Below are 72,089 nucleotides of genomic sequence, written 5' to 3'. Positions count from 1 at the left end.
CACACTGCTACAAAGCCCAAATTATTTTCCAGTCAAGATACAGATAAACATGATTAGTAATTTTAAATCTGGTGGAGCTTATTATAGATGGCCTAATAGAATCAGTGCTGCACACTGCTACAAAGCCCAAATTATTTTCCAGCCAAGATACAGATAAACATGATTAGTAATTTGAAAGCTTAAAACGGTTGGTAGGGTGATTTTAACCAATCATCAAGCTTTTACTCTCCCCAGGATGACACAGGGGTAGAAAAGTCGTTTCGGATCCATGATTTGTTCATCTTTATGAACGTGAGTCTGTCTACATTATCAGTGGAGAGCCGCGTGCGCTTATCTGTCAGCACACCACCAGCAGCGCTGAACACACGTTCAGACAGAACGCTGGCTGCGGGGCATGACAAGATCTCCAATGGCTAGCTCCGGCCATTTATCCAGATTGGAAGCCCAAAAAGAGCAAGGGTCCAGTGACACAGTTGTGGCTTCAATGTTTACTTGGAGATACTCCTGTACCATCGTCTCTAGGCGTTGACTATGTGTCAGACTGCTTGTCTCCTGTGGCCTTGCAAAGGATGGGCTAAAAAAAGTGGTGAAATGATTCCGCAAAATTGATGTTACCAGCATATACTGTGGTTCTGTTACGGTTTGAGTGCTGAACACTTGACGGTCCCACGGTTGGCAAGTTGGAACTGTGAGATTCACTACGTGCACCACTGGTATTTTGTGGAAAAGCACATGTAAGATTCTGCAACAGTCTCTGCTGATTAGAGATGAGCGTTGTTCTACTCGAACTGTTCGCCAATCTCAAATTCGAGCTGTTTTGGGCGGTGTTCGAGCCGTTCGGCAAACACGAACAATTTGAGAAAAATTCGGCTGTTCGAGGTTATGTTCGATAACTGTTCGTGCACGAAAATCATAACTGGATTTTTTCTCAGTAATGATGAAAATTAATGTTAATACGCAGTTTGAGTGTACAGCGGGGTGGGGGGAGGGGCAGGGGATTTATCTCTGCATGAACAATGAAGATCTCCATTTTTTTTTCTCTTTCCCGCATTTGCAGTGGGGAGGTGCAATCTGTCAGCCTATCAGCAGCGCACACACGGAGCGAAGTGCTTTTTTTCACACAAGCAAGGGCATGTGTCATTGGCAGTGTATGTCACATGTCCTTGCCCTATAAGACCAAGCCATTTTCCCCGTCGCCACCATTTTCTCACTGCTGCAGCTGCGTGTTAGACGGCACCGCTGTTGCTGTGTGCGCTATACCTTGTTAATTTCAAGCCAATTTTCGCACAAATATACAGATAGCTTGGGAGTAGGGAATAGTTGTGATTGCAGTCCTTTTAAGGACTAGGTTACAGCATTTCCTACGACTTTTATCAGGGAGGTCTGTGCTCTTAAATAGATAGGTTGTGGGAGTAAAGACTAATTGTAATTGGAGTCCTTTTCAGGACTAGGTTACATGAGTTCCTATCAGTTTTTGCCAGGCAGGTCTGTGCCAGTGCTGTGCAAGTTTTTTTCACAGCATTTGGCTGAATCTAGCAAAGCTAATCCTTTTTGGCCTATTGCAGAGTGTGTTAGTCAGTGGAGTAGCCTATCTGTGTTGCAAGATATAACACCTGTGTATAGAATACCAATTTTTTTACTGCACCTAGTGAAGTAAAATCTTTTGGGCATAGCATCATTCTATTAGTCCATCTATACTGACCTCCATCAGGTTGCAAACTGAATATAATTTTTTTCTGCATCTAGCTCTGAAAAAATATTTGGGCTTCTAGCAGTGTGTGGGACTTGGTCTATTAGTCCATCTATACTGACCTCCATCAGGTTGCAAATTAAAAATAATTTTTTTCTTCATTTAGCTCTGAAAAAATATTTGGGCTTCTAGCAGTGTGTGGGACTTGTTCTATTAGTCCTTCTATACTGACCTCCAGCAGGTTGCAAATTGAATATAATTTTTTTCTGCATCTAGCTCTGAAAAAATAGTTGGGCTTCTAGCGGTGTGTGGGACTTGGTCTATTAGTCCATCTATACTGACCTCCATCAGGTTGCAAATTAAAAATAATTTTTTTCTGCATCTAGCTCTGAAAAAATATTTGGGCTTCTAGCAGTGTGTGGGACTTGGTCTATTAGTCCATCTATACTGACCTCCATCAGGTTGCAAATTAAAAATAATTTTTTTCTGCATCTAGCTCTGAAAAAATATTTGGGCTTCTAGCAGTGTGTGGGACTTGGTCTATTAGTCCATCTATACTGACCTCCATCAGGTTTCAAATTAAAAATAATTTTTTTCTGCATCTAGCTCTGAAAAAATATTTGGGCTTCTAGCAGTGTGTGGGACTTGGTCTATTAGTCCATCTATACTGACCTCCATCAGGTTGCAAATTAAAAATAATTTTTTTCTTCATTTAGCTCTGAAAAAATATTTGGGCTTCTAGCAGTGTGTGGGACTTGTTCTATTAGTCCTTCTATACTGACCTCCAGCAGGTTGTAAATTGAATATAATTTTTTTCTGCATCTAGCTCTGAAAAAATAGTTGGGCTTCTAGCGGTGTGTGGGACTTGGTCTATTAGTCCATCTATACTGACCTCCATCAGGTTGCAAATTAAAAATAATTTTTTTCTGCATCTAGCTCTGAAAAAATATTTGGGCTTCTAGCGGTGTGTGGGACTTGGTCTATTAGTCCATCTATACTGACCTCCATCAGGTTGCAAATTAAAAATATTTTTTTTCTGCATCTAGCTCTGAAAAAATATTTGGGCTTCTAGCGGTGTGTGGGACTTGGTCTATTAGTCCATCTATACTGACCTCCATCAGGTTGCAAATTAAAAATAATTTTTTTCTGCATCTAGCTCTGAAAAAATATTTGGGCTTCTAGCAGTGTGTGGGACTTGGTCTATTAGTCCATCTATACTGACCTCCATCAGGTTGCAAATTAAAAATAATTTTTTTCTGCATCTAGCTCTGAAAAAATATTTGGGCTTCTAGCGGTGTGTGGGACTTGGTCTATTAGTCCATCTATACTGACCTCCATCAGGTTGCAAATTAAAAATAATTTTTTTCTGCATCTAGCTCTGAAAAAATATTTGAGCTTCTAGCAGTGTGTGGGACTTGGTCTATTAGTCCATCTATACTGACCTCCATCAGGTTGCAAATTAAAAATAATTTTTTTCTTCATTTAGCTCTGAAAAAATATTTGGGCTTCTAGCAGTGTGTGGGACTTGTTCTATTAGTCCTTCTATACTGACCTCCAGCAGGTTGTAAATTGAATATAATTTTTTTCTGCATCTAGCTCTGAAAAAATAGTTGGGCTTCTAGCGGTGTGTGGGACTTGGTCTATTAGTCCATCTATACTGACCTCCATCAGGTTGCAAATTAAAAATAATTTTTATCTGCATCTACAGTACCTCTGAAAAAATATTTGGGCTTCTAGCAGTGTGTGGGACTATTTGTATTAGTCCATCTATACTGACCTCCATCAGGTTGCAAATTCAAAATAATTTTTTTCTGCATCTAACCCAGCCAATAGTTTTGGCCTAATACCACAGTTTGGCCACTCAGCTCTGCTCGGTTACCATCCATTGTTTTTTTGTGCAAACAACTCCAGAGTTGTGAATTAGTTAACCACCAAAATGAGTGGAAAAAGGCCTGCTGCTGGTGGAAAGGGGAATAGGCGTGTTGGGAAGGGGAAAAAAGGTTGTGTCCGTGGGGTAGGTGTTAAAGCAACATTAACATCTGCAGAAGAAAGACCATCTTCCAGCCAAACTAAAATGTCTACTTCTTTTAGCGGACAATGTGATAAGATCCCTTTCTTACGGCCACGCCAATCGCTACAAATTCCAGATGAGGCACAAAAACAGCAGGTGCTTCAACGGATATCAAGTGCTCCTTTAAGTGGGCTCTCCTCCACATCAACTTCAACATCACAAATACTCCAGTCCTCAAAGGTGTCACCCAAATCGCACTTGCTTCCTCACAGCTCCCAAATCTCCAGCTGCCCGTCTGAGTATGAGGTAGAACAGATGGTTGAGTCTGCAGAGCTGTTTACTCATACTATAGCCTGGGAATCAGAGGTCGACTCCAGCGCTTCTGTGAATCCAGACGAGGAAATGATCTGCACTGATGCCCAGAATCTTTATGAGTCGGATCCAGGACCAGACGCAGAAGGTTCTGACCATAATGTAGACCCTCATTCCCAAACTGTAACTCCTGTTGGTGGAGACAATGAGGAAGACGATGATAAGACTCAAATACCTGATTGGAGCGACAACTTTAGTTTTTTGTCAGGGCAGGAACAGGTTGGCTCTGAGGACGACGGGTGTGATAATGCACAGGGTGATGATGATGAGGTCGGAGATCCCACTTACTGTCAACCCACAGTCAGCCAAGAGATGAGGTCAGCAGAGGAGGTGGAGGAAGATGCTAGTGACGACGAGGTCAGGTTGCGCCTTCCTGGACAGAGACGTAGTACTGGAAGCACGTCAACAACTGCATCCACAAACACAACTCTGCCTCTCACCACAAGTCGTGGTGGCTCTTCAGGTCGCATGGGTGCTAAGCCTTGCATAGCCTGGGCATTTTTTCAGATCGATAAAGATGACCCAACTCGTGTTATCTGTAACATTTGTCAGCAAAAGCTAAGTAGAGGCCAAAAAATACATAGTTTGAGTACTTCATGCATGAACCGGCACATGGAGATGAAGCATAAGTTGCAGTGGGAAGCTCAGTGTGCTACAATGCGGCCTAGCCGGCCGGGCCAATCACCATCTGCCATATCTTGTGCATCCGCGGCCTCTTCATCCTCTGTGACTGGGGGGACAGCAGTCACACCTGTTTTGGGGCGCAGACCTGCCACCTCTTTACCCGCAACAGCCAGCGTGATTGGCAGGTCATCATTTTCTTTGGAGGTGGTAACACCAGCTGGTGTTGAGCGCTGTCCGACATCGATAGCACCACCTTTGGATCAAGGCAACCTAACATGTCCGCCTGCATCTTCCTCACAGACCGGCAGTTTGCCAGGGACACCCTTATCAACCCCGTCTAAGCACAATAGCCAGCCCTCGGTCCCTCAGATGTGGACAAGTAAAAGACCAATTCCTCCTAGCCATGAGAAAGCTAAGAGGTTGAATTTCACCATCTGCAAGCTCTTGGCTACAGAAATGCTGCCTTTCCGCCTGGTGGACACAGAGGATTTTCGAGACCTTATGTCCGTCGCAGTGCCCCAGTACCAGATGCCCAGTCGGCACTACTTCTCAAAGAAAGGTGTGCCTGCGCTCCACCAGCATGTCGCACACAACATCACCGCTTCTTTGAGAAACTCTGTGTGTGACAGGGTGCATTTCACCACAGACACTTGGACGAGTAGGCATGGACAGGGGCGTTACATGTCGCTGACTGGGCACTGGGTAACTATGGTGACAGCAGGACAAGGGGCTGCTGTCCAAGTCTTGCCGTCCCCACGAGTTGTGCGTCAAGCCTCTTTATGTCAAAGTTCCTCCACTGCTTCTGCCTCCTCAACCTCCTCTCGGTCTTCCACCTGCACCCAAAGCCTGTCTGGTCATGCCACAAGCTTTCTAACTGCGCAGAAGGGATCCTGCACACCTCCTTACTATGCTGGCAGTAGGGCTCAACGTCATCAGGCGGTTTTTACATTGAAATGTCTGGGAAATGTGAGTCACACAGCTGAGGAGTTGTGGTCAGCTCTGGAGAACCAATTTCATGAATGGTTGTCTCCACTGGACCTGAAACCAGGGAAGGCCGTGTGCGACAATGCTGCAAACCTGGGTGCGGCCCTTCGCCGGGGCAAAGTCACACACGTGCCTTGTATGGCTCACGTGTTGAACCTGGTTGTCCAGCAATTTTTAGCCCACTATCCCAGACTAGATGGCCTTCTGCAGAGGGCACGGTCGCTGTGTGCTCACTTCCGCCGTTCGCATCCCGCAGCTCAGCGACTTACATCTCTACAGAAGTCGTTGGGCCTGCCACTTCACCGGCTAAAATGCGATGTGCCTACCCGGTGGAATTCAACTCTGCACATGTTGCAGCGACTGTGGCAGCACCGACAAGCCCTGGTGCAATACGTTCTGACGTATAGCCTGGGCCAACGAGATTCAGAGGTGGGGCAAATCACGCTGGAGGAGTGGTCTCAGATCAGGGACCTATGCACCCTTCTGCACAGTTTTGAAATGGCGACGAAGATGTTTAGTGCTGACGATGCCATTATCAGCATGACTATTACGGTAATTTACATGCTGGAGCACATGTTAAACAGAATTCGGAGTCAGGTGGTGGCACAAGAGGAGGTGGAGGAAGTAGAGGAGGAGGAGTTGTATGCGGAAGGGCTAACATCTGCAAGGTCCAGACGGTCGGCAGCACCAAGGCGGCAGGCATGTGAGGGTGGGGGAGATGGTTTTACCAGGGCGCATGGTAGCAGCCAAACTAGTGAGGAAGGTGCAGGAGCCCAGGAAGAAATGGAGGACGAACTGATGGAAGACTCATCAGATGAGGGAGACCTTGATCACATTTCTGTTGTGCGAGGTTGTGGGGAGAGGACAGAGGAAGGAAGCATGATTGTTACCTCGCCACCAACACAACAGGGACTTGGTGCTCCTGGATGCGCAACACACATGAGTGCCTTCTTGCTGCACTACCTGCAACATGACCCTCGAATTGTGAGAATTAGAAATAATCCTGACTACTGGGTTGCCACACTGTTAGATCCCCGGTACAAAAGTAAATTTGCAGAAATTATTCCTGCCATAGAAAGGGATGCACGCATGCAGGAGTATCAGCAGAGACTGTTGCAGAATCTTACATGTGCTTTTCCACAAAATACCAGTGGTGCACGTAGTGAATCTCACAGTTCCAACTTGCCAACCGTGGGACCGTCAAGTGTTCAGCACTCAAACCGTAACAGAACCACAGTATCTGCTGGTAACATCAATTTTGCGGAATCATTTCACCACTTTTTTAGCCCATCCTTTGCAAGGCCACAGGAGACAAGAAGTCTGACACATAGTCAACGCCTAGAGACGATGGTACAGGAGTATCTCCAAGTAAACATTGAAGCCACAACTGTGTCACTGGACCCTTGCTCTTTTTGGGCTTCCAATCTGGATAAATGGCCGGAGCTAGCCACTTACGCCTTGGAGATCTTGTCATGCCCCGCAGCCAGCGTTCTGTCTGAACGTGTGTTCAGCGCTGCTGGTGGTGTGCTGACAGATAAGCACACTCGGCTCTCCACTGATAATGTAGACAGACTCACGTTCATAAAGATGAACAAATCATGGATCCGAAACAACTTTTCTACCCCTGTGTCATCCTGGGGAGAGTAAAAGCTTGATGATTGGTTAAAATCACCCTACCAACCGTTTTAAGCTTTCAAATTACTAATCATGTTTATCTGTATCTTGACTGGAAAATAATTTGGGCTTTGTAGCAGTGTGCAGCACTGATCTTATTAGGCCATCTATACTAAAGCTTCACCAGATTTAAAATTAAAAATAATTTTTAGCTGCATCTAGCCCGGAAAATAATTTTGGGGCTCCGAGATGCGCAAGGCACATAAGTGCCTTCTTGCTGCACTACCTGCAGCATGACCCTCATATTGTCAGAATTCGAAGTAATCATGACTACTGGGTTGCCACACTCTTAGATCCCCCAAACTTTTCGATCAACCTTTTCATTTTAATAAAGACCAAAAAAATGGTCATTTTTGAAATTATAAGCATTAGCAGGTTGTTAGAAACTGAAATCAAACAGTTTTCAACTCAAAACTTTATTCTAGGTGATGTTACATTTTCACATAGGACCCCTTGTTCGAAAGGAGCTTCTGAACTCTCTCGTCCATTGAATTTGTCAGGTTTTGGATGGTTTCTGCTTCAATTGTTTTGCATGAGGACAGAATACCCTCCCAGAGCTGTTGCTTAGATGTGAACTGCCTCCCGCCATCATAGACACTCCTTTTAATGATGCTCCAAAGGTTCTGAATGGGGTAGAGGTCAGGGGAGCATGGGGGTCACACCATAAGTTTGTCCCCTTTTATGCCCATATCAGCCAGAGATGCAGATGTTTTATGTGCAGCATGAGATGGTGCATTATCATGCAGAAAAATGATCTTGTTGTGAAATACACGGTTCTTCTTCTTGAACCATGGCAGGAAGTGCTGTTTGAGAAAATCCACATACATTATGGAGTTCATCTTTAGCGCCTTCAGGGATCCTAAAGGGGCCGACAATCTCTCTCCCCATGATTCCAGCCCAAAACATTACTCCACCTCCTCCTTGTTGGCGCTGTAGCCGTGTTTGCGTGGGGTGTCCATCAACCAGCCATCCTCCACTCCATCCATCTGGACCATCGAGCGCTGCACGGCACTCATCCGTGAACAAAACAGTTTTGAAATCAGTCTTCATGTAATGTTTGGCCCACTGGAGCCGTTTCTGCTTGTGTGAAGTGGATAGAGGAGGTCGACAGGATGGCGCATGCACAGCTGCAAACCTCTGAAGGACCCTGCATCTTGTTGTTTGGGGGACGTTGGAGGCACAAGCAGCTTCAAAAACTTGTCTGCTGCTATGACAAGGCTTTTTTGCCGCTGCTCTTTCAACCTGACGTAATTGCCTGTAGGAAAGAGTCCTCAATTTGCCCTTATCAGCGCGCACACGTGTGTACTGTGAATCAGCTACATACTTCTTGATTACCAAGACACTTCATCCTGATCATCGCACAATGTTGATTGTAGTCATGCCTTGACCTAAACACTCCACAATTTGTTGCTTCTCAGCAGCCGACACATCCTTTTTCTTTCCCATTTTGGCAGAAAATGTAGGCTGCTTAATAATGTGAGAGAGCCTTCTTAAGTAGTCTTGCCTTTCATTGGACACACCTGCCAAACTAATTAGCACAGGTGTCTGCAATTGCTTACAGTGATATAAAGAGCCCTGACACACATCACCATCAATGAGTTTAACTGACAAACAAACAAATTCTTCCCTTATCACTCCTAAACACTTTTTGTATAATAATTTGGAACGCAGTGTACATGTGCTTTTCCACAAAACACCAGTGGTTCACGTATTGAATCTTACAGTTCTAACTTGCCAACCGTGGTCTGTATGGAGTTGTTCAATAAAGGGCCCAAAATTAAGATAACATAGATGGGAGAGGTCTCTATGAATAGGAATTCCTAAGTATTTGATACCCTGTGAGGGCCAGGCAAAGGGAAAGTTGGACTGGATGGAATCCTATATGGATTTGGGGAGGGAGACATCGAGGGCCTCAGACTTCGCTGCATTGATTTTAAAATTTTACCATGTAACAAAGTGATCTATTTCAGCCATAACAGCATGGATGGATAAATGTGATTGAATGATATATACTAGGACATCATCAGCAAATAGAGAGCACTTGTACTCGGTGCCTCCCACCTCAATCCACCTAATATTGGGGTTATGGCGAATTGATGAGAGCAGGTGCTCCGTCACTAGGATGTATAAGAGAGGGGACAGAGGACATCCCTGCCTTGTCCCATTGGTGATTGTGAAAGGTGATGAAAATGTTCTGACGCACCCCCTGGGCCTTGGGACACCCGGAGCCGGACCCTTTTTGGTGGATGCTGGTGGTTGTAGTCTTCGTGGCGGCGACCCAGTTCCGTGGCTCAGGGCGGTCAAACCTGTGGCGGAACTATTTATGTGGTTTTCATGTTTAAATGTCCGACTACGCCACCCGTGGATTGCGGTCAGAGTGAACCGCCGCTACAGGGCAGACCACTGAGGCTGGTGTTGTGGGTGCAGCAGAGCGTAGCATAACTCCCCACGGGAGGAGTATAGCCTCAGGGCAGTGTATGCGGAGGATGGGGGTGATGGTGCAGGGCAGCAGCAGTAACGACACGGAGTCAGTGATGCAGTTCAGGGCCTTTACTCACAGTTCTTATTATTCAGACCACGTCTGCAGGTAACGGCTGCCCACGTCGTACTGTGCTCACCAGGTGAGGGGCTCAGGCAACTCCCAGATAACTTTGGAGCACTTCACAGGACCCCCTTTGTGTGTCCTTTGTCTGGCCTTTCTTACCAACACTTCTGTCCGGCTGCCTCGGGCCTCCTCTTGGTAAACTTGGCGCCAGTTTCCCTGACCATATGTGGTGCCTTCCTAGCGGGTGTAGCGAGGGGCTACGCCACATAAAATGTCACAGCCTCCGGTTTCTAGCTGAGGGTCGTTTCCTGCCTCCACTAGTTCGGGGACCGGTCTCCCCCTTTGGCCTGACCCCTCCACGCAGGTGGATTCGGGCGTGCGGTGGCGACTCGCCCGTCCGCACCCCTGGGATCCCTTCATTCCTCGTTCCTGGAGCCTTCTCCGCTCCTCTTCCTTCCTTCTCCCTCTTCCAGGCCTGGGCCTCTGTTACTAGGCCCGCCTCCGGAGCAGAGCTCATGCAGAGCCCCTGCTCCCTGCCACTTCTGCTCAGACTTCTCTGCACTGAACTAAGATGGTGCCCACCTTTTATACTCCCTTCTCAATGCACCCAGGAACTGCTTCCTCCCTGCTCCTGCACTACAGGGTTCCCCTTCCTCAGTGTTCCCTCCCCCCACTCCAGCCAGGGACAGGGACTGTCGTGCCCATCTCAGGGGCATATTGGTCGCCCTGCCCCACGGCAATGTGGTGTAATGCATGCAGGTGTCGGGTCCTGATCCACACTCCATCCTTACCTGAGAGTGAGATATCACACCTCTGGGTGAGGTGCAATACGTCTGTAGCAACCGAGCCCTCAGGGTGCTACAGTTCCATTTATCTTCAGCTTAGGTGACGTATTGCGATACAGGGCCGTGATTTTGGCTATAAAAGGGTCCCCTAGACCCCTACCCCAAGCTTTTTAAGAGAATCATATATGGCATGCCAGGAGACTCTATGGAATGCTTTCTCAGCATCCAACGAGAGTATCTAATTACAAATTTTTAACTGCATCTAGCCCAGGAAATACTTTGTGCCTAGTAGCAGTGTCTGCTAGTGAGCGGATTATCCCGGCTGTTAAGCAAGCTGCACCACCTGTAGTTTAGACACTTAATTTTTTCAAAGGAAATGCTTCGGGACCATGGGATACTTAGTGAAGAGCATCAGGAGGCACCCCAAGGCATAGGGGCTGGGACTGGCAGTAGGATGCCATGCGGTGGACAGCCGAGCTCGATCCTTATAAAAGCTTTTTAACTGCAGCAGCTTTAGTGGACGCTACTGGAGCTGGAATTACCGCGGCTGCTGGCATGAGACTTGCCCTCCAGTAGATCCTTGTAAATGGATTTAAAGTGTATTCATTCAAATTAGAGAGACAATTTAAATTAAAAAGCTTAGAGCTGCCTCCACCACAGGGGGGCTCGCTCGACCCACCAGCGGACAGGCACCAGTATTGGGAGAGGGGGGCTGGCCGTCAGGGTTCACCGCGGCTCTGGCACAAACCCGGCGACACGGAGGTGGCACGGGCAGGAGCGGACTGGCCGTGTCGGCTTCTCACTTTTTGGATTTTTGAAGGGCATGACATGCCTATATCTGTGTCTCCCCCTCCTTTTACTCCTCCACCTCTTTTATTTTCGCATGACTATATGTACTTGTCACTTTTCCATGTGTTAGTTATGTCTTCTGAGCAGTTTGTCAGCTTTTGGACACCTTTGAAGGTGTTTTCTATGTGTTTCTATGTGTTTTTGTTTGCCTGCCATTGGTTTTAACGGTGTTCGAAGGTGTTCGACGAACAGTTCGACGAACAGTTCGGCGAACACACGGGTGTTCGACGAACCGAACCGAACTCGAACACTACGGGGGTGGCTCAACACTACTGCTGATACTCCTGCATGCGTGCATCCCTTTCTATGGCAGGAATAATTTCTGCAAATTTACTTTTGTACCGGGGATCTAACAGTGTGGCAACCCAGTAGTCAGGATTATTTCTAATTCTCACAATTCGAGGGTCATGTTGCAGGTAGTGCAGCAAGAAGGCACTCATGTGTGTTGCGCATCCAGGAGCACCAAGTCCCTGTTGTGTTGGTGGCGAGGTAACAATCATGCTTCCTTCCTCTGTCCTCTCCCCCCAACCTCGCACAACAGAAATGTGATCAAGGTCTCCCTCATCTGATGAGTCTTCCATCAGTTCGTCCTCCACTTCTTCCTGGGCTCCTGCACCTTCCTCACTAGTTTGGCTGCTACCATGTGCCCTGGTAAAACCATCTCCCCCACCCTCACATGCCTGCTGCCTTGGTGCTGCCGACCGTCTGGACCTTGCAGATGTTAGCCCTTCCGCATACAACTCCTCCTCCTCTACTTCCTCCACCTCCTCTTGTGCCACCACCTGACTCCGAATTCTGTTTAACATGTGCTCCAGCATGTAAATCACCGTAATAGTCATGCTGATAATGGCATCGTCAGCACTAAACATCTTCGTCGCCATTTCAAAACTGTGCAGAAGGGTGCATAGGTCCCTGATCTGAGACCACTCCTCCAGCGTGATTTGCCCCACCTCTGGATCTCGTTGACCCAGGCTATACGTCAGAACGTATTGCACCAGGGCTTGTCGGTGCTGCCACAGTCGCTGCAACATGTGCAGAGTTGAATTCCACCGGGTAGGCACATCGCATTTTAGCCGGTGAAGTGGCAGGCCCAACGACTTCTGTAGAGATGTAAGTCGCTGAGCTGCGGGATGCGAACGGCGAAAGTGAGCACACAGCGACCGTGCCCTCTGCAGAAGGCCATCTAGTCTGGGATAGTGGGCTAAAAATTGCTGGACAACCAGGTTCAACACGTGAGCCATACAAGGCACGTGTGTGACATTGCCCCGGCGAAGGGCCGCACCCAGGTTTGCAGCATTGTCGCACACGGCCTTTCCTGGTTTCAGGTCCAGTGGAGACAACCATTCATGAAATTGGTTCTCCAGAGCTGACCACAACTCCTCAGCTGTGTGACTCACATTTCCCAGACATTTCAATGTAAAAACCGCCTGATGACGTTGAGCCCTACTGCCAGCATAGTAAGGAGGTGTGCAGGATCCCTTCTGCGCAGTTAGAAAGCTTGTGGCATGACCAGACAGGCTTTGGGTGCAGGTGGAAGACCGAGAGGAGGTTGAGGAGGCAGAAGCAGTGGAGGAACTTTGACATAAAGAGGATTGATGCACAACTCGTGGGGACGGCAAGACTTGGACAGCAGCCCCTTGTCCTGCTGTCACCATAGTTACCCAGTGCCCAGTCAGCGACATGTAACGCCCCTGTCCATGCCTACTCGTCCAAGTGTCTGTGGTGAAATGCACCCTGTCACACACAGAGTTTCTCAAAGAAGCGGTGATGTTGTGTGCGACATGCTGGTGGAGCGCAGGCACACCTTTCTTTGAGAAGTAGTGCCGACTGGGCATCTGGTACTGGGGCACTGCGATGGACATAAGGTCTCGAAAATCCTCTGTGTCCACCAGGCGGAAAGGCAGCATTTCTGTAGCCAAGAACTTGCAGATGGTGAAATTCAACCTCTTAGCTTTCTCATATCTAGGAGGAAATGGTCTTTTACTTGTCCACATCTGAGGGACCGAGGGCTGGCTATTGTGCTTAGACGGGGTTGATAAGGGTGTCCCCGGCAAACTGCCGGTCTGTGAGGAAGATGCAGGCGGACATGTTAGGTTGCCTTGATCCAAACGTGGTGCTATCGATGTCGGACAGCGCTCAACACCAGCTGGTGTTACCACCTCCAAAGAAAATGATGACCTGCCAATCACGCTGGCTGTTGCGGGTAAAGAGGTGGCAGGTCTGCGCCCCAAAACAGGTGTGACTGCTGTCCCCCCAGTCACAGAGGATGAAGAGGCCGCGGATGCACAAGATATGGCAGACGGTGGTTGGCCCGGCCGGCTAGGCCGCATTGTAGCACACTGAGCTTCCCACTGCAACTTATGCTTCATGTCCATGTGCCGGTTCATGCATGAAGTACTCAAACTATGTATTTTTTGGCCTCTACTTAGCTTTTGCTGACAAATGTTACAGATAACACGAGTTGGGTCATCTTTATCGATCTGAAAAAATGCCCAGGCTATGCAAGGCTTAGCACCCATGCGACCTGAAGAGCCACCACGACTTGTGGTGAGAGGCAGAGTTGTGTTTGAGGATGCAGTTGTTGACGTGCTTCCAGTACTACGTCTCTGTCCAGGAAGGCGCAACCTGACCTCGTCGTCACTAGCATCCTCCTCCACCTCCTCTGCTGACCTCATCTCTTGGCTGACTGTGGGTTGACAGTAAGTGGGATCTCCAACCTCATCATCATCACCCTGTGCGTTATCACACCCGTCGTCCTCAGAGCCAACCTGTTCCTGCCCTGACAAAAAACTAAAGTTGTCGCTCCAATCAGGTATTTGAGTCTTATCATCGTCTTCCTCATTGTCTCCACCAACAGGAGTTACAGTTTGGGAATGATGGTCTACATTATGGTCAGAACCTTCTGCGTCTGGTCCTGGATCCGACTCATAAAGATTCTGGGCATCAGTGCAGATCATTTCCTCGTCTGGATTCACAGAAGCGCTGGAGTCGACCTCTGATTCCCAGGCTATAGTATGAGTAAACAGCTCTGCAGACTCAACCATCTGTTCTACCTCATACTCAGACGGGCAGCTGGAGATTTGGGAGCTGTGAGGAAGCAAGTGCGATTGGGGTGACACCTTTGAGGACTGGAGTATTTGTGATGTTGAAGTTGATGTGGAGGAGAGCCCACTTAAAGGAGCACTTGATATCCGTTGAAGCACCTGCTGTTTTTGTGCCTCATCTGGAATTTGTAGCGATTGGCGTGGCCGTAAGAAAGGGATCTTATCACATTGTCCGCTAAAAGAAGTAGACATTTTAGTTTGGCTGGAAGATGGTCTTTCTTCTGCAGATGTTACTGTTGCTTTAACACCTACCCCACGGACACAACCTTTTTTCCCCTTCCCAACACGCCTATTCCCCTTTCCACCAGCAGCAGGCCTTTTTCCACTCATTTTGGTGGTTAACTAATTAACAACTCTGGAGTTGTTTGCACAAAAAAACAATGGATGGGAACCGAGCAGAGCTGAGTGGCCAAACTGTGGTATTAGGCCAAAACTATTGGCTGGGTTAGATGCAGAAAAAAATTATATTCAATTTGCAACCTGATGGAGGTCAGTATAGATGGACTAATAGAGAAAGTCCCACACACTGCTAGAAGGCCAAATATTTTTTCAGAGCTAGATGCAGATAAAAATTATTTTTAATTTGCAACCTGATGGAGGTCAGTATAGATGGACTAATAGAGAAAGTCCCACACACTGCTAGAAGGCCAAATATTTTTTCAGAGCTAGATGCAGATAAAAATTATTTTTAATTTGCAACCTGATGGAGGTCAGTATAGATGGACTAATAGAGAAAGTCCCACACACTGCTAGAAGGCCAAATATTTTTTCAGAGGTAGATGCAGAAAAAAATATATTCAGTTTGCAACCTGATGGAGGTCTGTATAGATGGATTAATAGAACAAGTCCCACACACAGCTAGAAGCCCAATATTTTTTCAGAGGTAGATGCAGAAAAAAATATATTCAGTTTGCAACCTGATGGAGGACAGTATAGATGGACTAATACAACAAGTCCCACAGACAGCTAGAAGCCCAATATTTTTTCAGAGGTAGATGCAGAAAAAAATATATTCAGTTTGCAACCTGATGGAGGTCTGTATAGATGGATTAATAGAACAAGTCCCACACACAGCTAGAAGCCCAATATTTTTTCAGAGGTAGATGCAGAAAAAAATATATTCAGTTTGCAACCTGATGGAGGTCTGTATAGATGGATTAATAGAACAAGTCCCACACACAGCTAGAAGCCCAATATTTTTTCAGAGGAGGATGCAGAAAAAAATATATTCAGTTTGCAACCTGATGGAGGTCAGTATAGATGGACTAATACAACAAGTCCCACACACAGCTAGAAGCCCAATATTTTTTCAGAGGTAGATGCAGAAAAAAATATATTCAGTTTGCAACCTGATGGAGGTCTGTAGAGATGGACTAATACAACAAGTCGCACACACAGCTAGAAGCCCAATATTTTTTCAGAGGTAGATGCAGAAAAAAATATATTCAGTTTGCAACCTGATGGAGGTCAGTATAGATGGACTAATACAACAAGTCCCACACACAGCTAGAAGCCCAATATTTTTTCAGAGGTAGATGCAGAAAAAAATATATTCAGTTTGCAACCTGATGGAGGTCTGTATAGATGGATTAATAGAATAAGTCCCACACACAGCTAGAAGCCCAATATTTTTTCAGAGGTAGATGCAGAAAAAAATATATTCAGTTTGCAACCTGATGGAGGTCAGTATAGATGGACTAATACAACAAGTCCCACACACAGCTAGAAGCCCAATATTTTTTCAGAGGTAGATGCAGAAAAAAATATATTCAGTTTGCAACCTGATGGAGGTCTGTATAGATGGATTAATAGAACAAGTCCCACACACAGCTAGAAGCCCAATATTTTTTCAGAGGTAGATGAAGAAAAAAATATATGCAGTTTGCAACCTGATGGAGGTCAGTATAGATGGACTAATACAACAAGTCCCACACACAGCTAGAAGCCCAATATTTTTTCAGTATAGATGGACTAATAGAATGATGCTATGCCCAAAAGATTTTACTTCACTAGGTGCAGTAAAAAAATTGGTATTCTATACACAGGTGGTATATCTTGCAACACAGATTGGCTACTCCACTGACTAACACACTCTGCAATAGGCCAAAAAGGATTAGCTTTGCTAGATTCAGCCAAATGCTGTGAAAAAAACTTGCACAGCACTGGCACAGACCTGCCTGGCAAAAACTGATAGGAACTGATGTAACCTAGTCCTGAAAAGGACTCTAATTACAATTAGTCTTTACTCCCACAATCTATCTATTTAAGAGCACAGACCTGCCTGATAAAAGTCATAGGAAATGCTGTAACCTAGTCCTTAAAAGGACTGCAATCACAACTATTCCCTACTCCCAAGCTATCTGTAGATTTGTGCGAAAATTGGCTTGAAATTAACAAGGTATAGCGCACACAGCAACAGCGGTGCCGTCTAACACGCAGCTGCAGCAGTGAGAAAATGGTGGCGACGGGGAAAATGGCTTGGTCTTATAGGGCAAGGACATGTGACATACATGTGACATACACTGCCAATGACACATGCCCTTGCTCGTGTGAAAAAAAGCACTTCGCTCCGTGTGTGCGCTGCTGATAGGCTGACAGATTGCACCTCCCCACTGTAAATGCGGGAAAGAGAAAAAAAAAATGGAGATCTTCATTGTTCCTGCAGAGATCCATCCCCTGCCCCTCCCCCCACCCCGCTGTACACTCAAACTGCGTATTAACATTAATTTTCATCATTACTGAGAAAAAATCCAGTTATGATTTTGGTGCACGAACAGTTATCGAACATAACCTCGAACAGCCGAATTTTTCTCAAATTGTTCGTGTTCGCCGAACGGCTCGAACACCGCCCAAAACAGCTCGAATTTGAGATTGGCGAACAGTTCGAGTAGAACAACGCTCATCTCTAATAGTCACATAAAGCTGCATGAACCGGTAACCAGTGTACCGATGTACAAGTACAGACACAGAGGAGTATTAAGTGCATGGAGGGTGTGTAAACAGAATTTTAAGAAAATTTTGTATGGGCAAAATGGGGATAGTTAGATAAGTGAGGTGAGGCAGTAGGCCAGTTTAAAGAAATGCTTTTTTAGGCCACGCTTAAAACTGTGAGCATTGGGAATTAATAGAATCATCCTGGGTAGTGCATTCCAAAGAACTGGCGAGAAGTCTTGGAGACGAGAGTGAGAGGTTCGAATTATTGAGGATGTTGCTTTTAGGTCATTAGGATAAAGAAATGTTTCTGTGAATGACAAGAATTGCCCTTTCTTGGTTACATCATCTCTTCTGGAGGTCTATGCATGGATCCAGGAACGGCTTCCACCATTTTAGAATGGCCAAAGCCAGTTGGTCTCAAAGTCCTTCAAAGATTCCTTGGCTTTTGTAATTATTATGACCAGTTTATTAAACACACCCCTTCAGAGGAAGATCGGCCAAAAACGCGCATCACGGGGTGACTCTGTTGCGCTCTGTGTTCTGGGTAACTATACTTTTTGCCATGTATTAACTATATGATTATAGGCTTAGCTCTGGATGGCTGTGATTATAATTTGAATTAGGGACAACCACTATGCTTCTGTGTATAATATTTGATGTGCATCTTTTGCTTGGTTCAATTTAAACATATCTCTGGTCGGTCTGCAGAGAAGAGCCATTATTATCCAGATAATAGATATTAAAATTTTCAGAATTAATGTACAAAATATATTTGGCTTTGTTCTTCCTGCAGTACACACCTAAGGGATATCTCAACAACTTCCAGCATTTATCCTTGGTTATGCCCAGTGGTCCACTTCTCTATTGCCCATTGTACCTTTAAATCAAGCAAGCCTTATGAATCCACCTCATGACTGTGATTTATGCACTTTATATGTATTATTTACCTCATTCCAAGTGACTATAGCAACTTATTTTATTGTGGTGGATAATTTACATCATCAGATAGTTGTTTATCTATACCTGTGAGAGGTGCAGTATCCATCATGGTATGCACTTTATATGTATGTTCTACCTTATTGTAAATTACTATAATAACTCATTTATTGTGACGGACAGTTCATATTGCCAGCTAGCTGTTTATTTACATCTATGAGAGGTTCAGACATTTAGTATGGTTGATGGTGCATATACAATGGGTACGGAAAATATTCAGACCCCTTTAAATTTTTCACTCTTTGTTTCATTGCAGCCATTTGGTAAATTCTAAAAAAGTTCATTTTTTTCTTATTAAAGTACACTCTGCACCCCATCTTGACTTTAAAAAAAACTGAAATGTAGAAATTTTTATAAATTTATTAAAAAATAAAAACTTAAATATCACATGGTCATAAGTATTCAGACCCTTTCCTCAGTATTGAGTAGAAGCACCCTTTTGAGCTAGTACAGCCATGAGTTTTCTTGGGAATGATGCAACAAGTTTTTCACACCTGGATTTGGGGATCCTCTGCCATACTTCCTTTCAGATCCTCTCCAGTTCAATCAGGCTGGATGGTGATCATTGGTGGACAGCCATTTTCAGGTCTCTCCAGAGATGCTCAATTGGGTTTAGGTCAGGGCTCTGGCTGGGCCCGTCAGGAATGGTCACAGAGTTGTTCTGAAGCCACTCCTTTGTTATTTTAGCTGTGTGCTTAGGGTCATTGTCTAGTTGGAAGGTGAACCTTCGGCCCAGTCTGAGGTCCAGAGCACTCTGATAGAGGTTCTCATCCAGGATATCTCTGAACTTGGCCGCATTCATGTTTCCTTCTATTGCGACCAGTCGTCCTGTTCCTGCAGCTGAAAAACACACCCATAGCAGGATGCTGCCACCACCATGTTTCACTGTTGGGATTATATTGGGCAGGTGATGAGCAGTGCCTGGTTTTCTCCAGACATACCGCTTAGAATTATCACCAAAAAGTTCTATCTTCATCTCATCAGACCAGAGAATCTTATTTCTCATAGTCTGGGAGTCCTTTATGTGTTTTTGAGCAAACTCTATGTGGGCTTTCATATGTCTTGCACTGAGGAGATGCTTCCATCGGGCCACTCTGCCATAAAGGCCCGACTGGTGGAGGGCTGCAGTGATAGTTGACTTTGTGGAACTTTCTCCCATCTCCCTACTGCATCTCTGGAGCTCAGCCAAAGTTATCTTGGGGTTTTTATTTACCTCTCTCGCCAAGGCTCTTCTCCCATGATTGCTCAGTATGGCTGGATGGCCTGGTCTAGGAAGACTTCTGGTGGTCCCAAACTTCTTCCATTTAAGGATTATGGAGGCCACTGTGCTCTTAGAAACCTTGAGTAATGCAGAAATTCTTTTATAACCTTGGCCAGATCTGTGTCTTGACACAATTCTATCTCTGAGCTCCTTGGGCAGTTCTTTTGAGCTCATGATTGTCATTTAGTCTGACATGCACTATGAGCTGTGAGGTCTTATATAGACAGGTGTGTGCCTTTCCAAATCAAGGCCTATCAGTTTAATTTAACACAGCTGGACTCCAATGAAGGAGTAGAACCATCTCAAGGAGGATCACAAGGAAATTGACAGCATGTGACTTAAATATGAGTGTCTGAGCAAAGGGTCTGAATACAAGTTATGACCATGTGATATTTCAGTTTTTATTTTTTTCTAAAAATAAATTTGCAAAAATTTCAACATTTCTGTTTTTTTCAGTCAAGATGGGGTGCAGAGTGTACTTTAAGGAGAAAAAAATGAACTTTTTAGAATTTACCAAATGGCTGCAATGAAACAAAGAGTGAAAAATTTAAAGGGTTTTGAATACTTTCCGTACCCCCTGTATATCTGTGCATTTTCATTGAATGATAGTTTTCATCATAGATATTTCCTCACATCAAGTGGTGCAAAATATTGGCCATACTGACCCATTCCCGGACACATTGCTGCTCAGTGTTTTTTCATTCTCTGTCTGTTGTTTTTGGCATCTCTGTATTTTATTTGTTTTTTTCTCTATTTTTTGTCAATAAAATGTATTCATTTAATCTTTAATAGTAGTTGGAGGACATATTCTTTATAGGCAGTTTATTGATAGCTACTCTCAAGTGGTTGCCTCGCTTACAGGCCTAACTTGTAAGGGTGTTTATTCCCGGAACAGGTCAGAGAAAGCTTTTCAAGCCTTTTAAGAACTTAAAGCTCGATTTTCTATTACTCTTGTCTAGCATCATACTGATGTACACAGACCTTTCTTCCGTTAAATGGATGACTGTGCTATTAGTAGTAGTTCTCTGATAAAAGTCATCTGAAGCAAGAAATAATCCCTGTGGATTCTTTTGTAAGAAATTTTATTCAGCAGAGTGGAATTATTCCATTGGTGACCATGAGCTCATATCCATAAAATTGGGCCTTGAAGAACTGTGACTTCTTTTTCAAGGATCTACGTTCCCAGTGACCAACTATGCTGATCACAATAACCTGAAGTACCTTTAGTCGGCTCATAGGCAGAATCCCCTCCTATCTCAATGATCACTCTTCTACATATAGGATTTCATCCTCACCTATCATCCTGCTAAGAAAAACTGCAGGACTGACTTCCTATCCAGATTCTTTAATCCTTTATGTCTTACCATTGGCCCATTCTTCCTTCCTCTCCAGTCATCCGGGAGTTAAACGCATTGATAAACTTCTTTCCTGTTTCTACTGTTAGACAAAATGGAGTCAATTTGTGCAGTTCAAATCCTCTTGTCAAGCACTTTTCGGTACCCTCCAGCCTCTACCTACTCCACAATAGCCTTGAGCTAAGAGCTCCATGGACTTTGTTACTGATCTTCCTCAGACACAGGGGTTCACTACTATCTGTGTCATAATGGGCCAGTTTTCTTAAATTGGGTAGTAATAATTGCCACAGAGCAACAGATTCTATTTTTAATATCATATGAGTGTTATATTTACTTCATTGGTGCGAAGCCTAAAGATATGCGCAGTATAAATGAATATGATGGAGACAAAGTCCAAAGATATATACCTACACACAGTAGTGTTGAGCCACCCCCGTAGTGCATGAGTTCGGTTCGGTTCGTCGAACACCCGTATGTTCGCCGAACTGTTCGTCGAACTGTTCGACGAACACCTTCGAACACCATTAAAACCAATGGCAGGCAACCAAAAACACATAGAAACACATAGAAAACACCTTGAAAGGTATCCAAAAGCTGACAAACTGCTCAGAAGACACAACTAACTAGTGTTGAGCCACCCCCGTAGTGTTCGGGTTCGGTTCGGTTCGTCGAACACCGGGATGTTCGAGGAACTGTTCGTCGAACTGTTCGTCGAACACCTTAGAACACCGTCGAACACCGTTAAAACCAATGGCAGGCAAACAAAAACACATAGAAACACATAGAAAACACCTGCAAAGGTGTCCAAAAGCTGACAAACTGCTCAGAAGACACTCTCTTTAAAAAAGCCGGCCGGCAAATTCAGCAGCGGCATACACCGGTACCCGACAATTTAGACAAGAAGGAATAGAGCATCACACATAGATTAGATAGATAGAAACATGTCAGTCACACATATAAGAAGCACAGTGACAGTGTTGGTTACTGCACTTGTCATTTAGTGTAAAGGATTTATTAAAAAAAATATTAGTGTTTTCATGCACCGTCTCTTTAAAAAAGCCGGCCGGCAATTCAGCATCTGTACCCGACAATTTAGAACAGAAAGAATAGAGCTTCACACATAGATTAGATAGATAGAAACATGTCAGTCACATATATAATAAGTACAGTGATAGTGTTGCTTACTATACTTGTCATTTAGTGTAAAGGATTTATTTAAAAAAATAATAGTGTTTTCATGCACTGTCTCTTTAAAAAGGCCGGCCGGCAATTCAGCAGCGGTACCCGACAATTTAGAACAGAAAGATAGAGCATCACACATAGATTAGATAGATAGAAACATGTCAGTCACATATATATGAAGTACAGTGATAGTGTTGGTTACTGTACTTGTCATTTAGTATTAAAATAAAGGATTTATTATTAAAAAAATTGGCGTGGGGTTCCCCTTAATTTTAGGCTCTAGCGGAGGTTAAGTAGACGGCTGGGGCAGATGTTTGAAGCCTGGGAAGGGGGTAATACCCACGGAGCTTCCCAGGCTACTAATATCAGCCCCCAGCTGAATACATAGCCTTTACTAGCTATTAAAATGGGGGACCCCCCCCAAAAAATGACGTGGGGTCCCCCCTAATTTAATAGCTAGCAAAGGCTAGGCAGACAGCTGGGGGCTGATATTAATAGCCCAGGAAGGGAGCCATGAATATTGGCCCCCTCCCAGGCTAGAAACACCAGCCGTCAGCCGCCCCAGAAATGGCGCATTCATAGGATGCGCCAATTCTGGCACTTAGCCTCGCTCTTCCACGCTGCCCTGGTGCGGTGGCAGGGGGTAATAGGGTTGGGGTTGATGTCAGCTTATAATGCCAGCTGACATCAAGCCCAGGTTAGTAATGGAGAGGCGTCTATAAGACACCCCCCCATTACTAACCCCATAGTCAAAGTTAAAAAAAACACAAACACGCAGAATAAAGTCCTTTAATTGAAATAAAGACACAATCCTTTATTGTTCTAAATTAAACCATACTTACCATCACGCCCATTCCAGCTGAAGCCAACGATCTCCTGCAATAAAAGAAAAATAATAAAGCAACCTCATCCTTACCTTTCCATGGTTCCCACGACAGCTTCAGCTCTGCTACATCGAGATGACAGGCTGGACCGCAGCAGAACGCTGCCATCCAGCCTGTCATCCCGCAGACACTGAGAAGCGCAGGCTTGCTTGCGCTGCTCAGCGTCTCTCTGTGACGACATCCAGATGAGCCGAGTTCATGTCCAATGAACTCGGCTCACCTCATGCACGTCACTGACAGCGTGGGAAAATTCTCACGCTGAAGCGCTGATTGCAGGAGAATTTTCCCACGCTGTCAGTGACGTGCAGGAGGTGAGCTGAGTTCATTGGACATGAGCTCACCTCATGCACATCACTGACAGCGTGGGAGAATTCTCCTGCACTCAGCACTTCAGCGTGAGAATTTTCCCACGCTGTCAGTGACGTGCATGAGGTGAGCCGAGTTCATTGGACATGACCTCGGCTCATCTGGATGCCGTCACAGCGAGACAGTGAGGAGCGCAAGCATGCCTGCGCTTCTCAGTGTCTGCGGGATGAGAGGCTGGATGGCAGCATTCTGCTGCGGTCCAGCCTGTCATCTCGATGTAGCAGAGCTGAAGCTGTCGTGGGAACCATGGAAAGGTAAGGATGAGGTTGGTTTATTATTTTTCTTTTATTGCAGGAGATCGTTGGCTTCAGCTGGAATGGGTGTGATGGTAAGTATGGTTTAATTTAGAACAATAAAGAATTGTGTCTTTATTTCAATTAAAGGACTTTATTCTGGGTGTTGTGTTTTTTTTAAATACTTTACTAGAAATTCATGGCGGTCATGTCTAATACTGGCGTGACCCCATGAATTTTGGTCTTGGGGCCAGCTGATAATACCAAGCTGGCCCTAACCCCTTTATTACCCAGTGAGCCACCGCACCAGGGCCCTGGATGAGTTGGGTACAGCGCCAGAAGATGGCGCTTCTATGAACGCGCCATTTTCCGGGGTGGCTGCGGACTGCAATTTGTAGCGGGGGGGGGCCCAGAAAGCTTGGGCCTCCCTGCGCTGCAGATTCCAGCCCCCAGCTGCCTAGTTGTACCTGGCTGGACACAAAAATAGGGCGAAGCCCCACGTACTTTTTTTTTAATTATTTCATGAAATTCATGAAATAATTAAGAAAAAAAGGCCTTCCCTATTTTGTTGTGTCCGGCCAGGTACAAATAGGCAGCTGGTGGTTGGGGGCAGCCCCCAGCTGCCTGCTGTACCTGGCTGGACACAAATATAGTGCGAAGCCCCACTTCAATTTTTTTTAATTATTTCATGAAATTCATGAAATAATTAAGAAAAAAAGGGCTTCCCTATATTGTTGTGTCCGGCCAGGTACAAATAGGCAGCTGGTGGATGGGGGCAGCCCGTTCCTGCCTGCTGTACCTGGCTGGACACAAATATAGTGCGAAGCCCCACTTCAATTTTTTTAAATTATTTCATGAAATTCATGAAATAATTAAGAAAAAAAGGGCTTCCCTATATTGTTGTGTCCGGCCAGGTACAAATAGGCAGCTGGTGGATGGGGGCAGCCCGTTCCTGCCTGCTGTACCTGGCTGGACACAAATATAGTGCGAAGCCCCACTTCAATTTTTTAAAATTATTTCTGGAAATTCATGAAATAATTTAAAAAAAATTGACATGGGGCTTCGCACTATATTTGTGTCCAGCCAGGTACAGCAGGCAGGAACGGGCTGCCCCCAACCACCAGCTGCCTATTTGTACCTGGCCGGACACAACAATATAGGGAAGCCCTTTTTTTCTTAATTATTTCATGAAATAATTTAAAGAAAATTGACGTGGGGCTTCGCCCTGTTTTTGTGTCCAGCCAGGTACAACTAGGCAGCTGGGGGCTGAAATCCGCAGCGCAGGGAGGCCCAAGCTTTCTGGGCCACCCCCGCTGCAAATTGCAGTCCGCAGCCACCCCGGAAAATGGCGCGTTCATAGAAGCGCCATCTTCTGGCGCTGTACCCAACTCATCCAGGGCCCTGATGCGGTGGCTCACTGGGTAATAAAGGGGTTAGTGCCAGCTTGGCATTATCAGCTGGCCCTAAGCCCGAAATTCATGGGGTCACGCCAATATTAGACATGACCACCATGAATTTCTAGTAAAGTATTTAAAAAAAACACAACACCCAGAAAAAAGTCCTTTAATTGAAATAAACACACAATTCTTTATTGTTCTAAATTAAACCATACTTACCATCACGCCCATTCCAGCTGAAGCCAACGATCTCCTGAAATAAAAGAAAAATAATAAAGCAACATCATCCTTACCTTTCCATGGTTCCCATGACAGCTTCAGCTCTGCTACATCGAGATGACAGGCTGGACCGCAGCAGAACGCTGCCATCCAGCCTGTCATCCCGCAGACACTGAGAAGCGCAGGCTTGCTTGCGCTCCACAGTGTCTCTCTGTGAGGGCATCCAGATGAGCCGAGTTAATGTCCAATGAACTCGGCTCACCTCATGCACGTCACTGACAGCGTGGGAAAATTCTCCTGCACTCAGCGCTTCAGCGTGGGAGAATTCTCACGCTGAAGCGCTGAGTGCAGGAGAATTCTCCCACGCTGTCAGTGACGTGCAGGAGGTGAGCTGAGTTCATTGGACATGAGCTCACCTTATGCAAGTCACTGACAGCGTGGGAGAATTCTCCTGCACTCACCGCTTCAGCGTGAGAATTTTCCCACGCTGTCAGTGACGTGCATGAGGTGAGCCGAGTTCATTGGACATGAACTCGGCTCATCTGGATGTCGTCACAGAGAGACGCTGAGCAGCGCAAGCAAGCCTGCGCTTCTCAGTGTCTGCGGGATGAGAGGCTGGATGGCAGCGTTCTGCTGCGGTCCAGCCTGTCATCTCGATGTAGCAGAGCTGAAGCTGTCGTGGGAACCATGGAAAGGTAAGGATGAGGTTGCTTTATTATTTTTCTTTTATTGCAGGAGATCGTTGGCTTCAGCTGGAATGGGCGTGACGGTAAGTATGGTTTAATTTAGAACAATAAAGGATTGTGTCTTTATTTCAATTAAAGGACTTTATTCTGGGTGTTTGTGTTTTTTTTAACTTTGACTATGGGGTTAGTAATGGGGGTGTCTTATAGACGCCTCTCCATTACTAACCTGGGCTTGATGTCAGCTGGCATTATAAGCTGACATCAACCCCAACCCTATTACCCCCTGCCACCGCACCAGGGCAGCGTGGAAGAGCGAGGCTAAGTGCCAGAATTGGCGCATCCTATGAATGCGCCATTTCTGGGGTGGCTGACGGCTGGTGTTTCTAGCCTGGGAGGGGGCCAATATTCATGGCTCCCTTCCTGGGCTATTAATATCAGCCCCCAGCTGTCTGCCTAGCCTTTGCTAGCTATTAAATTAGGGGGGACCCCACATCATTTTTTTTGGGGGTCCCCATTTTAATAGCTAGTAAAGGCTATGTATTCAGCTGGGGGCTGATATTAGTAGCCTGGGAAGCTCCGTGGGTATTACCCCCTTCCCAGGCTTCAAACATCTGCCCCAGCCGTCTGCTTAACCTCCGCTAGAGCCTAAAATTAAGGGGAACCCCACGCCAATTTTTTTAATAATAAATCCTTTATTTTAATACTAAATGACAAGTACAGTAACCAACACTATCACTGTACTTCATATATATGTGACTGACATGTTTCTATCTATCTAATCTATGTGTGAAGCTCTATTCTGTCTGTTATAAATTGTCGGGTACAGATGCTGAATTGCCGGCCGGCTTTTTTAAAGAGACGGTGCATGAAAACACTATTATTTTTTTTGATAAATCCTTTACGCTAAATGACAAGTACAGTAAGCAACACTGTCACTGTACTTCGTATATATGTGGCTGACATGTTTCTATCTATCTAATCTATGTGTGAAGCTCTATTTTGTCTGTTATAAATTGTCGGGTACCGCTGCTGAATTGCCGGCCGGCTTTTTTAAAGAAACGGTGCATGAAAACACTATTATTTTTTTTGATAAATCCTTTACGCTAACTGACAAGTACAGTAAGCAGCACTTTCACTGTACTTATTATATATGTGGCTGACATGTTTATATCTATCTAATCTATGTGTGAAGCTCTATTCTTTCGGTTCTAAATTGTCGGGTACAGGTGTATGCCGCTGCTGAATTGCCGGCTTTCCATATTTCACTGTGAGCACTGTTCCCATCGATTTGGGCAATCACTGTAATGCCACAACCACCATGGCTGTGGCATTACAGTGAGTGGCAGACAATCCCTGCATGATTGGTGCTCTAAATAGCGCCAGACATGCAGGACACGCTTTTGGTGCACGAACAGTTATCGAGCATAACCTCGAACAGCCGAATTTTTTGCAAATCGTTCGGGTTCGTCGAACAACTCGAACACCGCCCAAAACAGCTCGAATTTGAGATTGGCGAACAGTTCTAGTCGAACACCGCTCATCTCTACAACTAACACATGGAAAAGTGACAAGTACATATAGTCATGCGAAAAGAAAAGAGGTGGAGGAGTAAAAGGAGGGGGAGACACAGATATAGGCATGTTATGCCCTTCAAAAACAAAAAAAGTGCGAAGCCGACACAGCCAGTCCGTTCCTGCCAGTGCAACCTCCATGTCGCTGGGTTTGTGCCAGAGCTGCGGTGGACCCTGACGGCCAGCCCCCCTCTCCCAATACTGGTGCCTGTCCACTGGTGGGTCGAGCGAGCCCCCCTGCGGTGGAGGCAGGTCTAAGCTTTTTAATTTGAATTGTCTCTCTAATTTGAATGAGTACACTTTAAATCCTTTTACAAGAATCTATTGGAGGGCAAGTCTGATGCCAGCAGCTGTGGGAATTCCAGCTCCAGTAGCGTCCACTAAAGCTGCTGCAGTTAAAAAGCTTTTATAAGGATTGGGCTTGGCGGTCCACCGCAAGGCTTCCTACCGCCAGTCCCAGCCCCTGTGCCTTGGGGTGACTCCCGATGCTCTTCACTGAGTGTCCTGGGGGCCCGAAGCATTTCCTTTGAAAAAATTAAGTGTCCAAACTACAGGTGGTGTAGCTTGCTTAACAGCTGGAATAATCCGCTGACTAGCAGACACTGCTACTAGGCACAAAGTATTTCCTGGGCTAGATGCAGTTAAAAATTTGTAATTAGATTCTCTCGTTGGATGCTGAGAAAGCATTCCATAGAGTCTCCTGGCACGCCATATATTATTCTCTTAAAAAGCTTGGGGTACGGGTCTAGGGGACCCTTTTATAGCCAAAATCACGGCCTTGTATCGCAAAACGTCACCTAGGCTGCAGATAAATGGAACATTTTCATCACCCTTCATAATCACTAATGGGACAAGGCAGGGATGTCCTCTGTCTCCTCTCTTATACATCCTAGTGACGGAGCACCTGCTCTCATCAATTCTCCATAACCCCAATATTAGGAGGATTGAGGTGGGAGGCACCGAGTACAAGTGCTCTGCATTTGCTGATGATGTCCTAGCATATATCACTCAATCACATATATCCATCCCTGCTGTTATGGCTGAAATAGATCACTTTGTTACATGGTCAAATTTTAAAATAATTGCAGCGAGGTCTGAGGCCCTCGATTTCTCCCTCCCCAAATCCATACAGGATTCCATCCAGTCCAACTTTCCCTTTGCCTGGCCCTCACAGGGTATCAAATACTTAGGAATTCATATTCATAGAGATCTCTCCCATCTATGTTATCTTAATTTTGGCCCTTTATTGAACAACTCCATACAGATCACGGTTGGCAAGTTAGAACTGTAAGATTCACTACGTGAACCACTGGTGTTTTGTGGAAAAGCACATGTACACTGTGTTCCAAATTATTAAGCAAAAAGTGTTTAGGAGTGATAAGGGAAGAATTTGTTTGTTTGTCAGTTAAACTCATTGATGGTGATGTGTGTCAGGGCTCTTTATATCACTGTAAGCAATTGCAGACACCTGTGCTAATTAGTTTGGCAGGTGTGTCCAATGAAAGGCAAGACTACTTAAGAAGGCTGTCCCACATTATTAAGCAGCCTACATTTTCTGCCAAAATGGGAAAGAAAAAGGATGTTGTGGCTGCTGAGAAGCAACAAATTGTGGAGTGTTTAGGTCAAGGCATGACTACAATCAACATTGCCAAGACACTTCATCCTGATCATCGCACAATCAAGACGTATGTAGCTGATTCACAGTACACACGTGTGCGTGCTGATAAGGGAAAATTGATGACTCTTTCCTACAGGCAATTACGTCAGGTTAAAAGAGCAGCGGCAAAAAAGCCCTGTCATAGCGGCAGACAAGTTTTTGAAGCTGCTGGTGCCTCCAACGTCCCCCGAACAACAAGATGCAGGGTCCTTCAGAGGTTTGCAGCTCTCCGTAAGCCATCCTGTCAACCTCCTCTATCCACTGTACACAAGCAGAAACGGCTCCAGTGGGCCAAACAATACATGAAGACTGACTTCAAAACTGTTTTGTTCAGCGATGAGTGCCGTGCAACGCTCGATGGTCCAGATGGATGGAGTGGAGGATGGCTGGTTGATGGACACCCCACGCAAACACGGCTATGGTGCCAACAAGGAGGAGGTGGAGTAATGTTTTGGGCTGGAATCATGAGAAGAGAGATTGTCGGCCTCTTTAGAATCCCTGAAGGGGTAAAGATGAACTCCATAATGTATGTGGAGTTTCTCAAACAGCAATTCCTGCCATGGTTCAAGAAGAAGAACCGTGTATTCCGCAGTAAGATCATTTTTCTGCATGATAATGCACCGTCTCATGCTGCACATAACACATCTGCATCTCTGGCTGATATGGGCATAAAACGGGACAAACTTATGGTGTGACCCCCATGCTCCCCTGACCTCAACCCAATTCAGAACCTCTGGAGAATCATCAAAAGGAGTGTCTATGATGGCGGGAGGCAGTTCACATCTAAGCAACAACTCTGGAAGGGTATTCTGTCCTCATGCAAAACAATTGAAGCAGAAACCATCCAAAACCTGACAAATTCAATGGACGAGAGAGTTCAGAAGCTCCTTTCGAACAAGGGGTCCTATGTGCAAATGTAACATCACCTAGAATAAAGTTTTGAGTTGAAAACTGTTTGATTTCAGTTTGTAATAACCTGCTAATGCTTATCATTTCAAAAATGACCATTTTTTTGTTCTTTATTAAAATGAAAAGGTTGATAAAAGAGTGTGGGGGATCTAAGAGTGTGGCAACCCAGTAGTCATGATTATTTCGAATTCTGACAATCTGAGGGTCATGTTGCAGGTAGTGCAGCAAGAAGGCACTCATGTGTCTTGCGCATCTAGGAGCCCCAAAATTATTTTCCGGGCTAGATGCAGATAAAAATTATTATTAATTTGAAAGCTGGTGGAGCTTAGTATATATGGCCTAATAGAATCAGTACTGCAAACTGATAGAAAGCCCAAATTATTTTCCAGCCAAGATAAAGATAAACATGATTAGTAATTTTAAATCTGGTGGAGTTTAGTATTGATGGCCTATTAGAATCAGTACTGCACACTGCTACAGGGCCCAAATTATTTTCCAGCCAAGATACAGATAAACATGATTAGTAATTTTAAATCTGGTGGAGTTTAGTATAGATGGCCTAATAGAATCAGTTCTGCACACTGCTACAAGGTCCAAATTATTTTCCAGCCAAGATACAGATAAACATGATTAGTAATTTTAAATCTGGTGGAGTTTAGTATAGATGGCCTAATATGATCAGTACTGCACACTGCTACAAGGCCCAAATTTTTTTCCAGCCAAGAAGATACAGATAAACATGATTAGTAATTTGAAAGCTTAAAACGGTTGGTGAGGTGATTTTAACAAATCATCAAGCTTTTACTCTCCCCAGGATGACACAGGGGTAGAAAAGTCATTTCGGATCCATGATTTGCTCATCTTTATGAATGTGAGTCTGTCTACATTATCAGTGGAGAGCCGCGTGCGCTTATCTGTCAGCACACCACCAGCAGCGCTGAACACAAGTTCAGACAGAACGCTGGCTGCGGGGCATGACAAGATCTCCAAGGCGTTAGTGGCGAGCTCCGGCCATTTATCCAGATTGGAAGCCCAAAAAGAGCAAGGGTCCAGTGACACAGTCTTGGCTTCAATGTTTACTTGGAGATACTCCTGTACCATCGTCTCTAGGCGTTGACTATGTGTCAGACTTCTTGTCTCCTGTGGCCTTGCAAACGATGGGCTAAAAAAGTGGTGAAATGATTCCGCAAAATTGATGTTACCAGCAGATACTGTGTTTCTGTTATGTTTTGAGTGCTGAACACTCGACGGTCCCACGGTTGGCAAGTTGGAACTGTGAGATTCACTACGTGCACCACTAGTGTTTTTTTGAAAAGTACACGTAAGATTCTGCAACAGTCTCTGCTGATACTCCTGCATGCATGCATCTCTTTCTATGGCAGGAATAATTTCTGCAAATTTACTTTTGTACTGGGGATCTGACAGTGTGGCAACTCAGTAGTCAGGATTATTTCTAATTCTCACAGTTCGAGGGTCATGTTGCAGGTAGTGCAGCAAGAAGGCACTCATGTGTCTTGCGCATTAGGAGCATCAAGTCCCTGTTGTGTTGGTGGCGAGGTAACAATCATGCTTCCTTCCTCTGCCCTCTCCCCCCAACCTCGCACAACAGAAATGTGATCAAGGTCTCCCTCATCTGATGAGACTTCCATCAGTTCGTCCTCCACCTCTTCCTGGGCTCCTGCACCTTCCTCACTAGTTTGGCTGCTACCATGAGCCCTGGTAAAACCGTCTCCCCCACCCTCACATGCCTGCCGCCTTGGTGCTGCCGACCGTCTGGACCTTGCAGATGTTAGCCCTTCCGCATACAACTCCTCCTCCTCTTCTTCCTCCACCTCCTCTTGTGCCACCACCTGACTCCGAATTCTGTGCTCCAGCATGTAAACATGTGCTCCAGCATGTAAATCACTGGAATAGTCATGCTGATAATGGCATCGTCAGAATTTAACAAATTCATCGCCATTTCAAAACTGTGCAGAAGGGTGCATAGGTCCCTGATCTGAGACCACTCCTCCAGCGTGATTTGCCCCACCTCTGGTTCTCGTTGGCCCAGGCTATACGTCAGAACGTATTGCACCAGGGCTTGTCGGTGCTGCCACAGTCGCTGCAACATGTGCAGAGTTGAATTCCACCGGGTAGGCACATCGCATTTTAGCCGGTGAAGTGGCAGGCCCAACGACTTCTGTAGAGATGTAAGTCGCTGAGCTGCGGGATGCGAACGGCGGAAGTGAGCACACAGCGACTGTGCCCTCTGCAGAAGGCCATCTAGTCCGGGATAGTGGGCTAAAAATTGCTGGACAACCACGTTCAACTCGTGAGCCATACAAGGCACGTGTGTGACATTGCCCCGGCGAAGGACGGCACCCAGGTTTGCAGCATTGTCGCACACGGCCTTCCCTGGTTTCAGGTCCAGTGGAGACAACCATTCATGAAATTGGTTCTCCAGAGCTGACCACAACTCCTCAGCTGTGTGACTCACATTTCCCAGACATTTCAAAGTAAAAACCGCCTGATGACGTTGAGCCCTACTGCCAGAATAGTAAGGAGGTGAGCAGGATCCCTTCTGCGCAGTTAGAAAGCTTGTGGCATGACCAGACAGGCTTTGGGTGCAGGTGGAGGACCGAGATTAGGTTGAGGAGGCAGAAGCAGTGGAGGAACTTTGAGATAAAGAGGATTGACGCACAACTCGTGGGGACGGCAAGACTTGGACAGCAGCCCCTTGTCCTGCTGTCACCATAGTTACCCAGTGCCCTGTCAGCGACATGTAACGCCCCTGTCCATGCCTACTCGTCCAAGTGTCTGTGGTGAAATGCACCCTGTCACACGCAGAGTTTCTCAAAGAAGCGGTGATGTTGTGTGCGACATGCTGGTGGAGCGCAGGCACACCTTTCTTTGAGAAGTAGTGCCGACTGGGCATCTGGTACTGGGGCACTGCGACGGAGATAAGGTCTCGAAAATCATCTGTGTCCACCAGGCGGAAATGCAGCATTTCTGTAGCAAAGAGCTTTCTGATGGTGAAATTCAACCTCTTAGCTTTCTCATTGCTAGGAGGAAATGGTCTTTTACTTGTCCACATCAGAGGGACCGAGGGCTGGCTGCTGTGCTTAGACGGGGTTGAGAAGGGTGTCCCCGGCAAACTGCTGGTCTGTGAGGAAGATGCAGGCGGACATGTTAGGTTGCCTTGATCCAAAGGTGGTGCTATCGATGTCGGACAGCGCTGAACACCAGCTGGTGTTTCCACCTCCAAAGAAAATGATGACCTGCCAATCACGCTGGCTGTTGCGGGTAAAAAGGTGGCAGGTCTGCGTCCCAAAACAGGTGTGACTGCTGTCCCCCCAGTCACAGAGGATGAAGAGGCCGCGGATGCACAAGATGTGGCGGACCGTGGTTGGCCCGGCCGGCAAGGCCGCATTGTAGCACAGTGAGCTTCCCACTGCAACTTATGCTTCATATCCATGTGCCGGTTCATGCATGAAGTACTCAAACTATGTATTTTTTGGCCTCTACTTTGCTTTTCCTGACAAATGTTACAGATAACACGAGTTGGGTCATCTTTATTGATTTGAAAAAATGCCCAGGCTATGCAAGGCTTAGCACCCATGCGACCTGAAGAGCCACCATGACTTGTTGTCAGAGTCAGAGTTGTGTTTGAGGATGCAGTTGTTGACGTGCTTCCAGTACTATGTCTCTGTCCAGGAAGGCGCAACCTGACCTCGCCGTCACTAGCATACTCCTCCACCTCCTCTGCTGACCTCATCTCTTGGCTGACTGTGGGTGGACAGTAAGTGGGATCTCCAACCTCGTCATCATCAACCTGTGTGTTATCACACCCGTCATCCTCAGAGCCAACCTCTTCCTGCCCTGACAAAAACCTAAAGTTGTCGCTCCAATCAGGTATTTGAGTCTCATCATCGTCTTCCTCATTGTCTCCACCAACAGGAGTTACAGTTTGGGAAAGAGAGTCTACATTATGGTCAGAACGTTCTGCGTCTGGTCCTGGATCCGACTCATAAAGATTCTGGGCATCAGTGGAGATCATTTCCTCGTCTGGATTCACATAAGCTCTGGAGCCGACCTCTGATTCCCAGGCTATAGTATGAGTAAACAGCTCTGCAGACTCAACCATCTGTTCTACCCCATACTCAGACAGGCAGCTGGAGACTTGGGAGCTGTGAAGAAGCAAGTGCGATTCGGGTGACACCTCTGAGGACTGGAGTATTTGTGATGTTGAAGTTGAGGTGGAGGAGAGCCCACTTAAAGGAGCACTTGATATCCATTGAAGCACCTGCTGTTTTTGTGCCTCATCTGGAATTTGTAGCGATTGGCATGGCTGTAAGAAAGGGATCTTATCACATTGTCCGCTAAAAGAAGTAGACATCTTAGTTTGGCTGGAAGATGGTCTTTCTTCTGCAGATGTTACTGTTTCTTTAACACCTACCCCACGGACACAACCTTTTTTTCCCTTTCCAAAACGCCTATTCCCCTTTCCACCAGCAGCAGGCCTTTTTACACTCATTTGGTGGTTAACTAATTCACAACTCTGGAGTTGTTTGCACAAAAAACAATGGATGGGAACCGAGCAGAGCTGAGTGGCCAAACTGTGGTATTAGCCCAAGTATTGAGTGGGTTAGATGCAGATAAAAATTATATTAAATTTGCAACCTGGTGGAGGTTAGTATAGATGGACTAATAGAACAAGTCCCACACACTGCTACGAGCCGAAATATTTTTTCAGAGCTAGATGCAGAAAAAAATTATATTGAATTTGCAACCTGGTGGAGGTTAGTATAGATGGACTAATAGAATGATGCTATGCCCAAATGGTTTTACTTCACTAGGTGCAGTAAAAAAAATTGTATTCTGTACACAGGTGGTGTAGCTTGCAACACAGATAGGCTTCTCCACTGACTAATACACACTGCAAGAGGACAAAAAGGATTTGCTTTGCTAGATTTAGCCAAATGCTGTGATAAAAACTTGCACAGCACTGGCACAGACCTGCCTGGCAAAAAGTGATAGGAACTGATGTAACCTAGCCCTCAAAGGACTGCAATTACAATTAGTCTTTACTCCCAACCTATCTATTTAAGAGCACAGACCTGCCTGATAAAAGTGATAGGAACTGATGTAACCTAGCCCTGAAAAGGACTGCAATTACAATTACTCTTTACTCCCAACCTATCTATTTAAGAGCACAGACCTGCCAGATAAAAGTCATAGGAAATGATGTAACCAAGTCCTTAAAAGGACTGCAATCACAACTATTTCCTACTCCTAAGCTATCTGTAGAATTGTGCGAAAATTGGCTTGAAATTAACAAAGTATAGCGCACACAGCAACAGGGGTGCCGTCTAACACGCAGCTGCAGCAGTGAGAAAATGGTTGCGACGGGGAAAATGGCTGGGTCTTATAGGGCAAGGACATGTGACATACACTGCCAATAACACATGCCCTTGCTTGTGTGAAAAAAGCAGTTAGCTCCGTGTGTGCGCTGCTGATAGGCTGACAGATTGCACCTCCCCACTGTAAATGCGGGAAAGAGAAAAAAAAATGGAGATCTTCATTATTTCTGCAGAGATCCATCCCCTGCCCCTCCCCCCGCCCCGCTGTACACTCAAACTGCGTATTAACATTAATTTTCAGCATTACTGAGAAAAAATCCAGTTATGATTTTGGTGCACGAACAGTTATCGAACATAACTTCGAACAGCCGAATTTTTTTCAAATTGTTCGTTTTCGCCGAGCGGCTCGAACACCGCCCAAAACAGCTCGAATTTGAGATTGGCGAACAGTTCGAGTCGAACACCGCTCATCTCTAATACACAGTAGCACACTTTATTGCCATTACCACAGAAGTGTTATACTCACCTCACTGACAATAAGTCTATAGACATGCACAGCCTTAATCATTGGGTCGGAGACTACGTTTAAATACATACACATATTAGCAGACTTTGTTTGCAACATCATTTAAGTGGCATACTCACCTCTCTGGTTCTAAGTGTGAAGACATGGCCAGTAAAATTGAAATAATTGAGACAAAGTCCAAAAACATACACACAGTTGCAGACTTTATTGTTAACATAAACAGTTATATTCATCTGACTGACAATAAGTCTAAAGATATGCGCAGTCTTAATTACTGAGATGGAAACTAAGTCCAAAGATATGTACACAATTGCAGACTGTATTGTCAATATTACATAAATGTTAAATTCACCTCACTGGTGTGAAGTATAAAAACATGCACCGTATAAATGAATGAGATGGAGACATATACGAATTAGTAGATTTTATTGTCAATATTATATAAGTTTTATTTTCACCTCACTGGTGCTAAGTCTAATACATGCTCAAACCACTATAAATGAGTCTAAGCCCAAAGACATGTTCAGTACAAACTACTGTGATTGCGACTGAGTGCAAAGACATGTGTGTAATGTAAGACACCAACACATTAGAGGAACAGTCTGATGAAGTGGTGACTGGCCAACAAGGTCATTAGGCAAGCCTCTTCTCTAGTTAAAACATAATTGGCTCTGTTATATGCCAATCTTTCTTGACATTTGTTTTTTTACCTTAAGAAAGATGCCGAAATGTGTTGGCGTGAATAAAAAATCTTGCTTATACTCTCCAGATCTCATCCTTTTCATAAGCTTAGCCTGGACATTATGGTAATCTCCGCTTTGCCAAGCAGCCACTTGGATGACACTTCCTTTGAGCCATGGGGCTGAAGCTATGGCACATGAGATTTCTACAGGTGTTGTGTCCATACACAACCTTTACAGGTGAATGCTACCATCACCTTCACCGCCATTTTGTTCTTTACAGTACTGCTCTATCTGTGTGCTTTATTCCCATCCAAATATTCCCAATCTTTCCTGGGAGATGCACTAGCACCTACAGCTAGCACTATTGGTGCATGACAACATGGGAGGACCCTCATAGGTTGTAAAAGTCTCTTCAAACTGGTGGTCAACACCATTGCTATATAATACCTCGATAACACCACTGGTGTCGTGAAACACGTCGGACGGACTGAGATCTTTGTTTAATTTTCAGTCAAATGGACATTATTTGTCAGTAGCACTGCAGGTATGTTGCTAACTATCTACTATTCACAATCTAACGCTGATTACTTCAGAGAGCACATTACATGTATACATCAGCCGGTAGGCTAATATAAATTGTTTATAACCACTTTAATGTGGCAGCATTTCCCATACACTGACTTTCTTTAGCAATATATCTTCTATTATTTTGACTTCTAATTTTAAATAGTAGAAACATTGATGTTTTAATTGATATAATAAAATTTACCTTTTATATATTTATCAGTGGGGTGGAAGCAAGATATTATTTGTTCAATAGGAGAATTTGTAAATGGTGTGATTTTTTTAAGATGTCTAATTTTGTCCCTTTACCAGAACTTCCATCTGCTCCATAGTTGGCGCAAGTGTTTTTTAAAGAAATGTTTCAATTCCATTGTCTTCTTGCTCATTTGCTCTCTGGCCGTGGTGTGCAATTTGTTTCTCGGCTCTGGAGGGCACTCTGCAAGAATTTTAAAATTTAGCTGGACTTCTCAACTTCTCACCTTCAAAGTAATGAGCAGACTGAAAGAATTAATCAATCCATGGAGCAATATTATGGATATTCTCCAACTCCCACCAAGATAATTGGCTAGATCTGCTTCTTGTGCCATATCTGACCGAAGCAATTCTATCTCAGAGTCATCTGGGAAATCTCCATTTTCTACAGTGTTCTGTTGAGAAACTCATCTTTCTCTGCCTGTTCCATCTAAATGCTTTCTTGCTATGAGCAACATCTATCAGGACATCCATAACATCTGGACTGAGGTGCAAGCCAATTTTGCTGCAGTTGCAGCAAGAGCTAAGAAGAGTGCTGATAGACACCACCGACCTGTATCAAACGTCCCTCCCAGAGATACCATAAATAATCTGATCACTGTGTTGTGTGGGTTGTTATGATTACAGGGACACCAAATATGTTCATGTTATTTGCTGACTTGTGATGTTTAGCTCTGACCTGGACAGTGGGACTGACCCTTTAAATCGGTACAGTGCTGGTGAATCCAGAATGGTTGGGAGCTTTGCATAAATAATTATGACAAAATAATTATGATCAAACATTCTGTTATTATCAGAATCTTACAATGTGGCAGCAGTAACATTTTATAAGAGTTTTCCAGGCTTTGGACTTGACTATAATCTCTTGGCAGTTTAAAGTTATCTCCAATTACCTCTCAATAACACACTTCAGCTAATGTTATTTATAAAATATTAAAATAAAAAATACCTTAACAATTCTCTGCTGAGCTCCTTAACCGGTTCCCGACCGCCCACTGTAGATAAACGTCGGCGCTTGCCGGGCTCTCTGCAGCGCCGACGTTTAAAAACGGTGGGTGGTCTCGCAGTGCTCAGGACCCCCAGGGTCCTGCAAGCACTGCGATTCCGGTGCAGAGCGTTAGCTCTGACAGGGTACATCATCGGGACCTGATTAGATCAGATCCCAGTGATGGTAACCCTTTGCTGTCTTCTATATGCTGCGATCTATAGTGATCGCGGCATATAGGAGACAGCAGGAAGAGAGGGGGTCGTCTTACTTACCTCCGAAGACCTCCGTTTCCTTCCAGGACCTGGGGTTGCTATGGCAGCTGGAGGTCACATGACCGCCTCCAGCTCTGCCATATATGGTGTCCTTCCTGTCTGGCTTCAGCCTGTATGTAGCTGATGCCAGACAGGAGACTCTGACTGAAACAGTCAGTGAAGATCTCATATAATGTAATATATGTCTATTACATTACATGAGATCAGTGATCAGAAAAATAAAAATTAATGTCCCATACAGGGACTAAGTAAAAATGTAAAAAAAAGTAAAAAAAAAAGTTTTTAAACTATTAAAAAAAAAAAATCACAAAATAAATAAAAATAAATAAATAAAATATTAAACCAATAAATCCGTATATTATTACAAAACCAAAAAAAGTACACATATTTGGTATCGCCGCGTCCGAAATAACCCGAGCTATAAAACTGTCACACTAATTAACTCCTTCTGTGCACACCGTAATAAAAATAAATAAAAAACGGAGCAAAAAAATATGCTTTTTCATCATATCGCCAAACAAAAAGTGGAAAAAAATGCGATAAAAAAGCAGAATAGAAATAAAAATGGTACCACTGAAAACTTCATCTTGTTCCGCAAAAAAAGCCGCCATACAGCTCCATCAGCCGAAAAATAAAAAAGTTATAGCGCTCAGAATAAAGCAATGCAAAAAAAATATTTTTTTTTCTATAAAATTGTTTTACTGTGTAAAAGCGCCAAAACATAAAAAAAAATACAGTAAGTGTAGTATCACTGTAAACGTACTGACCCGAAGAATAACGCTGCCTGATCACTTTTACCACACGCAGAACGGCATAAAAAAAAACTCAAAAAACAATTCCTGAAGTGTTTGTTTTTGTTAACTTTACCTCCCAAAAAACGGAATAGAAAGCGATCAAAAAATGTCACGTACCCAAAAATGGTTCCAATACAAATGTCAACTCGTCCCGCAAAAAACAAGCTTTCACATGACTCTATCGGCCGAAATATGGAAAAATTATAGCTCTCAAAATATGGTGATGCAAAAACTAGATTTAGCAAAAAAAGCGTATTTTAGTGTGTGACAGCTGTCAGTCATAAAAACCCGATATAAATCTGGTATCTCTGTAATCGCACCGACCCGAAGAATAAAGTAATCTAATCAGTTATATCACACTAGGAACGGCATAAAAAATAAATAAAACAAATATTATTCACCTGCTACTGATTTGTTTATTATGTCTCCCAAAGATCCCAGTAAGGCTCTGCTCACATTTATCCTGTGCTCTGCGCTGAGCACTTACACCAGAGTTTCCGTGTAAATCTCTGAAATACGTGATTCAGCCACAACCCATGACGGAAGATTCACTGTAATGAGGCAGATATAGGCCACTGTGGACGCCGTCTAGCCTGGGATCCCACGGTGTCATTTGTTTTAGGCGTGCATAAAAGTGCGGTTGGCCACAATTTTGTGCACTTCTGAAAAAAAGGACACCACTAAACAGAGGCCAGACGGAGTCCAGAGTAACTCTGCTGCCTCATTACAGCGAATGGATCCCGCAGGGGTTTCATCTGAATTGCATCACTTGGAAATTTAGATGGAAACCCCGATGTAAGTGCTCAGCCTAGAGCGCCGGATAAATGTTACGTAAAATGTTCCCAATAAAAGCTTCAAGTCAGTCCTCAAAAAAAGCTAGTCCCCACTCAGGTCCATTGGACTTCCAAGTTACTGGTAGCAGAAAGGCTCTGGAAAAGAAAAATGGTCCTTGCCCCCCAAAAGAAATTCAGAAAATTTTGTGCTCCCAAATCCAAATGCCTATTCTACAATAATTTGTTCTCCAATTGTCAAATAGCACTCCTTCCCCCTCAAATCTCACCGTATGGCTAAGTGGTACGATACAGCCACATATGGGATATTGACACTTTTAGAAGAAATTGTGTGACACATTTCGGCACCATTTTTACCCATTGCCCTGTGTGAAAATGTAAAATCTGAGGGTAAAACATTTTTTTGTGGTAAAAATATAATTATGCTTTTTTCACTGCCCAATGGTATAGATTTAAAAATTAAAAAATGCTCACTACTTCCCTAGATGAATTCCTTGAGAGGTGTAGTTTACAAAATGGGGTCACTTGTGGGGGTTTCTGCTGTTTTGGCATGTCAGCGACTCTTCAAATGTGACATGGTGTCTGCTGCCTATCCCAGCCAACATAGCGCTTCTTTCTCTTCCGAACCCTGCCGTACACCAAAGCAGTGGTTTTCCCCCACATATGGGTATCGGCGTACTCAGGAGAAATTGTACAACAAATTTCATGGTGCAATTTATCCTGTTACCCTTATGATAATGCAAAATTAGGGAATGAAAAACATTTTTTATGGGAAAAATGTGAAAATTTTATTTTTACGGCTCAATATTATAAACTTCTGTGGAGCAGCTGGGGGTGCAAGGTGCTCACCACACATCTAGATAAGTTCCCTAAGGGGTATAGTTTCCAAAATGGTTGCACTTGTGGGGGGTTACCACTGTTTAGGCACATTAGGGGCTCCCCAAATGTGACATGGCGTCCGCTAATTATTCAAACAAATTTTACATTCAAAAAGTCAAATGGCGCTCCTTCCCTTTCAAACCCTGCCATGTGCCCAAACAGTAATTTGCCTCCACATATGGGGTATCGGCGTGTTCAGGAGAAATTGAACAACAAATTTCATGGTGCAATTTATCCTGTTACCCTTATGATAATACAAAATTAGGGAATGAAAAACATTTTTTGACTGAAAAATGTGAAAATTTTATTTTTACGGCTCAATATTATAAACTTCTGTGAAGCAGCTGGGGGTGCAAGGTGCTCACCACACATCTAGATAAGTTCCCTAAGGGGTCTAGTTTCCAAAATGGTGGCACTTGTGGGGGGTTTCCACTGTTTAGGCACATTAGGGGCTCCCCAAATGTGACATGGCGTCCGCTAATTATTCAAACAAATTTTACATTCAAAAAGTCAAATGGCGCTCCTTCCCTTTCAAACCCTGCCATGTGCCCAAACAGTAATTTGCCTCCACATATGGGGCATCGGCGTGTTCAGGAGAAATTGAACAACAAACTTCATGGTGCAATTTATCCTATTACCCTTATGATAATGCAAAATTAAGGGATGAAAAACGGTTTTGTGGGAAAAATGTGAAAATTTTATTTTTACAGCTCAATATTATAAACTTCTGTGAAGCACCTTGGGGTTCAAGGTGCTCACCACACATCTAGAAAAGTTCTTTAAGGGGCCTAGTTTCCAAAATGGTGTCACTTGTGGGGGTTTCCACTGTTTAGGCACATCAGGAGCTCTCCAAACGCAACATAACGTCTGCTAATTATTCAGACAAATTTTACATTCAAAAAGTCTAATGGCGCTCCTTCCCTTCCGAACCCTGCCGTGCGCCCAAACAATGGTTTTCCCTCACATATGGGGTATCAGCACACTCAAGAGAAATTGCACAAAAAAATTTGGGGTCCATTTTTTCATGTTACCCCTGTGAAAATAAAAAAAATTGGGTCTAAAGTAACATTTTTGTGAAAAAAGTTAAATGTTAATTTTTTTCTTCCACATTCCAAAAATTCCTGTGAAGCACCTGAAGGGTTAATAAAGTTCTTGAATGTGGTTTTGAGCACCTTGAGGGGTGCAGTTTTTAGAATGGTGTCACTTTTGGGTATTTTCTGTCATAAAGACCCCTCAAAGTGACTTCAAATATGATGTGGTCCCTAAAAAAATGTTTTTGTAAATTTTGTTGGAAAAATGAGAAATCGCTGGTCAACTTTTAACCCTTATAGCTCCCTAACAAAAAAAAATTTTGGTTCCAAAATTGTGCTGATGTAAAGTAGACATGTGGGAAATGTTATTTATTAACTATTTTGTGTGACATATCTCTCTGATTTAAGGGCATGAAAATTCAAAGTTTGAAAATTGCAAAATTTTCAAAATTTTCGCCAAATTTCCGATTTTTTCACAAATAAACACAAGTTATATCGAAGAAATTTTACCACTATCATGAAGTACAATATGTCACGAAAAAACATTCTCAGAATCAGGGGAATACGTTGAAGCGTTCCAGAGTAATTACTTCATAAACTGGCAGTGGTCAGAATTGAAAAAATTGGCCCGGTCACGAAGGCAAAAACAGGCTCTGGCGCGAAGTGGTTAAAGTGTTGCTAGGTTCCCTCATCATTCTCCCTATCTTTTGTTTGGTCCAGATTGGCTTGTGACCATTGCAATCAATTGCTGCCTGTGAAGGTGATGTGTTAGGTGATGTGTTAGTCATTGATACCAAAGGTGAATCTAGGTTTTCCTGTAACCAGAGAAAAAATTCAGTTTGACACCACCTACTATGCAAAACATAAGTGTTTTGAGTAGTCATTATGTAACTCCTCATATTCAATTTGCATAATTACAGAGTGGTCATGTGATGACCGCTGGAACTGAAAAGCAGAACTGAATCCTGACAGTGAGTATATTGTATGCTGTTAGGACGTGACATGGTACAGTGCTTAATGTAATAATAAATCCTCCTAACATAAATATAGCTGTAGTAATTCTTAAGTTGTCAGAATGCCCAATACTTTATTAACAAAGACAAGTAACATGTTATCTGACAAGTTATTGTTTTCTGCATGTGTACAGCTTTAGAACCATCAGTATATAAATGCATCACTAGTAACCCCATTAATACAGGAAAATATCACCAGAGCCACCATCAGTTTAGGAATTCATCACAATAACCAACATCAGTACTTGAATGCATCATCAGAACCAATAAGAGTACAGAAATGCATTACCAGAAACAGCTGTACAGATACATAGCATCAAGCCCACCATCAGTACAGGAATATATAACCAGCACCACCATCAGAATATAAATAAAGCAACAGTACAACCATCAATCAGTACATGAATACAGCACCAGAAACACTATCAATACATGCAGACATCACCAAGCTTAGGGTAATTTGCAATGTCGGGTAAGTCCCATAAATAATTGCATTGCATGAACCTACAGTTCCCAGTATGTCCTTAACAATGGTAAGAGATACTATGAGTGGTTGTTAACTGCAATCATCAGACTGCAGAACCCAACAAGAACCATAGTATTGATTAGATGCAGGTAGTATCACAAATTAACATTTACATTTAGGTACCTTATAGGTGATGTCTTCTCTGATTGGAATCATTCTCTTTCTTTTCTTCTTCATCTTGTCCAGATGCCATAATGACTTTTTATGTCCAAAGCTCATTTGGCAAATTTCCCTCTTTCCCAGTCTTCAGCAGCACATACCGACACAATGTCCTTAAAAATAAGTGTCATTATAATGTCCCTGAATAAAAATATCTGCGCTATTATGTGCCCCAAAATAATTGTTTCTAACTGTGCTCCCCGCACAAAATATGACCACCACACTATCTCTTTTATGATGCATAGCCCTTGAAAGCTGAGTGCTGCTGTTTTACACCTGGCTTGGAGAACAGCTGAATCTCACTCCAAAATGCCGCCACTTAGGATACACCTGAAACAGCCACATTGGCTGCCCAATGGTGGCCCCTGCTGGCTGCTTCCTGGGCAAGTAGCCTGCCTGTTCTCCGCTAGATACACTGCTGATTAATATTACCTGTGATTCTCTGTATCAACCCATATAAGGCCCAACCTTATTTTGCATGCATAGTACTTCGCAAACAATGAACATAATCTATCAACCATGGAGACTGAGCAAAAATATCAAATAGAAAATTCACTTTATTAATTCATACTTATACACATCATTATAAAAATATATGCTTTAAAAATGCATAATATGGCTAAAGATCAACCTGAGAGAAACGCCTGTTATCCTAACCATAAATAATATATAGAATCTAAAACTTTTAACCATAAAAATATAGACGAAAAATAATACAAGAATATACATCGATCCCATCAATGCAAATATGTAAAATACTAAAAATCAAAGATACTTCATAGCTTGGCCCTCTGGTTAATTATTTTTATATTTTGATAGATTTTTACAAATATTGCAATACAAAATATGTTTTTTTTTATTTCTTTAGTTTCAAAAAGATAACAGAGGAATGATTTGCACTTTTGTTTTTTAATTTTTTGTATAGTTTCAAACACTTTTTTAAAATTTTTTATGTTATTTTTTGTCCCCTTAGGGGAGTTGAGTTGAACCTGCGGTCAATACTATGTAGTGCAATATAACAGCATTGCTGTATATAGTGTAAAGAGTGGTCTCCTTTGAAGCTCAGCATATAGCTGAGCTTCAGACAAGTATCAGAATGGTGGTGATGGGGGCCATCTACCATAATACCCTTTGGCACCCCATTATTTCATCACACAGTGCAAATGGTAAGTGCCAGCAGCGGCTCGCGTTCCATTTAAATGCGTCTGTTAGAGATTGACAGTGACATTTAAATAGTTAACTGCCATGGCCGGAGCTTATCTCTGACTGCAGCTGTTAGAGACAGATGTCGGCTATATGTACGTTCTGCGCACATGATCACCCCCTCAATCACATACTGTACATGTACATGATATTGCATTAGGGGTTAAAGTGACTCCAAACTTGTGTCACTCATAGCCTTTATAAGAGGGATGGAGTCCTATGGACAGAGCAGTAACATGAAAATATAATAAAAAAATATTAAAATTTGAGAGTGCTCAGTCGTTGATACCTTTTAATGGTCAACTGAAAAGATGGTAACAAATAGCAGCTTTCGAGACTACTCATGTCTCTTCATCAGGCAAAGTATAACACAAAATCTGAAGAGTCACATATTTATACACAACATGACACAGGAATAGTGCAGTGAAAAGTGTTGTGAAGCAGAACTATCAGTGTGGGATGGGGAGAAAACATTTCTGGCATTAAATATTGGAGGAGTTCACAGATAAGGAGTGTGAAAGTTTTATTGTCCTCGGATTGAAAATCGCAACCCTTTCCCATTTTCAATAAAACTGCAGGTTTTTAATAAATAGGATTAAATAATATAAATTTCTGAGAAAAAAAATATATATATTATAGTTAAGTGCTTTATTTTATTTAGTTTAATAAATTAATAAATCATTTATTTTGGAACCATTTTTTAATTTCATGTATTTACATATTGACATTTAGTTGCATTACATTTTTGTGTTAAGTCATATTTGTTAATCAGTAATATATTGATGAGGTATTGATAAATAGTTGGCCTAGAATATTTCTAGGAGACAAAAATAAATCCTGCTGCTAGAGAAACAAGTATTAACTTTGACAAGTGCACGTGCTAAGTTTTGGCAGAAAAGGTTATGTCATTTTGAAATTGTGATTAAGAAAAGTTAACCATGTCAGCTAAAGATTGGAACTTCGGCAAATACTTTCCAATCTTGCAAAGGCGTCTTGTATTTGTAAGATAATGCAAATATGTTGAATAAACTATTATTACGTTGAAAACACAGCTTCTTCTAGGCTAGGTCAACTATATAGCAATACCCCTCATATAGTAGATTTTGAATACTTTTACAGTTTCATGTGAAATATTAATACATTTGTTCATCACATTTATGGATACATGCATACTTGCTAAAACAGGTTTCAATTCTGGTGAGATAGAGTGATGTTTGAATGTTGGGGTCTTCCCATATTCCAAGAAAGCTTCCCCTTTTTTTAGTTTTTCCTGCACATTGAATTTTTACCTTTATTTCATTGTCTCAGTAATTTGATTTCCTGTCACTCTCTAGTTTACTTCTGACAACTACAGTAACTGTTTATTTAGTCAGCTGCCAAGCAACTAATTTCAGTCATAACTCATTGCTCATTCTATGGCACTGTCCCTCCTACTCATCTAGAGTCACACAAATACAAATGAGCTCCATCGCCAACTGCTGTAAATATTTTTCAGGAACAATTAAAAATGTAGAGGATCATTTCACTTACAGACATATTCATTTATAATATAATGAAAAACAGATTTGGCATTTGTTAAATTAGTATTTAGAATATTTAATAAAAAATAAAAATAGAAAGATTGATAGATTGATAGATAGATAGATAGATAGATAGATAGATAGATAGATAGATAGATAGATAGATAGATAGAGTGTTCAGCATAAATAAATACACCCCCTTTGAAAAGTAAAATTTGAATTAATATTTCAAAATTTTTACAAGACTAAGTTTCATAGAATATTGTTTTCAATCCATGATATGAAAGTAAGGTTAATAATATAACTTTCAATACAAAATCTTCAGTTTTACTAAAATTAGTTGATACAAAAATGAATACACCCCATATAAAAAATAACTACATCTAGTATTTTCTATGAAGTCCATTATTTTTAAGGACAACAATTCTTTTAGGCATGGAATGAATAAATTGATAATATGTATTTTTCCATTCTTTAAGTACAACTTCTTTTAGAACCTGGACACTGGATGGAGAGTGATGCTCAACTTGTCTCTTCAAAACTCCCCATAGGTGTTTTGGTTGGGTTCAGATCAGGAGACATACTTGACCACTGAATAACTTTCACCTTGTTCTTCAGAAATGCAGCAGATGTGTGTTTTGGATCATTGTCATGTTTGAAAAGTGAACATTTACCAAGAGCACAGAGTGATGATAGCATCTTCTCCTTCAATGTAAAACAGTACATCTGTGAATTCATGATGCCATCAATGAAATGTAGCTCCTCAACACCAGAAGCACTCATACAGCCCAACATAAGGACATTACCACCACCATATTTCACTGTAAGCACTATGCATTTCGAAAAATAAATTTAGAAAAATACATGGTGCGTACAATTAAACATGGTGAGGGCAATGTCCTTTTATGGGGCTGCATGAGTGCTGCTGGTGTCAAGGGCCTACATTTCATGGTATAATAAATTAACAGATGCACTGGTCTATATTGAAAGAGAAGGTGCTACCATCTTTCCAAGCCATGGTAGATGTGCACTTTTCTAACATTGTTATCCAAAACACATATCTGTTAAATTTCTGAAGAAAAACAGAGTGAACAGTGGTCAAGTATGTCTCCTGATTTAACCCAACTGAAACAGCAATGGGAAATTCTGAAGAGACAAGTTGAATAATACTCTTCAACTAACATCCAGGTTCTAAAAGAGGTCATTCTTAAAGAATGGAAAAAGACAGATGTTGCAATAAGTTGCCAACTTGTTCATTCCATGCTTAGAAGACTTGGTGCTGTCCTTAAAAATCTTAGAGGTTATACAAAATACTAGATGTAGTAGTTTTTGAAGTGGGGTGTATTCATTTTTGCATCAACTAATTTAAGTAAAACTGAAGATTTTGTAATGAAAATTACATTATTTACTTTACTTTTATTTTATGAGTTAAAAGCAATGTTCAATAAAATACAGTCTTGTCAAAATTTTGGACATTGCTCTTTGTTCAGTGAGATATTGTCTAGAATCTAACTTTAAGGAAAGAATAAGGCTGGTTTCACTTGGACTGTACGTGGATGGAAAAACTAGGCCTGATCCCGACATCTCTCATCCTGAGCTAACTGTTTCATAGCCATATACTAAGCAGTTTGACTGGGTCTTCCAGTACAGGTATGATCAGTACTTCATGGACTTTTGAAACTGGCTTGATTCTTATCTTTTTTTGGATCTACTCCTATGGTTGGAAAAAGAGTTCTGGAAGACTGCGTGGCACACCGGGGCCCAGGCTAATTACTTTAATTTGCGCTATTAAGCTTTGGGGCCCCAGTCACTCACAGCCACAGCTACTTGCATTGTATGGCCACAGCAGAGGGGGCCGACCGCATCTGACATCAGTAACATCAGATGCTGCCAGCCAGCCCTCTGTTCCTAAACTGCCGACACGCCATGGGCCCCTGTGACACATTATATACTGGAGTTGAGGACCCTAAAATAGTGGGGTGCATACTTACTCATCTACTCATCTGACCTCCCATTCCCTCATCTCACCTCCCATTTGCGCACTTGCTGGGTCACCCTCCCGCTATTCTTCTTGTGCCTCCCTCCCTGCTCAAGCAGTGTGAAGTTGGAGGTCGTGTCTGTCTGCTTCCTGCCTGCAAACAACTAAGCACTAAGTTCAACTCTGCTGACTGCTGCCTGTGTGCCTGCCTGCAATAAGGGACAGTTGCCTGTCTTAAAGGGGATATTCGAGTCTCCAAATACTTATCCCATATACAGTGCATTGTGAAAGTATTTGGCCCCCTTGAACTTTTCTACCTTTTGCCACATTTCTGGCCTCTAACATAAAGATATAAAATTCAACAAGTGGGACACAATCGTGAAGTGGAACAAAATTTATTGGATATTTTAAACTTTTTTAAAAATATTAAAAACTGAAAAGTTGGGCGTGCAATATTATTCGCCCCCCTTGAGTTAATACTTTGCAGCGCCACCTTTTGCTGCAATTACAGCTGCAAGTCGCTTGGGGTATGTCTCTATCAGTTTTGCACATCGAGAGGCTGAAATTCTTGCCCATTCTTCCTTGAAAAACAGCTCGAGCTCATTGAGGTTGGATGGAGGGCATTTGTGAAAAGCAGTTTTCAGCTCTTTCCACAGATTCTCGATTGGATTCTGGTCTGGACGTTGATATGGTCATTCTAACACCTGGATACGTTTATTTTTGAAACATTCCATTGTAGATTTTGCTTTATATTTGGGATCATTGTCTTGCTGGAAGATAAATCTCCGTCCCAGTCTCAGGTCTTTTGCAGACTCCAACAGTTTTTCTTTCAGAATGGTCCTGTATTTGGTTCCATCCATCTTCCCATCAATTTTAACAATCTTCCCTGTCCCTGCTGAAGAAAAGCAGGCCCAAACCATGATGCTGCCACCACCATGTTTGACAGTGGGGATGGTGTTTTGAGGGTTATGAGCTGTGTTGCTTTTACGCCAAACATATCGTTTTGAATTGTGGCCAAAAAGTTTGATTTTGGTTTCATCTGACCAGAGCACCTTATTCCACATGTTGGTGTGTCTCCCAGGTTGCTTGTGGCAAACTTCAAATGAGACTTTTTATGGATATCTTTGATAAATGGCTTTCTTCTTGCCACTCTTCCATAAAGGCCAGATTTGCGCAGTGTACGACTGATTGTTGTCCTATGGACAGACTCTTCCTCATCAGTTGTAGATCTCTGCAGTTCATCCAGAGTGATGATGGGCCTTTTGGCTGCATCTTTGATCAGTTTTCTCCTTGTTGGAGATGAAAGTTTAGAGGGACGGCCGGGTCTTGGTAGATTTGCAATGGTCTAATACTCCTTCCATTTCAATATGATCGCTTGCACAGTGCTCCTTAAGATGTTTAAAACTTGGGAAATCTTTTTGTATCCAAATCCGGCTTTAAACTTCGCCACAACAGTATCTCGGACCTGCCTGGTGTGTTCCTTGGTCTTCATGATGCTCTCTGCACTTGAAACAGAACCCTGAGACTGTCACAGAGCAGGTGCATTTATACAGAGACTTGATTACACACAGGTGGATTCTATTTATCATTACCAGTCATTTAGGACAACATTGGATCATTCAGAGATCCTCACTGAACTTCTGGAGTGAGTTTGCTGCACTGAAAGTAACGGGGCCGAATAATATTGCACGCCCCACTTTTCTTCTTCTTTTTTTTTTTTTTTTAAAGTTTAAAATATCCAATAAATTTCGTTCTACTTCACGATTGTGTCCCACTTGTTGATTCTTCCCCAAAAAATTATAATTTTATATCTTTATGTTTGAAGCCAGAAATGTGGCAAAAGGTAGAAAAGTTCAATGGGGCCAAATACTTTTACAATGCACTGTACATACCATATGGGATAATTATTAGGGCCAGTTCACATGGCGGATCTTCAAGCAGAAGTTTGACTCTGACAGCCATGCTGACATTCTGCTGAATATCCACAGCAGCCCCTTCCTTTATGCCTCCTATTCCTTTAAAGAAAAATAAATGAAAATATACCTAGCAGAAAATTTGGATATTATACCAAATTTTTAAAGTTTAGAGTAGAGTAGAGCCCTAGAAGAAAAAAGCAATAGATACACTTTGATATCAAAAAGAGCCTCAGGCCCAATAGAATGCTAATCAAAATGGTATTGCTGCATGTATAGCAGACTTAAAATATAACTTTTAATATATCCTTTAAAAAACAATTAATATAAAGACAAACACAAACACTTATGTTAGAATAGCCCTAACCCGAAAGGGGTAAAATAATAACAATGGTTATACAGTTCAGGGGCAATAAATATTTACCAATTTACTTCACCTAGCCCCCACAACACTCCTGTCAAGAGATAATATTGTGTACTCATAAGGCAAAAAGAGTGAAGAAAAAGGAACAGTCTCACCAGTCCCGTAGTATGGGTCATTCCATCCAAGGATGCCAGACTCGCCTGGCTGGTCCTCAGTATCTGACCCTATCAGACCCTGTATCACAGGCTGACCCTAGGACCCCAAAACTCCCGCCCTGACAAGGGCAATCCACAGCTGACCCTTGATTTCTAGTCAGCCCTAAAATAACCCTAAAGCGTGCCTCCTGACGCATTTCCTCAACATCGGGTGATTCATCAGGGAATTGGCACAGATAGTTTCAGAGATGTTGGGTATGATGTCCCTCCATCAGGGTGTAAAAGAAGGCAATGGCATCAGACCCTAGGTTAACGACCTTATATATGTTCAGGTATAATCAGTCTAAACACCTGTCATGTGTGTGATCCCAAGTCTCTGTGACCCCATTGGCCGGGGCCACAGGTAGGAGTAAACACTCGCCAGTTAATATATAGATCCTATAGTTTCCAAAGATAACGTTACCCCATGGACATTGATACTGGCACATATTAGACGCCCCATTGCCATATTTAGATCAATGGTGTGTGATTTACCATTTTTTAGGGTGCGTGCTCGTCCCATGCCTGTCCACCCTGGTGGTTACACCCCCCACAGAACGCCATCCCCATGGTTACAGGACGCGCGCTCCACAGAAAGTCATATTCTGTGCATTCCCCCATCGTTTATGACTTCCCCATAGCTCTGGAACGCCCCCATGATTGTGGAACGCATAGTGCGCTCCACTGATGTCAATTCCGGTCTCCCGTCCCAAGACCGGCAGTCATCATTTCCATTCCCGTGGAGTGCAAGTATGTGTTCCAATCGATTTTGCATACTTCATGCCATCCCAATCCTGTATATCCCAGGTAGAGGATTTAGGGGTAAAGAAGCATCATTTACAACCCCCACTCTGATCCCCCACAGAAAGCAATCAGTCCAAAGGGACCACTACTCACACATCAACAAAAATAAATGATTATATAAACACGGGGCACGTTAGGATCCATAGCCACCGCTGCCACATAAATGTTAAGTTCCCATAGGGGGTAACCAGTCCAGGGGGACCTTGCTCCATTATTTCATGGGGATCATTAGTGCCCCAGAGGGGGCAATCAGTCCAGTGGGACCTTGCTCCATTATTCTGTGGGGATCATTAGTATTGGTGCTTAAGGACGCGGCGCAATGTTGTAGTCCAATATTATTAGCCCAAAGTGCGTCCTAAGATTCACACCCTACTTGATTACGGAGGAAATATATTTAATAGCAAAACAGTAATGGGGGGGGGGGAATAATTCCTTGGTGTGGGTGGGGCAGGAGAAGGGGAAGAGCGAGGGGGGGCAAAAGTGGGTGGGGAAATAGAGGGGCTTTATATAGATAGGTATATCTCAAAGGGGTACTTTTAGACACATGTTCACTTAGCTAGTATGTGAGGTCGGCGTATAATTTAGGTGGTATCTAGGCAAGCTGTCAATAGGAATAGGAGGGGGCATAAGAGCCCATATCTTTAACAGAGTACACATGGAAAGATTTTCTTGTAAGGTATATGTTCTTAGATAAAACATCCAAATGTTAGTTGTTCATTTAGGCCGTGGGGGGCCATCCTTTTAAGCCAAAAGATCCACCTTGCTTCTTTTAGTATGATTAGGCGATCCCAGTCACCCCCTCTCTGAGGTCTGGGAACCTTCTCAATACCCATAAATTTAATCGCTTTTTTATCACCCCCATGAGCTTGCAATTGGGGTCTCTCTTTTATGTTCAATGTCGCCGAGATGCTCACCTATCCTCCGTCTGAGCTCAAGTTTGGTCTTACCAATATATTCCAGACCACACTGGCAGGTGCCCTTATAGATCACCCTCTGTGTACGACAATTAATAAAATCCAAGACAAGGAATTCTCTATCAACATTGGTGCCCCTAAAGGTTTTGCCGCACTGTATAGACGAGCATGCAACACACCAGCAACACCTGTAACATCCCTTGGTTTGTGACCCGAGCCAAGATTCCTGTATCGGGGCAGAAAAATGGCTATGTACCAATCTGTCCTGAAGAGAGCGACCCTTCTTATAGGTCACATGTGGGTAACCCCCCAGAAATGAAGAGATATCGCTATCCATTTAAAGAATTGCCCAATATTTGCGGAGAATATCCTTAGTAGAGATGAGCGTTGTTCTACTCGAACTGTTCGCCAATCTCAAATTCGAGCTGTTTTGGGCGGTGTTCGAGCCGGTCGGCGAACACGAACAATTTGAGAAAAATTCGGCTGTTCGAGGTTATGTTCGATAACTGTTCGTGCACCAAAATCATAACTGGATTTTTTCTCAGTAATGATGAAAATTAATGTTAATACGCAGTTTGAGTGTACAGCGGGGCGGGGGGAGGGGCAGGGGATGGATCTCTGCAGGAACAATGAAGATCTCCATTTTTTTTTCTCTTTCCCGCATTTGCAGTGGGGAGGTGCAATCTGTCAGCCTATCAGCAGCGCACACACGGAGCGAAGTGCTTTTTTTCACACAAGCAAGGGCATGTGTGATTGGCAGTGTATGTCACATGTCCTTGCCCTATAAGACCAAGCCATTTTCCCCGTCGCCACCATTTTCTCACTGCTGCAGCTGCGTGTTAGACGGCACCGCTGTTGCTGTGTGCGCTATACCTTGTTAATTTCAAGCCAATTTTTGCACAAATATACAGATAGCTTGGGAGTAGGGAATAGTTGTGATTGCAGTCCTTTTAAGGACTAGGTTACAGCATTTCCTACGACTTTTATCAGGCAGGTCTGTGCTCTTAAATAGATAGATTGTGGGAGTAAAGACTAATTGTAATTGGAGTCCTTTTCAGGACTAGGTTACATCAGTTCCTATCAGTTTTTGCCAGGCAGGTCTGTGCCAGTGCTGTGCAAGTTTTTTTCACAGCATTTGGCTGAATCTAGCAAAGCTAATCGTTTTTGGTCTATTGCAGAGTGTGTTAGTCAGTGGAGTAGCCTATCTGTGTTGCAAGATATACCACCTGTGTATAGAATACCAATTTTTTTACTGCACCTAGTGAAGTAAAATCTTTTGGGCATAGCATCATTCTATTAGTCCATCTATACTGACCTCCATCAGGTTGCAAACTGAATATAATTTTTTTCTGCATCTAGCTCTGAAAAAATATTTGGTCTTCTAGCGGTGTGTGGGACTTGGTCTATTAGTCCATCTATACTGACCTCCATCAGGTTGCAAATTAAAAATAATTTTTTTCTGCATCTAGCTCTGAAAAAATATTTGGGCTTCTAGCAGTGTGTGGGACTTGGTCTATTAGTCCATCTATACTGACCTCCATCAGGTTGCAAATGAAAAATAATTTTTTTCTGCATCTAGCTCTGAAAAACTATTTGGGCTTCTAGCAGTGTGTGGGACTTGGTCTATTAGTCCATCTATACTGACCTCCATCAGGTTGCAAATTAAAAATAATTTTTTTCTTCATTTATCTCTGAAAAAATATTTGGGCTTCTAGCAGCGTGTGGGACTTGTTCTATTAGTCCATCTATACTGACCTCCATCAGGTTGCAAATTAAAAATAATTTTTTTCTGCATCTAGCCCAGCCAATAGTTTTGGCCTAATACCACAGTTTGGCCACTCAGCTCTGCTCGGTTACCATCCATTGTTTTTTTGTGCAAACAACTCCAGAGTTGTGAATTAGTTAACCACCAAAATGAGTGGAAAAAGGCCTGCTGCTGGTGGAAAGGGGAATAGGCGTGTTGGGAAGGGGAAAAAAGGTTGTGTCCGTGGGGTAGGTGCAGAAGAAAGACCATCTTCCAGCCAAACTAAAATGTCTACTTCTTTTAGCGGACAATGTGATAAGATCCCTTTCTTACGGCCACGCCAATCGCTACAAATTCCAGATGAGGCACAAAAACAGCAGGTGCTTCAACGGATATCAAGTGCTCCTTTAAGTGGGCTCTCCTCCACATCAACTTCAACATCACAAATACTCCAGTCCTCAAAGGTGTCACCCAAATCGCACTTGCTTCCTCACAGCTCCCAAATCTCCAGCTGCCCGTCTGAGTATGAGGTAGAACAGATGGTTGAGTCTGCAGAGCTGTTTACTCATACTATAGCCTGGGAATCAGAGGTCGACTCCAGCGCTTCTGTGAATCCAGACGAGGAAATGATCTGCACTGATGCCCAGAATCTTTATGAGTCGGATCCAGGACCAGACGCAGAAGGTTCTGACCATAATGTAGACCCTCATTCCCAAACTGTAACTCCTGTTGGTGGAGACAATGAGGAAGACGATGATAAGACTCAAATACCTGATTGGAGCGACAACTTTAGTTTTTTGTCAGGGCAGGAACAGGTTGGCTCTGAGGACGACGGGTGTAATAACGCACAGGGTGATGATGATGAGGTCGGAGATCCCACTTACTGTCAACCCACAGTCAGCCAAGAGATGAGATCAGCAGAGGAGGTGGAGGAAGATGCTAGTGACGACGAGGTCAGGTTGCGCCTTCCTGGACAGAGACATAGTACTGGAAGCACGTCAACAACTGCATCCTCAAACACAACTCTGCCTCTCACCACAAGTCGTGGTGGCTCTTCAGGTCGCATGGGTGCTAAGCCTTGCATAGCCTGGGCATTTTTTCAGATCGATAAAGATGACCCAACTCGTGTTATCTGTAACATTTGTCAGCAAAAGCTAAGTAGAGGCCAAAAAATACATAGTTTGAGTACTTCATGCATGAACCGGCACATGGACATGAAGCATAAGTTGCAGTGGGAAGCTCAGTGTGCTACAATGCGGCCTAGCCGGCCGGGCCAATCACCGTCTGCCATATCTTGTGCATCCGCGGCCTCTTCATCCTCTGTGACTGGGGGGACAGCAGTCACACCTGTTTTGGGGCGCAGACCTGCCACCTCTTTACCCGCAACAGCCAGCGTGATTGGCAGGTCATCATATTCTTTGGAGGTGGTAACACCAGCTGGTGTTGAGCGCTGTCCGACATCGATAGCACCACCTTTGGATCAAGGCAACCTAACATGTCCGCCTGCATCTTCCTCACAGACCGGCAGTTTGCCGGGGACACCCTTATCAACCCCGTCTAAGCACAATAGCCAGCCCTCGGTCCCTCAGATGTGGACAAGTAAAAGACCATTTCCTCCTAGCCATGAGAAAGCTAAGAGGTTGAATTTCACCATCTGCAAGCTCTTGGCTACAGAAATGCTGCCTTTCCGCCTAGTGGACACAGAGGATTTTCGAGACCTTATGTCCGTCGCAGTGCCCCAGTACCAGATGCCCAGTCGGCACTACTTCTCAAAGAAAGGTGTGCCTGCGCTCCACCAGCATGTCGCACACAACATCACCGCTTCTTTGAGAAACTCTGTGTGTGACAGGGTGCATTTCACCACAGACACTTGGACGAGTAGGCATGGACAGGGGCGTTACATGTCGCTGACTTGGCACTGGGTAACTATGGTGACAGCAGGACAAGGTGCTGCTGTCCAAGTCTTGCCGTCCCCACGAGTTGTGCGTCAATCCTCTTTATGTCAAAGTTCCTCCACTGCTTCTGCCTCCTCAACCTCCTCTCGGTCTTCCACCTGCACCCAAAGCCTGTCTGGTCATGCCACAAGCTTTCTAACTGCGCAGAAGGGATCCTGCACACCTCCTTACTATGCTGGCAGTAGGGCTCAACGTCATCAGGCGGTTTTTACATTGAAATGTCTGGGAAATGTGAGTCACACAGCTGAGGAGTTGTGGTCAGCTCTGGAGAACCAATTTCATGAATGGTTGTCTCCACTGGACCTGAAACCAGGGAAGGCCGTGTGCGACAATGCTGCAAACCTGGGTGCGGCCCTTCGCCGGGGCAATGTCACACACGTGCCTTGTATGGCTCACGTGTTGAACCTGGTTGTCCAGCAATTTTTAGCCCACTATCCCAGACTAGATGGCCTTCTGCAGAGGGCACGGTCGCTGTGTGCTCACTTCCGCCGTTCGCATCCCGCAGCTCAGCGACTTACATCTCTACAGAAGTCGTTGGGCCTGCCACTTCACCGGCTAAAATGCGATGTGCCTACCCGGTGGAATTCAACTCTGCACATGTTGCAGCGACTGTGGCAGCACCGACAAGCCCTGGTGCAATACGTTCTGACGTATAGCCTGGGCCAACGAGATTCAGAGGTGGGGCAAATCACGCTGGAGGAGTGGTCTCAGATCAGGAACCTATGCACCCTTCTGCACAGTTTTGAAATGGCGACGAAGATGTTTAGTGCTGACGATGCCATTATCAGCATGACTATTCCGGTGATTTACATGCTGGAGCACATGTTAAACAGAATTCGGAGTCAGGTGGTGGCACAAGAGGAGGTGGAGGAAGTAGAGGAGGAGGAGTTGTATGCGGAAGGGCTAACATCTGCAAGGTCCAGACGGTCGGCAGCACCAAGGCGGCAGGCATGTGAGGGTGGGGGAGATGGTTTTACCAGGGCGCATGGTAGCAGCCAAACTAGTGAGGAAGGTGCAGGAGCCCAGGAAGAAGTGGAGGACGAACTGATGGAAGACTCATCAGATGAGGGAGACGTTGATCACATTTCTGTTGTGCGAGGTTGGGGGGAGAGGACAGAGGAAGGAAGCATGATTGTTACCTTGCCACCAACACAACAGGGACTTGGTGCTCCTGGATGCGCAACACACATGAGTGCCTTCTTGCTGCACTACCTGCAACATGACCCTCGAATTGTGAGAATTAGAAATAATCCTGACTACTGGGTTGCCACACTGTTAGATCCCCGGTACAAAAGTAAATTTGCAGAAATTATTCCTGCCATAGAAAGGGATGCACGCATGCAGGAGTATCAGCAGAGACTGTTGCAGAATCTTACATGTGCTTTTCCACAAAATACCAGTGGTGCACGTAGTGAATCTCACAGTTCCAACTTGCCAACCGTGGGACCGTCAAGTGTTCAGCACTCAAACCGTAACAGAACCACAGTATCTGCTGGTAACATCAATTTTGCGGAATCATTTCACCACTTTTTTAGCCCATCCTTTGCAAGGCCACAGGAGACAAGAAGTCTGACACATAGTCAACGCCTAGAGACGATGGTACAGGAGTATCTCCAAGTAAACATTGAAGCCACGACTGTGTCACTGGACCCTTGCTCTTTTTGGGCTTCCAATCTGGATAAATGGCCGGAGCTAGCCACTTACGCCTTGGAGATCTTGTCATGCCCCGCAGCCAGCGTTCTGTCTGAACGTGTGTTCAGCGCTGCTGGTGGTGTGCTGACAGATAAGCGCACGCGGCTCTCCACTGATAATGTAGACAGACTCACGTTCACAAAGATGAATAAATCATGGATCCGAAACGACTTTTCTACCCCTGTGTCATCCTGGGGAGAGTAAAAGCTTGATGATTGGTTAAAATCACCCTACCAACCGTTTTAAGCTTTCAAATTACTAATCATGTTTATCTGTATCTTGACTGGAAAATAATTTGGGCTTTGTAGCAGTGTGCAGCACTGATCCTATTAGGCCATCTATAATAAGCTTCACCAGATTTAAAATTAAAAATACTTTTTAGCTGCATCTAGCCCGGAAAATAATTTTGGGGCTCCGAGATGCGCAAGACACATAAGTGCCTTCTTGCTGCACTACCTGCAGCATGACCCTCATATTGTCAGAATTCGAAGTAATCATGACTACTGGGTTGCCACACTCTTAGATCCCCCAAACTTTTCGATCAACCTTTTCATTTTAATAAAGACCAAAAAAATGGTCATTTTTGAAATTATAAGCATTAGCAGGTTGTTAGAAACTGAAATCAAACAGTTTTCAACTCAAAACTTTATTCTAGGTGATGTTACATTTTCACATAGGACCCCTTGTTCGAAAGGAGCTTCTGAACTCTCTCGTCCATTGAATTTGTCAGGTTTTGGATGGTTTCTGCTTCAATTGTTTTGCATGAGGACAGAATACCCTCCCAGAGCTGTTGCTTAGATGTGAACTGCCTCCCGCCATCATAGACACTCCTTTTAATGATGCTCCAAAGGTTCTGAATGGGGTAGAGGTCAGGGGAGCATGGGGGTCACACCATAAGTTTGTCCCCTTTTATGCCCATATCAGCCAGAGATGCAGATGTTTTATGTGCAGCATGAGATGGTGCATTATCATGCAGAAAAATGATCTTGCTGTGAAATACACGGTTCTTCTTCTTGAACCATGGCAGGAAGTGCTGTTTGAGAAAATCCACATACATTATGGAGTTCATCTTTAGCGCCTTCAGGGATCCTAAAGGGGCCGACAATCTATCTCCCCATGATTCCAGCCCAAAACATTACTCCACCTCCTCCTTGTTGGCGCTGTAGCCGTGTTTGCGTGGGGTGTCCATCAACCAGCCATCCTCCACTCCATTCATCTGGACCATCGAGCGCTGCACGGCACTCATCCGTGAACAAAACAGTTTTGAAATCAGTCTTCATGTAATGTTTGGCCCACTGGAGCCGTTTCTGCTTGTGTGAAGTGGATAGAGGAGGTCGACAGGATGGCATATGCACAGCTGCAAACCTCTGAAGGACCCTGCATCTTGTTGTTCGGGGGACGTTGGAGGCACAAGCAGCTTCAAAAACTTGTCTGCTGCTATGACAAGGCTTTTTTGCCGCTGCTGTTTCAACCTGACGTAATTGCCTGTAGGAAAGAGTCCTCAATTTGCCCTTATCAGCACGCACACGTGTGTACTGTGAATCAGCTACATACTTCTTGATTGCCAAGACACTTCATCCTGATCATCGCACAATGTTGATTGTAGTCATGCCTTGACCTAAACACTCCACAATTTGTTGCTTCTCAGCAGCCGACACATCCTTTTTCTTTCCCATTTTGGCAGAAAATGTAGGCTGCTTAATAATGTGAGAGAGCCTTCTTAAGTAGTCTTGCCTTTCATTGGACACACCTGCCAAACTAATTAGCACAGGTGTCTGCAATTGCTTACAGTGATATAAAGAGCCCTGACACACATCACCATCAATGAGTTTAACTGACAAACAAACAAATTCTTCCCTTATCACTCCTAAACACTTTTTGCATAATAATTTGGAACGCGGTGTACATGTGCTTTTCCACAAAACACCAGTGGTTCACGTAGTGAATCTTACAGTTCTAACTTGCCAACCGTGGTCTGTATGGAATTGTTCAATAAAGGGCCCAAAATTAAGATAACATAGATGGGAGAGGTCTCTATGAATAGGAATTCCTAAGTATTTGATACCCTGTGAGGGCCAGGCAAAGGGAAAGTTGGACTGGATGGAATCCTATATGGATTTAGGGAGGGAGACATCGAGGGCCTCAGACTTCGCTGCATTGATTTTAAAATTTTACCATGTAACAAAGTGATCTATTTCAGCCATAACAGCAGGGATGGATATATGTGATTGAGTGATATATACTAGGACATCATCAGCAAATAGAGAGCACTTGTACTCGGTGCCTCCCACCTCAATCCACCTAATATTGGGGTTATGGCGAATTGATGAGAGCAGGTGCTCCGTCACTAGGATGTATAAGAGAGGGGACAGAGGACATCCCTGCCTTGTCCCATTGGTGATTGTGAAAGGTGATGAAAATGTTCTGACGCACCCCCTGGGCCTTGGGACACCCGGAGCCGGACACTTTTTGGTGGATGCTGGTGGTTGTAGTCTTCGTGGTGGCGATCCGGTTCCGTGGCTCAGGGCGGTCAAACCAGTGGCGGAACTATTTATGTGGTTTTGATGTTTAAATGTCCGACTACGCCACCCGTGGATTGCGGTCAGAGTGAACCGCCGCTACAGGGCAGACCGCTAAGGCTGGTGTTGTGGGTGCAGCAGAGCGTAGCATAACTCCCCACGGAAGGAGTATAGCCTCAGGGCAGTGTATGCGGAGGATGGGGGTGATGGTGCAGGGCAGCAGCAGTAACGACACGGAGTCAGTGATGCAGTTCAGGGCCTTTACTCACAGTTCTTATTATCCAGACCACGTCTGCAGGTAACGGCTGCCCACGTCGTACTGTGCTCACCAGGTGAGGGGCTCAGACAACTCCCAGATAACTTTGGAGCGCTTCACAGGACCCCCTTTGTGTGTCCTTTGTCTGGCCTTTCTTACCAACACTTCTGTCCGGCTGCCTCGGGCCTCCTCTTGGTAAACTTGGCGCCAGTTTCCCTGACCCTATGTGGTGCCTTCCTAGCGGGTGGAGCAAGGGGCTGCGCCACATAAAATGTCAGAGCCTCCGGTTTCTAGCTGAGGGTCGTTTCCTGCCTCCACTAGTTCGGGGACCGGTCTCCCCCTTTGGCCTGACCCCTCCACGCAGGTGGATTCGGGCGTGCGGTGGCGACTCGCCCGTCCGCACCCCTGGGATCCCTTCATTCCTCGTTCCTGGAGCCTTCTCCGCTCCTCTTCCTTCCTTCTCCCTCTTGCAGGCCTGGGCCTCTGTTACTAGGCCCGCCTCCGGAGCAGAGCTCATGCAGAGCCCCTGCTCCCTGCCACTTCTGCTCAGACTTCTCTGCACTGAACTAAGATGGTGCCCACCTTTTATACTCCCTTCTCAATGCACCCAGGAACTGCTTCCTCCCTGCTCCTGCACTGCAGGGTTCCCCTTCCTCAGTGTTCCCTCCCCCCACTCCAGCCAGGGACAGGGACTGTCGTGCCCAGCTCAGGGGCATATTGGTCGCCCTGCCCCACGGCAATGTGGTGTAATGCATGCAGGTGTCGGGTCCTGATCCACACTCCATCCTTATCTGAGAGTGAGATATCACACCTCTGGGTGAGGTGCAATACGTCTGTAGCAACCGAGCCCTCGGTGCTACAGTTCCATTTATCTTCAGCCTAGGTGACGTATTGTGATACAGGGCCGTGATTTTGGCTATAAAAGGGTCCCCTAGACCCCTACCCCAAGCTTTTTAAGAGAATCATATATGGCGTGCCAGGAGACTCTATGGAATGCTTTCTCAGCATCCAACGAGAGTATCTACTTACAAATTTTTAACTGCATCTAGCCCAGGAAATACATTGTGCCTAGTAGCAGTGTCTGCTAGTCAGCGGATTATCCCGGCTGTTAAGCAAGCTACACCACCTGTAGTTTGGACACTTAATTTTTTCAAAGGAAATGCTTCGGGACCACGGGATACTTAGTGAAGAGCATCAGGAGGCACCCCAAGGCATAGGGGCTGGGACTGGCACTAGGATGCCTTGCGGTGGACAGCCGAGCTCGATCCTTATAAAAGCTTTTTAACTGCAGCAGCTTTAGTGGACGCTACTGGAGCTGGAATTACGCGGCTGCTGGCATGAGACTTGCCCTCCAATAGATCCTTGTAAATGGATTTAAAGTGTATTCATTCAAATTAGAGGGACAATTTAAATTAAAAAGCTTAGAGCTGCCTCCACCACAGGGGGGCTCTCTCGACCCATCAGCGGACAGGCACCAGTATTGGGAGAGGGGGGCTGGCCGTCAGGGTTCACCGCGGCTCTGGCACAAACCCGGCGACACGGAGGTGGCACGGGCAGGAGCGGACTGGCCGTCTCGGCTTCTCACTTTTTGGATTTTAGAAGGGCATGACATGCCTATATCTGTGTCTCCCCCTCCTTTTACTCCTCCACCTCTTTTCTTTTCACATGATTATATGTACTTGTCACTTTTCCATGTGTTAGTTGTGTCTTCTGAGCAGTTTGTCAGCTTTTGGACACCTTTGAAGGTGTTTTCTATGTGTTTCTATGTGTTTTTGTTTGCCTGCCATTGGTTTTAACGGTGTTCGAAGGTGTTCGACGAACAGTTCGACAAACAGTTCGGCGAGCACACAGGTGTTCGACGAACCGAACCGAACTCGAACACTACGGGGGTGGCTCAACACTAATCCTTAGCCTCTTTAGCTCCATTCCGAAAGGTCGTAATGAATCTCACCACCTCTCCATCATTATTCTTAACACCAGGAACCAACAGACTAGATCTTGTTCTGGTTTTGCTTTTTTTATAGGCCTGATGTACCACCTTATTGGGATACCCCCTTTCGCGAAATCTATTTTTGAGGTCCACAGCTTGTTCCTCAAAGGCCTGGTTGGTGGAATAATTTCTGCGAACCCGCAAATATTGACTCGTGGGGATGCCTCTCTTTAGGGGACGTGGGTGGCTACTTTCCCAATGAAGTAGCGACTTGGTTGCTGTGGGTTTTCGGTAGGTGCCCGTCTCCACAAGGCCACTCTCACCTTTACCAATCGAAACATCAAGAAAGGGTAGGCGTGTGGGATTCACCTCACATGTCAATCTGAGGCCAATGGGATTATCATTAAGCCCTGTTACAAATGTTCGGAATTCCTCAACAGTGCCCCTCCAGATGACAAACACATCATCTATAGAGCGGGCCCACATCTCTATCTTCTCGACACCTGGGCAAGCCCCCTCACCAAAGACTATTGTTTCCTCCCACCATCCCAGGAGCATACTAGCGTAAGTGGGCGCACAAGGGCAGCCCATCGCTGTGCCCCTGAGCTGGTGGAAGTACTTATGGTCAAAGGTGAAGAAATTCCTTGTTAGACAAAATTCAAGCGCTCTTAGGAGAAATTCACTATGGGCCCGATATTGTATACTCCTCGTGGACAGGTAGTATCCAACCACCTCAAGGCCCATATCGTGCGGGATGGAGGAGTATAGGGCCTCCACATCCACACAAGCCAGGATGGTATCTGGCCCCATCACTATTCCGTCCAGTTTTCGGAGTAAGTCGGCTGTATCCCTGGTATTGAATTGTAAGGACAGAACAAATGGGTGAAGAACTTGATTCAAATAAATGCCCAGGTTCTGACATAAACTGTCAATTTCTGAGACTATCGGTCTCCTTCTGAGAAGGCTAGTACCCTTGTGTACTTTTGGTAAACAGTAGAATGTTGCCATCACTGGATTTTTTGGTAACATAAACTCAAATTAATTTTTATCAATTAGTTTGTTGTCAAGACCTTCTTCACATAGGGTTGTCAATTCACACAGAAAAACAGACATATGGTTATTAGGTAGGACTGCATAGCCCTGTCTATCCTGTAGGAGGTCAGTACACATAGTGCAGTACTGATCGGCATCCAGGACCACCACATTGCCCCCTTTATCTGAGGGTTTTATGACAATGTGGTGGTCCTGTTCTAGACTCCTAATTGCTGTCATTTCCTCCTTACTGCAGTTATACCTACAGAATATCCTTGTTTCTTCAGGTGCCAACACATCTCTAGTTACCATATTCACAAAAACGTCAATGGACGACACATCACCCTGAGTGGGTGGCATTTTTGTGCTTTTCTTTTTGATGTATCAACTGATGTTGAGGAAACGCGTCGGGAGGCACACTTTAGGGTTATTTTAAGGCTGACTAGAAATCAAGGGTCAGCTGTGGACTGCCCTTGTCAGGGCGGGAGTTTTGGGGTCCTAGGGTCAGCCTGTGATACAGGGTCTGATAGGGTCAGATACTGAGGACCAGCCAGGCGAGTCTGGCATCCTTGGATGGAACGACCCATACTACGGGACTGGTGAGACTGTTCCTCTTTCTTCACTCTTTTTTGCCTTATAAGTACACAATATTATCTCTTGACAGGAGTGTTGTGGGGGCTAGGTGAAGTAAATTTGTAAATATTTATTGCCCCTGAGCTGTATAACCATTGTTATCATTTTACCCCTATCGGGTTATGGCTATTCTAACATAAGTGTTTGTGTGTGTCTTTATATTAATTGTTTTTTAAAGGATATAGTAAAAGTTATATTTTAAGTCTGCTATACATGCTGCAATACCACCTAGAGTAGAGCCCTGCCAAAAGAGTCTACCTTGTCGTCGTGGCAGGCTTAAAAAATTTTTTGGCCAAAACGAAAGCTGATGGCTATGTATGTGATATGGTGTTTGATGGGAACTGTTAATGTGTGAATGATGAGGATGTGGTGCAGAAGTGGAATTTTTCTAAGACTGGACAGTGGGACTGTGGAAGGTTCGAGGGGTGGAGACGGAGTTAGGGTGGAGCCTGCATGGAGTCTCAAGGGGGCCTGAAAATGTTGCCAGTATGGGGCCCTGGAAGTGCTGGTGACATAGGGCAATACCGTCTGGAAAGGGATAGGTGTAATCGATGGTAGAACTCACTTACAAGTGTTGTGTGCAGACACAACACCTAGGAAAGAGTGAAAAACCACTGCTGCTGCCCTGTGGCTGGAGGTAAAAGCTCTTGGCAAAAATGTGGAAGCTGGCACGTTTAGGCGGACTGCGCTGCGGGAATGAAGAGCCTTGGGATTGCAAAATGGTTTTTAATAACACCAACGCATTTCTTTACCAGACCGGTGCCTTTCTCAAGATATAAAAGTCAAGTGAGAAGGGTACAACAACTGAAGGCTTTAAATGGGAGAAAATAGCTCCAAAAAGCATTAGAAATGCCTCTAAATGGAAGGGGGAGGAAGTAATGAAAATAAAAAGGTGTTGATTGTGATGTTCCTGAACTAATAAAGTTACCAAAAGGTGGATGTCTAGTGCCCTGGTTACTGGATTGTTTTGTATTGCTGCAACTTTGTGGAGGGTTGCACCAAGTGTGCACGGACAACAGAGTGGTGCATGGGACTCATCTATTACAAGTATCACTTGGTACTTTGTCATCCTATGAAGAGTTGTAGTGTCCTTTATTAATAGCACTTCTAGGGAGGCATTTTAAGATACACTGTGGTATGTGGTGCTATTGAGTATGTTGTGTTGCACTATGCTGTTTGGCACAGCTGAGAAGGTATGTTGTGCTGCTGAGAGGTATTATCTCTGTTTCATGGTGGTATTTGCTTGGCTATGCTTGGATTAATGCACAGTTGGGGTTATATGGTGTTATTTGTCAATTTGTTCATTGTTGAAGCCATTGCTTCACCATAGATTGACTGATGAGACCTGAGTAGAAAAAGTTAAAAAAGACCTAAAATAGAAATTTAAATAAGTGATACCCGATTGCTTGTTGCCTCGATGGTGATGCTGTTGCTCCTTTTGATAATGGAACAACATGAGACGATTATAAGCAATTGTTATACTTTTCAGTTCCTTAAACAGCTGTTTCAATATAATACTGAAATACAGTGTATTGTTCCCTACAGATAGAATGGGATAATCATTCAATTTTGCTAACCTCTGTATAGCATTATTCTGTTTTACAGGTTTGTATTTTAGGGTTTGTCCTAATTGATTGACAGTAACAATGTCCTAAGTTTTGTAGATTATTTTTTTATACAGTGTTGACCAAAAGTTTTGCATTTTTTTTAAAAGTGTGATTACTTCTGTCTAGTTGTTGTGATGACATTTTCCTGATGATTTTAGTAAACCAGAAGCAAATAGTTGTCAGCTATAAGGACGAAAATTGTGTTTGACATTGTTTTATCCCTCTATGTGTTAGTTTTCAGCATTTGCTAGACCAAATGTTTTGCATATTATGTCTGAGTAGTCAAATTTTGCCTATTTTTTTTTTTATGTATGTATTTTTAGGTTAAAACATGGCAATGACAAGCCAAATTTGTCACCATAGAAATGGCATGACAACAACCAGACAGAAGTAATAACACTTTAAAAAGAATGCAAAACTTTTGGTCGACACTGTATATATGAAGATGCAGTGCATATAAAGTGAATAGGTGCAAAAGTTAAAATATCTAGGTATCAGAAAGGTACTCTCTCCCTAGATAATACCTAATGGACACCTTGCCGACTGTGGGGGTTGTGATCATAGACGTTCCATGTTCATATATGTAGGTAGCCATCCTTCAAACCAATCTGACTGCTTCCTGTTTCATAATGACTAGAACTAAAAGATGCAGAAAACAGTCAGATTGGTTTGAAGAATGGGTACTTACAAACTGTATATGGGGACATTGTGTGAGGTAAGATACAAAATCATCGGCAGGGTATCAGTCGAAAACTTGATTTCATCTGCTGATGAACCGTTACCAAGTGGGGAAACGCATCGAGATGAGAGGCCCACGGAGAGCACAAGCATCTAATGATGAGTAACATGGTTATGCTTTTTTAAATATTTTGACACCAACTTATCATCAGCGCTGTAGTCTGATAACTACTCATTATAAGCATTTGAATATAAGGTATTAACTAGTGATGAGCGATCACTAAAATGCTTGGGTACTTTTTGCTTCGGTCGATCAAATTGGAATACTCGGGTACTCGACCCGAGTAACGAGCCCAATGTAAGTCTATGGGAAACTCGAGTATTTTTCTGGCGGCTCACCCCGGCGTCTGCAGAGGCCCTAAAAATTGCCCAATCGATGGGAACAGTGCTTGAATGACATGGGAACATCATGGGGAAGACCCCTGGAAGCATTTCTGACTCCCAGGTCACTACTGTCAACAACGTTGTCAGAGTATTGCGCCACTTTTATGGACTTACAATAAAACATAAAAAAGTGAAACCAAAATGGATTTTACTGGGAAATATGTTAAGGAACATCCTTTCCAGGGTAATGACTTGTGTATAAGGCAAAATAAATAACCAAATACTCCTCCACACCTTGGGCTATGTTCACACGTAGCGTTTTTGATGCATTTTTGCACTTTTGCATTGCTTTCAACCAAGACAAATGCATTCACTGGGAAATGTCATTTAAAAATTTTACCACCTTATCTGGCCATGTGGTGTGTGAGATATCATCAGACACATGCATACAGTGCTCAAAAGACATGGGAACAGCATGGGGAAGACCTCTGGAAGCATTTCTGACTCACAGGTCACTGCCTAAAAGTGTGCCCATCATAAGTGATCCTTGGCGTATGCGAAGATTCCTTCCGCCATGCACCTGTCGTTGCAGACAATCACCGTCCACGTCCTTGTCCCAGTGCACCGTTCAGTAGTCCCTACCCCATTCCTTGGAATGCAAGCGCAAGTATGCTGCCAGCCACCCACCCTCCCACAGGCTGCAATACTATATTGGCAAATTTTTGACAGCTGCCTGCACTTGAAATATGGCCTTTTAGGCTCGTGGAGGCAGAAGTTGTCCACAATCTTATGGCGCTGTGACCGGGTATCCATACTCGGTCCCCAGCAGTAACTATTTTTCCCCGTATCGTCTCCGCCTTCCACAAGCACGGGTCCCACAACATTACCCATGCCCTCCCCAGTGCACTCACTGAGAAGGACCGCCTAACCACAAACACGTGGACAGGTGAATGTGGCCAGGGACGGTAAAGAGCCAGTCCATAGCTTTTTTTTGCTGAATGGAAGTAGGCTCGATGAAAGGACTAGCATTGAGGGAAACCGTTGGGCAATGGCCTCATCTGCAATGCGGTTTGAGAAATAAGATGCATAAGCACATCCAATCCACATTAAAAAAGCAGCCATAGAGTGTCCGGGAACCTTCCCCCACACTTTTCTTAGCCAGGGCTGCTTCTCGACGGGGATGGACGGACCCACCAGAAAACCGGAGACTCCTCCGGTGGGCCCTGGCTTCTCCTTCAGGAGAGTTCATAGTGCCGAGGTGAGGCCATGTTGATGATAGAGACCACAATCTGCTTAATTTTCTGTTACTTGTAATGCAAGCGCAAGTATGCAGGCAGCCACCCACTCGCCCACCCACAGGCCACAATTCTAAACTGCCAGATTTCTGGGCAGCTGCTTGCACTTGAAATGTGGCCTTTTAGGCTCATGGAGGCGGAAGCTGTACACAATCTTATGGTGGCGGCGACCAGGTATTCATACTCGGTCCCCAGCCGCCACTATTTTTCCCGGTATCGTCTCCGCCTTCCACAAGCACGGGTCCCACAACATTGCCCGTGCCCTCTCCAGTGCACTTACTGGGAAGGACCGCGTAACCACAAACACGTGGACAGGTGAATGTGGCCAGGGATGGTACAGAGCCAGTCCACAGCTTTATTTGCTGAGTTGTATTTCACCACAGCCATATTCTTTAGCTTGGTGAAAGGACTGGGGAAACCATATCTACCCAGCTGTCATTTCTCCCAGGAAGTCCTCTAAAGCTGATCGCACTTGAAATGTGGCCTTTTAGGTTCGTGGAGGCGGAAGCTTTTCATAACCTCATGCCGGCGGCAGCCGGGTGTCCAAACTCAGTCCCCAGCCACCACTATTTCTCCCTGTATCATCTCCGCCTTCCACAAGCATGGGTCCCACAACATTACCCGTGCCCTCCCCAGTGTACATACTGGAAAGGACCGTCTAACCACAAACACGTGGACAGGTGAATGCGGCCAGGGACGGTACGGAGCCAGTCCACAGCTTTTTTTGCTGAGTTGTATTTAGTTCGGTGAAAGGACTGGCATAGAGGGTAACCGTATCTACTCTGGGTGTCATTTCTCCCAGGAAGTCCTCTAATGCAGCTTGTTGCAGAAGCAATGGCAGCACGTCCAACATCAACTCGCACTTGTCGGTGGTGCTTTGACATACAAGCATCTTTCTTTGCGCATTTAATTTCATGACTACAGAGTTGGGCAATGGCCTCATCTGCAAAGCGGTTTGAGAAATAGCATGCTTAAGCACGTCCAATCCAAATTAAAAAAGCAGCCATAGAGAGTCCGGGAAACTTCCCCCACACTTTTCTTAGCCAGGGCTGCTTCTCGGCAGGGTTGGACGGTCCCACCAGAGAATCCTCTGGTGGGCCCTGGCTTCTACCTCAGGAGAGTTTATGATAGCGCCAACTTTGCAGCTTCTATGGGGCTCTTGAGTGGGGGAGAAAGGTGAGCCCTCAGAATCAAATCCTCTGGTGGGCACAATGTTTTTCAATCTGAAACAGCTTCTCAGTGGGAGTTGTATTTCACCACAGCCATATTCTTTAGCTCGGTGGCATAGAGGGAAGCCGTATCTACTCCAGCTGTCATTTCTCCGTCACCAGGTTCCGCCCATTGTCACACACGACCATGCCTGGCTGTATGTTCAGCGGTGAGAGCCACAGATCAGGCTGCTGTGTTAAAGCTTTCAACAACTCTGCAGCGCTGTGCGGTTTGTCACGTAAGCATTAAGCATGTTATCTTCAGCACAGCCTGTTGCCATGTAGCCAAGGCAGTGCTGCAGTGCTGTCAGCTTGTGACTGATGTGATCATTTCGGAGATGGAGGAGGAGGTGCAGGAGCTGAACAATGTGATTACATTGAGGTTAAATTGGTGACGCTGTTTTTTATACTAAAGAAAGACCCTATTGTTTTGTTTTTTTTTATGTTATTTTTTAAGACAAATGCATTCACCGGGAAATGTAATTTTAACATTTTACAACCACAATGTGGTGTGTGACACATCATCAGACACTTCCTGTTTTATTTATGATGGAGGGACTCTGAAAGTCATAAAACCTATCTTTATAGGGCCATCAGAGGGCCCTTACTATTCTTAAAAGGCCAGCCCCCGCTATTCAGGGACTGCAAGGGCTGCCAAAAATTTGGACGCAACAATATACCCCTTTGAAGAGACATAGAGGAGGGTCTCAGTAAAAAAAATGTTCCCATTATAAAGGAGTGGGTCTCCTATAGTGGTAATGCCCATGCTGTAACTGAAAATGCTGCCAAAATTTGGGGAAACCCCCACTAAGAATTTAAAGACACATAGAGCAGGCCACAGTAACAAGTGCGACATGTTCCCATTAGAAAGGAGAGGGTCTGCTACACAGTAATAGGGTATGCAGTGAGTCCAACGGCTGAACAGTTTTAGGAAAAACCCCACTAAGAATTTAAAGACACATAGAGCAGGGCCAAAGTAACGACAAATTCCCATTAGAAAGGAGAATGTCTGCTATACAGTTATAGGTACTGTAAAAAAAAATAATGTAAAGCAAATATATATTTCAGCTCACCTGGGTCAGCCTGCTCGGTCCACTTACTCATGAGGCACGGTGCTCGGATTGTAAAGATCCCTGTCTGGGAGACATTAGGCAGTGATGAAAGGGTAGTTATCCAGCAACTTCACGAGTTGCTGGATATACAGTTATAGGGTATACAGTGAGTCCAACGGCTGACCAATTTTAGGAAAAACCCCACTAAGAATTTAAAGACACATAGAGCAGGGCCACAATAACAAGGTATGACATGTTCCCATTAGAAAGGAGAGGGTCTGCTATACAGTTATAGGGTATGCAGTCAGTCCAACGGCAGACCAAATTTAGGAAAAACCCCACTAAGAAATTAAAGACACATAGAACAGGACAACAGTAACGACAAATTCCCATTAGAAAGGAGAGAGTCTGCTATACAGTTATAGGGTATGCAGTCAGTCCAACGGATGACCAAATTTAGGAAAAACCCCACTAAGGATTTAAAGACACATAAAACAGGGTCACAGTAACAAGTACGACATGTTCCCATGAGAAAGGAGAGGGTCTGCTATACAGTTATAGGGTATGCAGTGAGTCCAACTGCTGACCAATTTTAGGAAAAATCCCACTAAGAATTTAAAGACACATAGAGCATGGCCACAGTAACGACAAATTCTCATTAGAATGGAGAGGGTCTCCCATAGTGTTGGCCTATGCAGTGAATGCAAGGGCTGCCAAAAATTGGGAGGCACTCCAATGTCCCTTGGAAGAGACTTAGAGGGCCTCATAAAAAAATGTTCTCATAAGAAAGGAGCGGGTCTCCTATACTTGTAATGCCCATGCACTAAGTGTATGGGCTGACCAACATTTACCCCAGTGGGGTATACATGAACATACTGTAGAATTTTTTTTTTACGGGCATCATAAACACCCTTTAAAAAAATTATGTGGGTGTTGCATCACGGACCACGGTCACCCAGGTGATATGGTTGTGGAGGATGAGGATGAGGAGAAGGAGGAGGACAAGAGCAAATAGCCAAAATCAGGAAGCATATACCCATGTGTTGGTATGAAGAGGTGAATGGGAATACACCTCCCCAAAAAAGACACTGGGTTTGAGTTTATGCTAC

The sequence above is a fragment of the Phyllobates terribilis genome, unplaced genomic scaffold (assembly GCF_046119375.1).
Source record: "Phyllobates terribilis strain yellow unplaced genomic scaffold, ASM4611937v1 Scaffold_3__8_contigs__length_932513732, whole genome shotgun sequence".
NCBI classification, from domain to species: Eukaryota; Metazoa; Chordata; class Amphibia; order Anura; family Dendrobatidae; genus Phyllobates; species Phyllobates terribilis.
The sequence above is the reverse complement of the archived record's forward strand: the minus strand, read 5'-3'. Positions refer to the sequence as shown.